General features: G+C 41.1%; 1 protein-coding gene and 1 non-coding gene across 3 annotated transcripts; one reads left to right on the top strand and one right to left on the bottom strand.

The window, feature by feature from the left end:
• Window positions 1-1,768: 1,768 nt before the first annotated feature.
• ZDHHC9 (zinc finger DHHC-type palmitoyltransferase 9) lies at window positions 1,769-31,641 on the bottom strand. Of its 2 annotated transcripts, XM_043895810.1 has the most exons (11): window positions 31,440-31,641; window positions 31,018-31,083; window positions 29,550-29,850; window positions 19,133-19,293; window positions 15,016-15,174; window positions 10,069-10,206; window positions 9,111-9,159; window positions 8,254-8,356; window positions 7,044-7,147; window positions 6,565-6,661; window positions 1,769-3,332 (listed from the first exon to the last, which is right to left on the bottom strand). In XM_043895810.1, the coding sequence occupies exons 3-11, from the start codon at window positions 29,714-29,716 to the stop codon at window positions 3,219-3,221; spliced, it is 1,092 nt and encodes a 363-aa protein (XP_043751745.1). In that variant the 5' UTR covers window positions 29,717-29,850; window positions 31,018-31,083; window positions 31,440-31,641; the 3' UTR covers window positions 1,769-3,218. The 2 variants fall into 2 exon arrangements, with proteins under 2 accessions (XP_043751745.1, XP_043751746.1); XM_043895811.1 differs by lacking the exon at window positions 31,018-31,083 and having other exon boundaries at window positions 31,440-31,637.
• TRNAW-CCA lies at window positions 18,609-18,681 on the top strand. The gene has a single exon. It is a non-coding gene; the product is annotated as a tRNA-Trp (tRNA).
• Window positions 31,642-56,850: the final 25,209 nt, after the last annotated feature.

Genomic DNA, 56,850 nt, shown 5'->3' on the forward strand with positions numbered 1-56,850 from the left:
TGGAGGGGTCTGGTCATTCACACTAGGCACAAGTAAAGAAATGAGGCAGAAGCACAAAGAAACAGACATCCCTCTATTTCTACAACTATTCAGGTCTCCTTCATTAATTGGCTTCCCCCCGGAAAGAAGGATTTCTTTATTAAGAAAAACCAGAGAGTGAAAATCCCACCATACACACACAACACACACACACACACACACACACATTTGTAGGCTCACACAAAAGTGCTGAGATTTACATATTAAATTGCATTTAAGTTAGAAAACAGATTTAAAAACAAAATTATTTTTCCCTCAACAAGGTAACGAGATTCATTCAGCAAGAAAAAGGGACTTATGGGTAAAGGCAGGAAGGTCAGGACAGGAAGAATGGAGTTTAGCTGCTATAGATTTAGAACCTACTGCTGCCACTGGTGAAAAAAGCAAAGGGGGAGATGGTGTTCTCATCTAGGGCGAAGGGGGCCCCAGGGCCAAAGGGACATGAAAAATAAAAAGGCCCGAAAGAGTCAAATTCCACCAGCCCCCAGAGGTTTTGGATTCATTCCAACCATCCCGGCCTGGGGAAGTGGGGAACATAGGAACTTAAGGAATGGGGAGGAAGGGGAGAGGTGGAAAGAATGTCAGCCATTGAAAAGAGTAAACAATTTAAAGCCTATTCCCCTGGGAAGGACCAATTCATCAATCTCCACTCTGATCAGAACTCAGACTAGGAACAGTCCCAGCTGGTGCATGGTATGAATGGACAGATCTTCAGGCCAAGGTCTTAAATATAGAAGATTTATAAAGGAAAAGAACAAGGGCAGGGAGTAGGGAAAACCAGAAGCTTTAAAAAAATCATTTCATACTAGTGATAAGGGGTTTCCATTTTGACCCTTCACCACAGGAAAAGACAGCTTCTCTAATGGACCCAAGGGTCAACAGAAGAGTGGCTGAGGTAAATTGGAGGAGGAGAGAAGACATGGGCTGAGACAAGATGGGCTGAGAACTGACTAAAAACAGTTTCATCTGAGTGGCAAGCTAACTGAAAAAAATCTAGTATCTTCCCAACTTTCCAGGCTTGGCTTTATTTTGAACTGACTAAAATCTAACTACAAGGACAAAACCGAGAGAGCCAGAAAAAGAATGGGAAAGCAGAGGCAGATAGGACAGGAATCAGAGTCGGTCACAGTCCCAGTCTCTCTGTCTCTCCAAGGACTGCTAACCTCAAACCCTGCTACAAGGAAAATAGGAAGACAGAGAAAAATCTGGGAGCAGTCAAGTTTCATTACTTTTGATTAACTGGGGAGAATGAAACAGGAATTGGTAAGGAATTTTGATTAGAGACCATTTAAAAAGAAATATATACCATCACTCGTAAAAGATCACTAACAAAATATTTCCGGGGGCAGGGGGCTGATGAGCCTGCTTTAATAACCAAGATTCATCTGCAATTAAAACCATCCATCTGCATAAAAACAATATCCTAATAAAGAACTTGTTCTGTTACTTTAATATAACCCTTGACCCTCCCAATCTTTCTAACACTGTCCATGGCCTTGAAAGGCTTTTCTTCATAGTTCAGAATAAGGTAAACTTCAACCCAGAGTGTAAAAGAGATCAGTGGAGAGTTTGGGAGCAATCTCTCCAACCCAAGGGTCCCCTGGAAAAGGGAAGTATGGGTAGTAGTAACAAGCAACCCCTTCAACCCCCACCCCTCAACACCGCCACACAAAGATACTTACACCCCACAGTGGTTCCTGAAGTGGAAGGGGAAGGAGGAGGCAGGCAGTTTGCATTAGACACAGTTTAATCACCTTCAAATAGATTAAAAGTTCTGGTTTACACTCCCCCCCTCCCCAGAAGTCATCCAGACAGGACCCTGGCTTAGAAAGAGAAAAACACAGGTGCTCTAGGAAATATAGCCACATATAATACATAAATTTTCTTCCCTGAAATAGAGCAGGTCCTGAGCAGAGCTGACTGGGGGCCACAACCCACCCCCAGGGTGAAGCGACTCTGGGACTCTGCCGGTGGAAGTGCTGGAAGAGTGGGGCCTGGAGGAAGCCCCTGGTGTGGTTACCAAGCCCGAGATGGGCCAAGGCCTTGGAGTGGGTTACCCGGGAGGGCAGCAGTGCGGGGCTTTCCCTCCTCGCTCAGCCGAGGCCTAATGGAAGTACTTGTTATCCTCTTTTTTGTATTATTTTTTTTTCTGTTTTGAGGGGATACAGGGGGAGAGGAGAGGAGAGGAGAGCCTCTCTGTGCCTTGGTTTCCCCATTTGTGCATACAGGGCCTCTACAGGCCTCACACAGGGAGTCTGAGGGGGTAGTGTTTAAGTGAGCACTCAGGCTTCCTCTGAGGAAAAGGAACCACCAAAGTGCAGACTTTTATTACTGCCGTTCCTGCTCCCAACGGGAACAAGAGTCAAAAGGAAAGCAAATTAAAAGGGGCTAGTGAGAGAGGAGGAGAGATGAGACAGAGAGTGCGAGGGACCATGCCGTTGGCATCTCATAAGTTCTTATTGAGAATGGCACAGGTAGTAAAAAGTTTCTGGGTAGTCTACAAGAAATGTAAATTGTTATCTATACTGCAACTACTTACATATATCTCACGGGAAAAGAGTGGGGCTTAGGTGTTAAGAGAGTGGACAGGGGACAAAGGAGAAGCTACACGAATAAATACAACAACTGGAAGCTACCTGCCCCGTTCCTGAAAGGATTTGCTGGCAATGTTGGCACTTTGGAGCCGTGAGAATCCTCCAACCCTACTCTCCATCCTCCTCCATTCTGAAGGCCTCGAGAATCCAGGTAGAATGCCCTGGCCAGCAGTCTCTGTGACTGCCTCTGGACTCGTGACATGCAGCAACTTGAGGGGATTTGAGCCAGTCTCAAGGAACTTTACCCCAGGATTGGGCCAGTGACCCCAAGCAAGAGAGCTGGGATCTGGAGGGAAGAGAGGGGAGTCCAAAGAGACTCCGTGGCTGAGGCCATGGAAAACCAGTGCCAGGGCCCAAGGGACCCATTTGTCCAGTTACCAGAGGTGACTGACATCTTCTGCGACTGCTTAGAGTCCAGAAATTAAAAAAGCTTGCAGCAAGAAAATGCCAGTTTACAACAGGGTGAATAAAGACCAAAGAAAAACAGTGAGAGGAACAGCTTACTCTCTCTCTGTCTCAGGTTTACCTTCTCCCCTTAAATCTCTCACAGCCCTAATCAAACACAAAAGTCTCTTCCATAATAGGCTACTTCTCAGCTTCCATCACCTCCTGTGGGGGCTCTGGGGGCTCTGGGGGTGGCATCTCTTCAGGAGTGCTGGTGTCCTCTGGCATCTCATTGCTTAGATGGTCTATTGGAGCCTGAGAAGGAAAAGATATCAAAGTCAATACAAAGGTCTCCCACAGAATCCAAGTGGAGATAATCCATTGACACTGAACTCATCCTCTGAACCCATTAACCACACTGATGGCTAGAGATATGCTCCCACCAGCCCGAAACTCTGAACCAAAACTAGACTATTGCCTTCTCAACAGAAGGCAATTGAAGTCTGAGTTCTACTCTTAACTGCCTGTTGTGGACAGATGTTTCCATTATTATTCATGATAATAATAAACAGGACCACAAATAATTACACAGATCACCTTCCCTCTTTCACAACAGAATATTATAACATACATGTCTCACAAGGTCTGACACAGTGGCTCTCAATCTTCTTTGGGCCCTAATAGGTGGCTCACTAGAACAGTGATTCTAAACCAAAGAGGGTAGGGTGGCTAAATCTTCAGATGGTATATCTGCTTTAAAAATATCTCCTGAATGATACAGTTAGGGAAGTCTCCAAAATAATTTCATTTATATTATGTGAAAGTGAAAGTCTCTCAGTCGTGTCCAACTCTTCGTGACTTCATGGACTGTAGCCCGCCAGGCTCCTCTGTCCATGGAATTCTCCAGGAAAGAATACTGGAGTGGGTAGCCATTCCCTTCTCCAGGGGATCTTCTGAACCCAGGGATCAAACCCAGGTCTCCCACAGGGCACGCGGATTCTTTATGACCTGAGCCACCAGGGAAGCCCATTTATATTATAATAACATCAAAAAGAATAAAATACTTATGAATAAGGGTAACAAAAGAAATATAAAACTTATACTCTGGAAACTACAAAACATTGTTGAAAGAAATTTTAAAAGACCTACATAAATGAGATTAAAGCCCATATTATTGGCTCAGAAGACTTAATCATGTTAGGATGATAATATTCTCCAAATTACTTCCCTGGTGGCTCAGACGGTAAAGCGGCTGTCTACAACACGGGAGACCTGGGTTCGATCCCTGGGTCAGGAAGATTCCCTGGAGAAGGAAATGGCAACCCACTCCAGTACTCTTGCCTAGAAAATCCCATGGACGGAGGAACCTGGTGCAGACTACTGTCCATGGGGTTGCAAAGAGTCGGACATGACTGAGTGATTCAATACAATCCCCATCAAAATTTCAGCTGGTACATCTGCAGAAATTGAAAAGTTGATTCTAGGAGTCATATGGAACCACAACCAAAACAATTAAATAAAGAATAAATTTGGAGGACTCACACTTCATAAATTCAAAACTTACTACAATGCTACTGTAACCCAGATAGTGCGATACTGGCATAGGAATAAACTTATTGATCAGTGGAATAGGACTGAAAGTCCAGAAACAGATTCTCACATTTATGATCAACTGATTTTTGACAAGGGTACCACAACAATTCAACAGAGTAAGGATAATCTTCAACAAACTGTGCCAAGACAACTGGATATCCATATGCAAAATAAAGAACTTGAACCCTCTACCTCATACAATATACAAAATAACTCAAAATGGATCAAAGACCTAAATATAAGAGCTAAAACTATAAAACTCTTAGAAGAAAACAGAGTATAAATCTTCATGACCTTGGATTAGGCAATGGTTTCTTAGATCTGACAATGCAAGCGCAAGCAAAAACAACAACCAAAATAGATAAATTAGACTACACAAAACTGAAATCTTTTGTGCTTGAAAGGATACCATCAAGTGAAAAGACAATATATAAAATGGGAGAATCTTTGCAAATCAAATCTCTAAGGGATTTACATACAGAATAAAGAACACTTACAACTCAACAATTAAAAAAACCCAAACAATCCAATTTAAAAATGGACAAAGGATCTGAATAGACACTTCTTCAAAGAAGAAGATACACAACTGGCCAATAAACTCATGAAAAGATGCTCAATATCATTATGCATCAGGAAAATGCAAATCAAAACTACCATGATATATGGCTGCACACACACAAGGATGGCTAGAATCAAAATGGTGGATGATAATAACAAGTGTTGCCCAAAATATGGAGAAACTGGAACCCTCATATGCAACTGGTGGGGGTGAGAAAATGGTACAGCCACTCTGGAAAACAGTACAGCCGTTCCTCAAAAGGTTAAACATAAAATTATTATATGACCCAGTAATTTCAATTTCATGCATATAGCCAAGAGAAATGAAAACATATGTCCATGTAAAAACTTGCATACACATGTTAATTTCAGCATTATTCATAATAACCAAAAGGTGGAAACAATCTAAATGTCTATCAATTGATGAACGTATAAGTAATATGTGGTCTATCCATATAATGGAATATTATCCAGCCATATAAAGGAAAAAAGTAATGCCACAAGCTACAACATGGATGAACCTTGAAAATACAATCCTAAATGAAAGAGGCCAGTCACAAAAGACCACATATAATACGACTGCATTTACATGAAATATACTGAACAAACAAGTCTACAGGAAAAGAAAACAGATTAACAGTTGCCTAGGGATGGGGCTGAGGGAACTAGGGGGAAAGGAACAGTGACTGCTAATGGGTACAGGGTTTTGGGGGGGGAGGGAAAGGCAATGAAAATGTTTTAAAATTGATAGCTGTGATGATAGCACAATTCTGTGAATATATTACAAACCAGTGAATCCTACATTTTTAACTGAGATTTTATGGTATCCGAATCATATCTCAATAGAGCTACTATTTAAAAAGAAAGTTCAACTAATAACTTTTTAGGAACATATGTTATTAAAGCATATCTGAGCAGCATAGCTGGGAGAGTTTCCATAACACCTGCATATTCCAGAGAAGAAGCCCCCTTCTATCAAGGTAACCACACCACTAACTCCAACCCACTCCCCTGACCACTATCATTGCTCCTATAGCATTTTATTCTTCCCTCATCAAGACACTTGTCATTGTACCAATAGCCTGTTTTATTGTCTCTCATCCCCACTACACAATGAGGTCTGTAAGAGCAGGGACATCGCGTGCCTTGTTCATTGGTGTATCCTTAGCACACTGGCTGGCACAAAATGTTGGAGAAACGACTAGATCTTAATCTATGTCAAGGGCAAGAATATCTTAAGAAAATGTCAGCACAGAAGCAGACACAGGGAAGCTGGAGTGATTGGACACAAAATTGCCTAATTATATCGCTAAGGTATAAATTTAGCCTATACCCTCTACCACAGAATCAGTCTTAAAGTCTAAAAGCTTTAAAAAAAAAAGTCAGGAACACTTACTGGGCCCTGAGGCAAAAGGCTGGTACTCGCCTCTTGAGTACTGGGGGGTCGACTTCCGCTTTCCTCCAGTGGCAAAATACCCCTTCGATCCAGCACACTGAAGGAGATAGCAGAGTTAACAAAACACTTTGCATCCACCTGTCCATCCACCCACATCTGCTTTCTGTGTGCCCTTTGGCAGTCTAGCCTGATCCAAGCACACACCTCCTGCCTTCCATTCACTTCTTTCTTCCACAAATCATAGAATACCACATTAACAAAGGAATAAACAGATGAAATAAGAATGAAAGGTCATTCCTTCAAAACAACCAGCCTGTGGTCTATGGTCCATTGTAGATATGGCACCCAGGGACAATCCCTGGGAAGCCCTCTTTTGACACCAAGAGGCCATGTTCAGAAGAACGCCATCAGACCAGGTGACAGGATTGGGTCTAACTGCTTGTCCCAAGAGTTCCAGAACCTTCCAGCCCTTTGAGTACCTGGGGGGCAAGGGGCCACACAGCACTTCACAGCAGTTCTTCACAATGTTGCCATGGCTATAGGGATTCTGGACACGATTCTTCCCTGTCCATGAGCCTTTGATCTGAAAGATAAAAGCCAAGGCTTACATTAAACATTATGTTGAAGAAATACATAGAGCATGGGAAGATGGAAAAGTTCTAGAGATGGATGTTAGCAGTGGTTGCACAACACTGTCAATGCACTAATGCCACTGAATTGTACACTTAAAAATGGCTTAAGGTGGTGCATTTTATGCTACATGTCTTTTACCACAATAGAAAAAAAAAGAAATATATGCATAGCCATGGAAAAGTATTCACAATAGAGTTGAAAATGCAGATACCTGAGCGTTATATATTATTTCCATTTAAAAATACATAATATTCATGTCAATGTATGGCAAAACCACAATATTGTAAAGTAATTAGCCTCCAATAAAAATAAATAAAATTTTTAAAAAAAGAAAAAAAAGAAATCCAGACTGAAAAAAAAACATAATATACTCACATAAACAAACATGGGAACAAGTCTAGACAAGTCTAGAAGACTACAGATCATACCATAACAATGGTGAGGCCTAGGAGGTAAAATTAAAGGGACTTATTTGCTATTATTTGTTTATCTTTAGTTTCTGATTTTCTACAATAAATATGGATTAATCAGTAACTTTTTAAAAGCAAGGATGTAGGGATTTCCCTGCTGGTCCAGTGGCTAAGACTATGAGCTCTCAATGCAGGGGGCCCAGGTTCATTCCCTGGTCAGGGAACTAGATCCCACATGCCACAACTAAAAGATTTCATGTGCCGCAACTAAGACCCTGTGCAGCTAAATAAGTTAAATAAATAAAAATAAATATTTAAAAAAAAAATAAAATAAAAGCAAGGATGCAATTCAATGCAACTGTCCCTCTCCATTCCAAACCCAGTTAGTTAACTTTTAAGGATGTATGAACATCTGAAGACCTGTGCCTACCCAACCATTCAGTCTCTTCTTCCTCATTCCCTATGGGCATTCAGCTCCCAAAAAAGCAGTCTGCTTGTTCTTCTACACACCTGGTTTAACCATCTCCCACACCTGGCTTCTGCCTGCCTCAACCTCCCAGACCCTGGAGACAGTTCTCTAGCAGGTAATTAGAGAATAGGCTTTTGGTAGAAGAATATGTGATGAGGAGAGGAAAAGCTGACTCACATCTTCATTGGTTGTCTGGTTGAGAGCCACAAGGAAAGTGTGGAATCCAGTCAGTCCCACGACGGACCAGAGCGTGAAGAAGCAAATGAGTACTTCTAGAACAGTGAGGTGTTGTTAAGGAATGTTGAAGAAGCCACACCAGGGGATTTAATGCCTCGGCCCATGCTCATGGCACCAATCACACCATCTTTACCCCTTGGAACATACATCACAAATATATACCCACTTATAACAATGGATGAATTCTAAACTCACTGGCTCTATCCCTCATGAAAAGTAACAGACTCCTGTACACATTACAAGGAGCTCTCTAACAGATTTAGTGTATTTAGATGTTTGTCTGTTTATTCATCACTGGCTCTTTGAAAGGGACATTTAGGAGGGGTCCAAAGCAAAACAACGATGGTCATCTCTGCCACCAGAAAACAAACTCTATAAACAAAAAATTGGTGGGAAAAAAAACCAGAATGTGATTTCTAGAAATCCCAGTTGAATCTCCTTCTCAAAAATGTAACTGCTGTACAAAATAAGCCTTAGCTGTAACAGGAAGGTGGGACTTCTAGTGACACAAGAGGTCTATTGAGAGCAAAGTACAGCCCACTAGAGAAGGCAGGGCTGAGCCTGGGATCAGAAGGACTTGGGAGGGAAGCAGTGGAGGCAAGGGTGAAAAAAAGACCTCCCTTTCAGCCCCAGCCATTTTCCATTCTGGTTGCTACCACTAAGACTACATTTTTCAATTTTAGACATTGGCAGTCTCTGACGTCTGAAAAATGAGATGGTGGAGAACTGCAGACAGAAAGCACGCTGAAAAGTAGTTTAAGAGGGCTGCACAGGGACCTACTGCCAGGGGAGGATATGTTCCAGGAGTTTCTTTCAATGTCTCCAGGAAGCCAATTTTCAAGGATTCTGTGAAATTGGGAGGAGGAGTAGAAAGATTAGTAACTTCAGTAAAAAATACCCACATACTCTAGTGCCTACTCACTTTCTTCCCCCCCTCCCCCCATCCTTGTTACAAGCTGGCAAGAGATAAGCCCTCATTCAGGTAAGGGACTCACCTACAAGTTGGTGCTCTCTTGACTAAAGGGTTCACCTTTCCAACGCAGGACCCAATACTGGACTAGAGAGTCAGCCACAAGCCCAGCATCTGGCTCCCCTCCCTTCTCCCTAACCTCCAGCTATGGGCATGGAGGGGGAAATGCATTCATAGGTGAAAGAAACCAGGAATATCCAAGAAAAATCCTCTCTTCACCAATCTATATCCCTCCACTGTCCAAAACCCAGCTTAGCACTCATCTCTTCCCAGGGAGCTACCCTGAGAAAGACCACTCCTTTAACTCCACATCCTGTCTGTCCTTGGGTTATTGGATGTGTGGGGATGTGTGCATGTGCAGACGTGCACAAGTGTGTGTTTTCTATCTTCCAAAGCAGACCATGAGCCACTAAGACATTTCTCTGGTATAACCCCTTCTACCACGTGACACCAAGCAGGTCTTATGAGGCAGAAGAGAGGACACATACACCAAAAATACATCCCCAGCCTTTGGGATCACCTGGGACATGCCAGGTACTCTAGGGACAAACCAGTAATTATGGTCCCAATACCCAGCAGAGGGCCACTGAGAAGGCCAACATGCTCAGTAAATCCTGAGGTTTGGAGCTCTGCTCAGGAGCAGACAGTAGTGCTCACTTATAACTGGTCCTAAGGTGCCTTTGCAATGGGAAAGTCCCCCCAGGATATGGAACCACTCCCCTAAGCTGTCCTCAAGTCTTCTCCCCCCACCCACCCTTCCAACAGACACTACCCTGTATACTCACTGAGGGCCACATAGACGATGTTGAAGGCGAAGACATAGATCGTGAGGAGGGAGAGAGATAGGATGAAGAGGTAGAAGTAGCGGTAGTTCCTCTTTCCAACACAATTCCCCACCCAGGGGCAGTGATGGTCGAAGCGCTCTGTGGGAGAAAGAGACAGTCCAGTGCCAAAGCCTCCAAAACGAAGCACAACATCCACCATCCACTTCATACCTAATTCCCAGACCCCTAGGATCCTTGCGTACTGCAACTGTAAAAAATACTGGTTTTTATTTTCGCAATGTTTTCACAGCCATCTCCTTCGATCCCCACAACCACCCTGGAAGATGGGCAAAAGAAGATAATCTTTTCTCCATTTTACAGATAAGGAAACTGGGATACTGAGGGGTTAAGTGATCTGTCTCACTGTCAGTTAACAGCACAGAGCTCGTTTTTCCAAAGAAAAGTCTTAGTATATGAGTCTACTAAGTGCAGGAAGAATAAATCAGTATAAATAGCCAAGGGAATTTTGAAAAATGAGTAGTGTGGTTTTTCTTAAAACTCCAGTTAGTAAAAAATTATACACCTTAAACGGTGTGGCATAGCTTAATGGAATGGAAATCGCCCAGAAATAGAATATATAAAAATCTTCTGTCTGGGAAAGGCAGTGCTACAAAACCAGTGGTGAAAGTGAAAGCGATGAAAGACAGTACCATTCCATAAACAATTGGTTACTTGACTGAAAATAAGGTTCAATCTTTTTCCATCACGCTATTTATCAAAAATAATTCTAGATGAATTAAAGAGTTAAATGTAAAAACAAAGTGAAACCTTAAAAAAAACAAAAATACTAGGTGAACATTTGTCTCCTGAATGGAGAAGGGCTTTCTAAGCATAAAAGTAATAGGAAAAAACACAGATGACAAAGAAATGGTTTAACTTCATACACTTTAAAAAATATTTCCTATATGTTAAAAATGCTATCAGGAAAATTAAAGAGGAAGAAAACCCAACAGGAATATATTTGAATTTTGTAACTTAGTGTATTAAAAGTCCTTATAAATCAATAATTAAATACAAATACTCCTTCAAGAAAATAGTCAAAAAGCAAAACAGTTAATAATACCACATAAACATATATTTAGTCTTCTGATTCATTAATAAGCCAGTGCAATACTAATACAACAATAAGAAAGTTTTTGCCTATCAAAATAAGGATATATAAAATAATATTCAATGCTAGTGAAAACAGGGTAAAATGTATAATATACTGTTTGTGGAACTACAAATTGATAGAACCTTTCTGGAAAGCAATTTGGGCATATGTATCAAGAGCCTTAATAATGTTCACATCCCTTTGGCAGAATAAATCTATTTTCAGTAATTTCTCATAAGGAACTAGAGAAGAGCACAGGAATTTAGGGTCAATACTTTTTCATTAAATTTTTTATTGTGGTAAAATATATAAAACATACAATTTGCCATTTTAACCTATTTTAAGTGTAAAATTTACTGGCATTAATTACATTCACAGTGTTGTGCAACCATCACAACTACTTATTTCCAAAAATTTTCATCACCCCTAAACAGAAACTCTGTACTCATTAAGTAGTAACTTTCCATTTTCCCCTTCTCCCAGCCCCTGGTAACCTCTAATCTTCTTTCGATCTCTATGAATTTGCTTATTCTAGATATTTCACTTAAGTGGAATCATACAATATATGGCCTTTTGCATCTGACTTCTCTCACTCAGCATGTTTTCAAGACTCATCCATGTTGTAGCATGTATCAACACTTCATTCCTCCTTATGACTGAAAATATTCCATATGGCTATACCACATTTTTGCTTATCTGTTCATTTGTTGAGGGACACTTGGATTGCCTCCATCTTTTGGCTATTGTGAACACTGATGTACAAATATGTTTGAGTTTCTGTTTTTCAATTCTTTTTGGTATTGCTACGGACAGAATTGTGTCATCCCCCCCTCCCTAAAATTCAGATGTTGAAGCCCTAAGCTCCAGTGTGACTGTATTTGGAGATATGGCCTCTAAGGAGATAACTAAAGTTAAATGAGATCATAAGGGTGGGGCCCTAATCCAATAAAACTGGTAGCCTTATAAGAAAAGGAAGCGATACCAGAAGTATGTGAGCACAGAGAAAAGGCCAGGTGAGGACACAGCCAGAAGGTGGTCGCCTGCAATCCTCACCAGAAATCCACCAGTTGGCTCTGTGATTTTGGACCACTAACACCCAGCACTATGACAGAATTAATTTCTGTTATTTAAGTTACTCAGTCTGTGGTATTCTATTATGGCAGCCCAAGCACACTAATACAGGTATATATCCAGGAGTGGAATTGTTGAGCCATATAATTGTAACCTTTTGAAGAACTGCCAAAGTATTCTTCACAGTGGCAGCACCATTTTACATTCCCACCAGAAAAGTATGAAGGTTCCAATTTCACCACATCCCTAAACTTAATAATTTTGATTAATGTGTTATAATAATAAATGAAATAGGATTGTGAATAATATATACTGATAGCAGATTGCCTAAATAGACTAGAATATAGCCATATGATGGATTATGCAGTCATTAAAATAACATATTCCAGGACTTCCCTGGTGGTCCAGTGGTTAAGACACTGCCTTCCAGTGCAGGGATGTGATGTGGGTTCAGTCCCTAGTTGGGGAACTAAGATCCCACAGGCCATGCAGTGAAGCCAAAATAATAACAATAATATATTCAAAAAATATTTATTAAAGATGTAGAAAAATGCTCAGGATATAACATTAAGTGACAAAGGCAGGACTAAAAACTCTATCATGTATGATCCAATTTTACAAATGAGAGAAAGACTAGAAGGAAATACAAGAAAATGGAGAGTGAGTTTGGGATTAAGTTTTATTTACACCTGTACTTTCCATCTTTTCTATAATGAATGTGTATTATTTTAATGAATCAAAAAACCCCACAAAGAATAAAATACATCATTTTTAAAGCACAATGAGCTGTGTACCAGTCAAAAAAATAAGTGTTAAGAATGGTGCATCTCCTAATTAAAGGGCTGCAGTATCTTTTCAGAAAAAGGAATAAAGATAGCCTTACTTTAAACAAACCTGCCAATAAAAAACATTGGAAAATACATATTTATACAGATATATTTTTACTATATTAAAATCACACTTTTTTTTAATAATACAACTAGTACATGCTCATTGTAGAAAACTTGAAAATAATTTTTTTTCTAATGAAGGAAACAAAATCCCTTATAACCCCACAACCTATAATAGACAGTAAGCATTCTGGAGTACTTCCATGCATAATTCTTTATATATACTTATATTTTTTCAATGGGTAACTGAGATCACACTATAAATGTAGCCTATCTTCTATTTTATTTCATTCCTCTCTCTAGGATGAGCTTTTCCCATAGACAGAAGTCTACAGTATGAAAGTCCCACAATTTATTTGACCATCTATCTACTGGTGAACAATAAGGCTCTTTCCAATTTTTCATTATTATAATAATCTGGAGGTAAATATGTCCATACCTAAATCTTTTACCACATCCCTAATTACTTTTCTTAGGATAGATCCCTAGAAAGCAAGTTAGTGGCATCAAAGAGTATACATGTTCTAAGGCGTGAATCTTACTAGGTTGCCTTCCAAAAAGTTTGTTCCAATTTATACTCTCACCAGTGTAGGACGAAGCATTATCAAGTTATCCTTGATGAATTTCTAGATTTAAAAAGATCTTGTTTTAATTTTTTTCTTTGATGTTGAGTAGAGATGAACACTTTTTTCAGGTTAACTAAGTAATTGCATTTCCGGTTTTATCTGCTGTCCATATTTCTACTGAAATATTGGGGGTTTTTCTTAAAAAAATCAACTTGCATGAGCTCTTTATGTTTAAGAATATTAATAAGGAGAGGAAATTCTTTCCGAAAACCGTCACATCAGACTTTCTTGAAGTATCAAGTTTCCTGGTTCACTTAAAATGTTTCAATTTATAAAAATCCTTTTACCATTTAAAGTAAGATACATCTTCCCACCCTTAATCTAAAAAGAACTGGCTGATAAGAGGAAAGCAATGTACTCAGGCATACTCCGTGGCGCATGCAGAGAATGCTGGAAGAATTGATAATATTGATAATTGATAATATTAGATATTAATAATATAAGGAACTGCACACACCTGCCTTTCAACAGACTATTTACTGTCTGTTTTCGATCTTTCCCAGGGCTCAGCATACACTAGGCAGTGATTACAATTAAGTCACATATATATGCAGACAGAAGCACAGACCCCTATATTATGCACACATACACCTGCCACACTTGAAGCAGAAGCAGAGAAAGAACAAATGAGGATTTTGGAATTAGACCCTTTCCAGCTTCATACAAACATACACAAAGGTGCTTCACCTATTTCCTCATCTGTAAAATGGGGATAATATCTATCTTATGGTGTTTTTATAAGTCTTAAATGAGAGAAAGGGAAAGCACTTAGCACAGTGCCTAATATATACGAGAAATTCGATCAGTGCTAGCAACTTCTTTCTTCTTGGGAACACCACTTCTTATTTAGCCCTTCCTTCCTCGATGCTGCCCTCCAGTGGACTAGGATTCTCCTCCCCCTCTGTAAGGTGGGTTCCACTTGAAACAGATTCAGCAGAGGAAAACTCAGATTTGAAAAACAGGTAAAGTTTATCTCTTCATTTACAAGAGGTCTTTTTTTAAAATTTTTAGACTAGAGGATATTTAAATTATGATCTGATCTACAGAAGTACAGTTGATTTACAACTGTTCAGAAGCTTGTTTCCTATCTCAAGTTTCTTAACTAAATCTAGCTCATTTTCTATCTAAATCTATCTTCCCATCCCCACTGATTTTTCCTGAGAAAAACCACTCTGATCCTCTTCAACTCAGCCTTTTCCCCAGGCAAAGCCCCTTTGGTTTTACTCACCCACACAGTTGTCACAGATGCTGCAATGAGAGGCCCGGGGAGGCCGGAAGATCTTGCATGTATAACAGTATTTCAGTTTCACAATCTGGTTGTTTATCTGGAAATTCTTGATACGAGGGGGTGGTCGCTGGCCTTGGGGCACTGCACCATTGGTAGCTTCTGTAGATCAGTAAAGACAGGTAATATCATCTCTCCAAGAGCAATGAGAATAATCAAAGGTTCCCTAGGCCCACTGTCATCTCCAGACTAGACTCTCAACATCACAAGAGTATCTTCCCAAAACTCCACTGAGTGCCATGCAATTATTTTGTTTACATGTTAAAAAGTGTTTCTTCAAGCTTTTTGGCTGATAACAAAGAAAAACATTCATATAAGAAGAAATAAAAATGGCTAAAAAATATATGAAATGAAAACATCCAACTTTACCTATAACCAAAGAAATAAATAATTAACACAAAGTTACCATTTTCACTTTCTATATTAACAAATATTAGAAAGAAAAATACTCAGTGTTGGCAAGGATGGGGAGGAGGTACCAGTAAGCAATATGGCAATGACTACCAAAATTTTAAATGTGTATACTTTTGACCCAGCAATTCAACCTCTAGGAACTTACCAAATTACAAAGAGATATACAAATGATGTTAATGCAGAGTATTTGTCACAGAACTCCCTTTTAATAGTGAAAGACTGAAAATAACATCAATATCATAGTAGTAGATTGGTTAAGTAAATTATGATACACACATGGGATGAAATATTATGTAGCCATTTTAAATGATGTATGCATTTTAAATGACACAGGAAAATGTTCACAACATACTGAAAAATGAAAATGTATGCTAAAAAGAAACAGGTATAAAGGATTTTATCTTGCAAAAGTAAATATATGCATGAAAAAACTGGCAATATTTAGAATCATAAAAACAATTATTTAAAAATACATGCTTATTGCAAAAAAATTTGAAAAAACAGAAAATACAAATAGATAAGAAAAATTACTGAAAATCTCTCAACTCAGGGATCTTTATGCATTTTGGTGTATTTCCCTCTATTCAACAGATAAACATTCATAATTTTTTAAATTTGAGATTATATTATAGATACAATTTTATACCTTGTATTTTTCACTTAACATTATACAATGGGCATTTTTCCACAGTTGTCTTTTTCTGAAAACATCATTATCTATATTGTATCATATGCATGTACTGCAATTATTTTAACCAATCCATGTTATTGGGCGTTTAAGCTGTCTCTGGAATTTTGCTATTTAAATGATGTTGTATGCAAAAACTTAAAACATTAAAGACAAAGCTTGTTCCCTTTGATCTCCACCCTAATCACAATCTCCTCCTTTTCCTCAAGAATATGCTTACGAGTTAAAATTTATTGCTAAAGCATAAAGAAAAAAAGGAAAACCTGTTGAAGTCTGCGCAGTAATACATTAAGTTGCTGTCATTAAAATAGCTAGGAAAAAGAAAAAAAAAATGATGCATTAAAAATCCTTCTACGAGCTGGCCGGTTAGCTCAGTTGGTTAGAGCGTGGTGCTAATAAAAATCCTTCTACGATTATTTGTGTACATCCCAGATTATTTCCTTTAGCTAATCCTGAGAGAAGTGAAATTACTGAGTCAAAGGGTAAGAACCCTTAAAGCTCATGTCACTTATTGCCAAACTGCCTCCCAGACAGATTGTATCAATTTAATGCATGCCCACCCATCTGTAGCATGTGAGAGTGCCTATCTCATTGCACCCTTGCTGTGCAGGGTAATTCTAAAAACAGATTTTTTTCAATTCACTTTGATTTTAAAAATATCTGCCATATGGAACTTTTTTCCTTTTTTTGCAGAGTGGGGTGGATGCTGTGAAATCAAACAATAACAGTGTGACATAAGTCTTAAAAGAATGGGGAGAGCTATTCATTAGAGGATGATATAAGTACCAGCATGTCACCTTAACATTCCTCTGCAGGTGCTTTGCATGAAGGCACCTGGGAGACAGAGTTCATGGCTCACCCTCCCCGTGAGGCGGGCTACTATGCAAGGGGACCACATGTCTTCTTCTCTCCCCTACCCAGCCCCCACCCACCGCATACCTAGTACAGGGCCAAATATAAGTTGACAAAAACTTGTTAACATAAACCTATGTATGAACTCAAGAATACACTCTACTATTGAGAGAAACATGCTAAATGCAGAGGTAACAACCTGACAGCTCAAGACTGGGCCCTGGGCCCAGCAATCTGGCAAAACAGAGCTAACCTTGCTAACCGTCTGCTGTGAGAGGCAAGATCACGTCAAAGCACTGCCTTGACCTTCAGTTTCTCCACATGTGAATGAAAAGAGGATGATAAAAGAATAACCCAGAGAGAGCAAACCCTACACTCACAACTGTCCCTTCCTATCTTGCTGCTAACTAGCCCAGGTCTTCCCCAACTCCAGTTGTGCCAACAAACCCCACCTGTTTCCTTCCCACAGCTCCCACCCTCACTGCATCCCTAAGTAGTCTGAGCGCAGATGTGCGCAAACCTATGTCCCCTTAGCACAACTAAAACAGGCTGAAATTTTTTGAAAAGAAATCCACTAAGAAGCAAGATAAACACAGTTAAATAAACAAAAGAAATACAAAAGCTGGAAGCTTTCCAAGCAAGAATATCTAATCAAAACATTGCACATCTTAAACTTACACAATGTCACATGTCAATTATATCTCAATAAAACTGCGGGGGGGAAGAAGCCAACTAGAACTGGGAGAAAACATTTCCTTGACAACAGCACGCATATAAACATTAGGAATAAACTCAGGATGAGAAGTACAGAAACTAAATTAAAAACAATAAAAATTGTATCAAAGGGTACAAAATTCAGTCTGAAAATACAGAAAAATATACTATCCTCTTGGAGAGGCATATAATATTTATACAAATATAAATTCTCTCAAAAATAAGATATAAATGCAATATAATACCTATTAGAACTCTAACATGTTTGCATCTTTTTAATTAAATAAAATAATATTATTATTAATAAAATCCCAACAAATAAGCAACAATAACAACAAAGCACCTGAAGGAACTAAAGGCTAACCATGGATTGGTGCTCCATTGCCACAGCTTTTAGTCTTAGAAGTCCTGGGTCCCTTTCTTCTACTCTACGTGACTTGGATGCTGACTCTAGCTACTTGAGTATCAGACTTGAGAACAACTTAGGCAGGCACCAACTGCTATTGGATCTGGTGGGCTCCCAGTCTCTCTGAGTACTGGCATCAGAGCCTTCTTTTGCAGTGTGAGCTCCTAGGATATCCCCTCCTCGAGTTCTGGAATGTTCTGTTTCAATTCATGAAGGCACCCTGGCTAGCTCCTGGTTAGTACAGCACTTCATCTCTGTCCCAAAGAGCCCTACCCTGAGCTGCAGACTGCACTGTGATGAGCTTGTAACTACTTCCTTTACCATTTCTAGAATTCTCAATGGTTCCTGGCACCATAAATGTCCCCTTTCATCCTGTGTTTCCCTAAAGCAGGAATTCTTAGTTAGAAACCTGTGCGAGTGCTTCAAAAGATCTATGAAGTCCTGAAATTATATCCAGGGACTTCCCTGGTGGTCCAGTGGTTAAGACTCTGAGCTCCCAAAGCAGGGGGCCCAGGTTCAATTCCTGGTCAGGGAACTAGATCCCACATGCCGAAAACTAAAAAGATCTTCCGTGCCACAACTAAGACCCAGCACAGCCAAATAAATAAATAAAAATAAATATTAAAAAATTGTATGTGTATGATGCATATAAGAATATTTTTATGACGAGAAGGTTTATAGTTTTCATCAAAAATATCAAATGAATTGATGACCCCCAAAAAGTTTTTATCTTTTTAATTGAAAATAAAATCCTCTGGGAAAAAGTGTAGCAGGACCTTGGTAAGAAATCCTTCCTGAAATGCAACCCAAAAGAGGGAAGAATGAAGTTCACATTCTTTACTGAGTGGTAATGATCTCAGATTCAGGATCTCTGGGGGAAAAGACTGGAAGTGAGTGTTAATCTGCAACTATAATTATGATTCCACTCCCTTACCAATCAAAGCCACTCATTGTACAGCATCTTGCCAGCTGGTCAGAAAACCCACCTATCTCCATTTCAATGAAAGCTGCTTCATCTGGTAGGGCCCGAGGGATCACTCCAGGATCACTGAAGCTGGTCCTCAGCAGGGTCGCCATGGAGAACAGGAATAGCATGGCAGCGAACACAGGGATGGCAGGAGACAGCTGAACAGCCAGGTAGCGGCATCTGCAGAAAGCAGACAATTGAACACTTGGTTATTCCTACCCAATACTGACCTCGAATTATTACCAGTATGTCACTCTGGTCTCCACAACAAAATCACAGTACTTCAAGGGCAGGGACATATTGTTTACTTTTCTCAAATTACCAAAACCTCCTAACATATGGTTCTGCACATACTAGGAGCTCAACAAATACATCATTGATTGATGCTACCTATAATATACAGGAGATAGTTTAAGGGATCTCTGATACCCCCAAGCCCAGTCCCTCCCATCAGCCTGCTGGGAGCCACATTTCCTATGCACTTCAGCAAAGGCTCATACCTGTTAAGGTCCGGCATGTAACTGAACCTGGATTGTAAGCACCACAGGTTGCTCTCACTCTGGGAGTGTCTAGAGCTTTTTGTACTTACTCATCTGACATTGGGCCTGAGCTCAAGGAGGGGGAAGAAAAGATAAGGACCGGCCATGAAGCAGAGTCCCAGTGTCAAACAGATGGTATGTCCAGCGTGTTCAAAGGCCACTGAAAAGCTTCAGAGATGCTGCCTGACTCTGCAACATCCACTCACTCCTCTTCCTTCCTCAATTAGCTCAGCCAGTAGGTGACCAGTGACCATAAGCAAGTGAATAAGAAAACTGTATCTCTTTAGCACCCCTTCTCAATATCATATTTCTTCCCCTCTTTCCCCTTAACTCACCTGGAAGGCCATTCCTCTCCCTCTCTGGATATCCCAGCTCTACTGGCCTTTCAGATCCAAAGCCAGCAATGCCATCATTGTCACCATTACAACCACAACTTATTGAGCACACACCATATGCACTTGGCTCTTCAGATGCACTGTAGCATCCATTTCTCACACTACATCTGTGATAGCTGAAGCATCTGAGATTTAGTGAGGTCTTGCCTCTTCCAAAGGCCTATCCTAAACTGCACTGTTTTTCACTACGTTGACTTCATCTCCCCCAATTAAACTTCCAAAGAGCAAGAACCTTGCCTTTTAGGAGTGGGAACGCCTGGGTTTAAATTCCGGCTCTACCAGCTCCTAGTTGGGGTAACTGAGTTAACTTCTGTCTCCTTACCTATGAAATGAAGATGATAATAGTAGTATTTCATAGGGTGGTTGTGTGACTCAAAAGCATGAATATAAATAAAATGCTTCGAACTGCTCTTGACACATAGTAAATGCTAAGTAAATGTCAGCTATTAGCATTATCATCATGGATCTCTATCTCCCTGAGCCTAATACAAGTATGGGAACAAAGAAGCTATCAACAAATACTTGTCCAGTTGAACTGAATATCAAACCAAATAAATGGGAATGTGTGATGAGAGTTATCACTGACCTATTTTTATTCTCCTTCTCCTGATGCATATTTCCTCCTTCAACACAGAAATCTTGTCTTGGAAGCTAACTATAAGTAGATGAACAAGGACCAGAGGGAGAGTGAAGAAAGTAAGCTAAGGAAAAAGGCTTACCTCATCAGCATGGGGATTAATTAAGCACGCCGCTGTCCACTCGGAGTAGACCTTTAACCCCAGGCTGTACCTTCACTGCACGTTTGGAACAATCCCCATGAGATCCTTCTCCTGCCTCCCTGCCACACACTCAACTGCATAGCGGGTGGGAACCAACCGTACTGCTTGGCTGAGCAATTTGCCATGAAGGTGAACATACGGAGTGAATTTGCAAACGATTTCTGTGGCTTTTTGTTTGCTTGCCTGCTCGTTTGTTTTTTAACAAAATCCTTGCTCTCAGCTTGCTTTTGTATGATTTTCTTTCTTCTCCTAAAATCCAAGGGTAGGGTCTGGCTAACTGAGTTCAGGGTAATGAGGGTCCTTGCATAGCACGAGCTTGTGGATTTACCCTCTTTTCCACTGCTCCCCTTCACTAGTACAGATAATCAAGAAGTGAATTCAGAAAAGTCATCAGCACTCATCAGGGACCCAAAAGGACACAGGAGAAACACAAGGCTCCATCTCTGAGACAAGCCAAGTGAAATTACCACACTGGCAGAAAATAGCCATCTTCCTCATCACTGCCCATCTCTAAAATCACTCTTGAAAACAAAGAAGTGACATCTCCAGAATTCAGACTGCCCTGGGTGTATCATTGCCAATGAAAAGCCTTAGAAAAATCAGAGCCATCTGATTGGCCACCAAAGGGAGTTTAAACTGTTTTATTCGAGGGAAAAGATACAGAGAGAATAGAACACAAACACACACATTAATGATGCCCCCACACCCTGAAGGACCGAGCTTAACTAAAGTCTCATTTCAACACCTGCTTGTTGATCGGACAAAGGACAACTTAGATTTGAATTATGCTTCACCATCCAGGATAAAGGTCTCTGTAATCTCCACACAGAATATCTTCTGCACCTGCTAAAACAATCCACTCTGTGTGTCAACAAGTACACAACAGGCCCATTGTATTGTTCTTGGGAGACAAGGCTACTGGCAGCCAGTAGTGAGCCAGTTGTCACTAGTGAGTGGGTGTGACTGGGAAGGCAGATGTGGGACCAGCAGGCCTTTCTACCCAGAATAAGAGGAAATAAGAAAGCCAGAGGCTAAGACCACCACAAACTACAACCCATCTGTCTGCCTTTAATACCCACCTGGGTTAGTCCCATAATTGCAGTAAGCTAGCGATCTCTCTTAAATAGGAATAAGCTATGCAAAGATTTGGTGGTAATTCCCAGTATCAACCTCAAAAGTCAGGAGTATCCTCAAACATCACTAATTTGTCCTAGAGAAAGACTGGATCTATCATCCACAAATATAAACTGTCTTTGAAACCCTGTGGTACTTTCTATCTATATTGATATGGATAATGATATCCATACACTTCTTGAAACAGAACTCTCCTTTGTCTTCAGAATACCAGGCAGTTAGAAGTGACTTTTCTCCCTTGTGAATTTTATAAATGCAACTATGTCCCCACCAAATCTCCATTTCTGCCACCTGCAGAGACATCATCACTTTAAGCCATCTTCTTTCAACCTCTTGATCGGCTTCAGGCTTCCACAGCTGGACTACATGACAGGACTCCCATATGTCTCATGGGCCACATGATGGTACTGACCAGCAGTAACCAGCAGTGCCAGGCTGGGCTGGTGTGCCATATCCCATCCCCCATCTCTAGCACACCAGAGTTCATTGGAAGGACAATCATAACAACATAGACTTCAATTCACACAAAAAACTTCAAAAGAGATTCATGAGTGGAAGTTGTAAGAAACCAGACAGATTCCACGACAGGGCTGCCTCACAGACCAGCAGTGTGCACTAGTGGTCTGTACTCTGATTCTGTCTCCCTAATGGTTTACTTGCTATGTTTTTTGCTGCTGTTCTTTTATCAGCACAATCAGCCAACAAGTATTTATGGGTCTAACAAATGAAGAACAAGAGAAATGGAACTTAATTTTGTTGGGGAAACATAACTAACATATGAAACAGCTAAATAAGATAAGACCAATAATCAAGTGTATGGATGGTGAGTCAGACTCTAAGGACTGTAAGTGGTCAGAGAAGAGCTCTCTTGGGAATCTGGGGGCTGCTTGAAACTGCTCCCATAGCAGTCATTAAGGGTGGCTTTAAGGAAGCTTGGCACAGCAGGAAGTTCCAAGGATTAGAGCTCCACAATGGCCCTTGAGCCCATATAACAGAAATAAGCCTTTGCTGTAAGTCCTCCCTGACAGGGGCAGCCATCTGTCCTTATACATATGTTCTATCTCTAGAGCACAGTAAACATGTAGAGCCACCCATAGGACCAGTTCAACATTCTTGCTGATGACATTCAGAGTTTGCTAAGAGGGACAAAGTTTCCTTGGACACTAAAAACAATTTAATAACAGCTTCAAGATTTACTGCTATGTGAAGGTCAGAGTTTTGAAAATGTATAACCCTGTTTTGCTCCAGCAGCAATGGGAAAATTAAGCAAACAAGGACATTTTCAATTCTGAGGCAATGAGCCATCCTCTCACTGAGGAAGGCCAAAATATCTATAGAGGCAAACCTAAGTAGTTGCCAAATTTCAGTTGTAATAATAAATTTCACATTTCAATTATAACAAATATAACCAATTTCAAAAATAACAAGTAACAAATTTCAACTGTAATATCTTTCTGATAAAGAACTTAGAACAGTTCCCTGCTACCTACTATATGAAGCCCCCACCTCCTCAGGCCAGTATTCTGAGGCCCTCCTTTAACTGGCCTTATCTAGTCATCATCATAGGTTCTTTCTTGCCTCTTCCTTGCTCCATTCCAGACACATCTTCCTCATTACCCTGAATGCATTAGCCTCTTGCTACCGCAGGAGGAGGCATAAAGGGTCTTTTTTGTTGTTAAACACAATACCAGCTCTGGCATCTCTGAGGAGGAAGATTTAAGACTCCTTTCCCTCAATAAACATCTCAACTGTTGTCCGCATGCTAGGGACACCCCTGTCCTTTGTGCTCACTTTTCCCAAAGTAAACGATCATTATACTCAACTAAGACATTCTCAAAAGATGGGAGTTACGTTCAGTGGAGACTGACGGTGTGAACCTCATCACCACAAAACGTAGTAAAGGCCGAAAACACACAGATGAATTCTGAATGACAGAAGCATAAAGAATTGTTAAAGGGAAACACATTGTTCAGGAGACATAGCCCAATCCTTCTCCAGGAGACATGCTTTATCAGGAAGTTGAGTTTGGCTAAGTACTGTAACAGATTGATATCAAAGAGGCAACTGCCTTTCTAAAACTGTCTTTGGTTGGCAGAGTCACAGAATAGGGCTAGGTAAGCACAAGACTGAACCTCCACAGGGCAATTCTTCAGAGAATACTCTCTTGATTAGAGATCATGATAAAGTCACTTTTGCTCTTTCTAATCTCACCTAAGGAATTCAGGAACCTGGACTTTGTCACTATAGACAGGGATATTCCTCCATGTCAGAGTTTGGCCTTGGTCTACCTAGCCCTGTGTCTCCTCAAACCTGGTAACTTTGTTATCAGACTGCCTCTTCCCTTCTGCTGACCATGGGGACACGGTGCCCCTTTCATCACCATCACCCACAGAGTAACATGGTAAGGAGCACACATTGCCTAATATTTCTCGGAGCTGTCCTCATCTTGGAAGCAGGGACTAGGAGCAGCAACAGGGGTGATGATCCCTTGTAACGCAAAAGCTTACTCTCTTAAGTTCACACTTAAAAGAAGGAGTTCCTTGTTCCTGCAAGGCTACCAGAATGCCATACTAGAATACAGTCAGTTTTCCACAAACATGCCTTCATTTTCTAGTGAGTGAAATCACTCAGTCGTGTTTGCCTCTTTGCAACCCCATGGACTGTAGGCTACCAGGGTCCTCTGTCCATGGGGATTTTCCAGGCAAGAATACTGGAGTGGGTTGCCATTTCCTTCTCCAGGGGATCTTCCCAACCCAGGGATTGAACCTGGGTCTCCAGCATTGTGGGCAGATGCTTTACCATCTGAGCCAGTAGAAGCATGAGTTAAGGATGCCAAGGTAACCTAGAATCCACTAAGGCAACACAAACACCAGCTAGCAAGACCCCAGAGTATGCCAGCCCAGCATTTGGCACTATGCACAGCTTTAGTAATCTGCATGTCTTCAGGATTCCGTACTCAAAAGGTAACAATGAGATGAAAGGTAGTGTCGTATAAAGGCACTGGCTGACCGATTGACCTTGATGAAATCTATTTCTGTAGACCTGGTTTGATCACTCGCAAAAGGATGGGGATGGTCTCCAAGGCCCCTTTCAGACCTATCATTCTATGATTCTGTGAGTCAAGACTGCTACATTTTAAGTGCATCCAGAATGTATCGATTCAGCTACATTTATTGATCACACACTCTAGTAAGGCCTAGTAGAAGGCACTGTGGGGGCCACACACACACAGGATAGTCCCTGACCCTGAAAGAACACAAACTGTAATATCCACAGAATTAAAAAAATATAAAAATGTCATGTAATTATGTGTTAAATGACTGGTATGTACAATTAGTCCTATGAATGCAGAAATTACTAGAAAAATTTCAGGAAGGAAGACTCAAGAAGGGACTTGAAAAAGAGGTAGAGTCTGAATAGGCTAGAAGTGGGACAATTACTAAGCAGTGCTACAAAGCTTTTTTCAGTTCATCCAATTCAATGACTCCTCTGTACATCAGAAGCACCCAGGAGGGTCAGTCCAACAGGGTTTGATAATGCCTTGATACGATTTCCGCTAGATATGGCACAGTGAGGCATAAGCACTGATCACAGCAGTAAACGCCTTCCTACTTCAGGGGTCAAGAGTCACACAATCATTCATGCCACAAGAGACCTTGACCCCAGTAGTGATCTGGTCACACAGTTAAAAGAGAAAGCTAGGAAGCCACTTTCAGAACACAGTGCACTTGGTCTTTTCCCCAAGCTTTATCAGAAAGTTGAATTTGACTAAATACCACAATAGCCTTTCGGTAGTTGGACAGTTCACAGGTTGTCGGTGTCAGTCCGCTATAGTGTCCTGACATTCCTGGCCAAGCTGTTGGTTATGTGTTCATCACACAAGCTGGACAGAGTTTGGGCAGAAAGGACGGAGAATGCTTCATGTGCTTAAAGCTCACATTTCCTAAATACCTCATCCTAAGAATACATTAGGAAATTCCTCTTTTTTTTTCTAACTAGAATACTCTTGATTAAAGTATAGCTGATTTACAATGTTGTGTTAATTTCTGCTGTACAGCAAAGTGATTCCATTATATATACATTCTTTTCCATTACGATTAATTCCAGGGTATTGAATACAGTTCCCTGTACTATATAGTAGGACCTTGTTGTTTATCCATTCTATATATAATAGCTTACATCTGCTAACCCCAACCTCCTACTCCATTCTTTCCCCAACCCCATCCCCCATGACAACCACAAGTCTTTTCTCTATGTCCCTGAGTCTGTTTCTGTTTTGTAGATAGGTTCATTTGTGTCACATTTTAGAGTATATATATATAAGTGATATCATATGGTATTTGTCTTTCTCTTTCTGACTTACTTCACTTAGTATGATAATCTCTACTTGCAAGGAAATTCTTTTTTTAAGCACTGTACAATGTATACTCTGCTTCTAAATTCAAATACATTTACTATAGATACAATAGATACAATTACATTTAAAATACAGCTATCTACTGGTAATCTTCTATCCTCTCCTTTTCTGTGTGTGTATTAGAATCTCCCAGACAGACACAAGAGTTATATAGAATTTCAGACTCTCAGAGCTGCTAGAGGCTTAGTGATAATCTAGCCCTATTTCCCATCCGGGGCAGGAATTCACTCTGTGACAGCAGCTCTGAGAGATGGCTACCCAGCTTCTTTGGAAACACTTCTAAAAATACAGAGCTAATGAGCACCTGTATGGACCACCTTTTCTCATTTTATGTAGTTAACCTACTGTCTGTCCACTGAAAAATCACAGGTCCCTCCTTTGAGAAATCTAAACATGTAAAAGCGAAATCCAAAAATAAAAATAAAAAGATGTCCACTGACACTACTAACACTGCATGTTTTTCATCAAGGGGCGCCCACACGCCTGACCAGATTTCTCAAGCCATCTGGCCGACCCAGGGCTGTGCCACAGGGGGTTATAAATCACCTCTCACTCATTCCTCCACACTTGCTGCAAGCAGGACCCTGTTACTAAAATGCAGGTCCAGATGTGCCTCAAGATCTGAACTTTCTTCCTCAAGGCCAAAATGCAGCAGCCAGAGAATGTACAGTCTATGCTCCTAGACAATTTAAACATGAAAAGAGACAGTCCTTTGTCACTGCTGGTTCAGACACCCTCAACTGCCTGAAAGCAGGGGACTAACCAGGTGAATTCCTGAGGTCTCCGTAAGTTCTCATACTAGCAAAGGAGCCCATATTCTGCCCCCAAACCCTATCCTCCACCGTGTGGTGGACAGTAAATTATAGACCCCAAAGAAAAAGGTCGACCAGAAAGAGACTTCATTCCTCAGAGGCAGGCTGGTGTCCTCTGTACAGCCTGTCAGTGGCTAGGCTCAAGGCAGCCGCCACCTAGAGTGCCCATGTGTCTACATTTGACAGACAGATGCATACATGTGCACACATATATGCACACACACATACACGCTCACAAACACAGATTCCACCATTCTTAGTAAGGATTCATTGTCGGGGCCCTCTCCCCTTTGGTCAGATGTAAACTTCCCCATTCCACTTCTCAGCTAACACTTTTACTTCCTTCTCCCTTCCCCCTTTCCTACTCCCTCCCCCAGCCCTACCCTCAAAACTATTTACTCTAACACACACACAGCTGGAACCCAAGGCAGTTTACAAACAACCTCACCCTTCATATTTGAGGGCAAAGCGCAAGAAATAACTTGGGGGAAAAAAGTCATCTCACCAGAAAACCCAACCTGCCTCTGTCAAACAGTAACTTGGTTAATTATAAGCTTCATCCCATAGGCAGTTTTCTTCAGAGGCCTTCAGGGTCGAAGGGAACACATCTAAATCATACTCTGTCTGGCTCCCAGATACAAAAAGGGCCAAATGCCAGTAGCTCCAAATTTCAACTTGCCTTGGCCAGTCAAACCAGAGAGTTCCTGGGCCCAGAATTACCAGCTCACTCAGGGCCTGGAAACAAATCTCATCTCTGTTTTGAATGGTTTCAACCACAAAAATTTAGCCCCGAGTTGGGGAGGGGAGAGAGGCAAAAAAAGCTAGTGATTTAGCAGAGGACGGAGTGAGGATGACAGAAAGCAGAGTTCAGCTCTGCATTTCCATAAACAAGCAAGGAAGGAACAAAGCTAACTTGGAGACAAGAGTGAGGAGTGGGGAAATATTTTTTTAAATGTTATGCTTATGCCTGCCCGCCTGCACACGCTCACTTATACCACATAAAGTATACACACACACACACACACACAGAGTTTCAGCTATGAAACTCTGACTGGAAAGCAGCTAAGAAGCCATGATCAACTTGTCTGATTTTGCCAAATATTTTATAACTTGGTAGCAGCAGCAGCAAAAAAAGTGCCTTTGACAAAAAGGTCCTCTGACCTTACTTTCCTGGCCCTGTTATAAACTACATCCCCCTCCTTCCCCTGCTGTTACTCAAGCCATTTGCACTTATCCCAAAGTCTGGCAAACCAGCCCCCCAAAAATCACTCTTGATGCACTGGGAAAGCCTGAAGCCCTTACAGAAGAAAGACAAAAATGAGCCCCCAAAGATCAGAGCTGATTTTAATTATCCACAAAGGCAAGCCAAGAAGCCCCCTCCTCCATCCCATGGCCACGCCCCCTGAGGGGAGTTCCATTTCCAGGTCACTGGAGTGCATGAACTGTAGCAGGTTCATATTAGGTGTGGCTCACAGTCTACAAACACATCTCTTGGTTCCTTCAAGGCCTTCCTCATAATAATCCCAAACCAATTAGCATTGCTCTCATCCCTGGAGTGTACCACATTCTCAGCATACCCAGGAGTCCTGCCACAGTAGCCAACTGGTCACCTCCCTAGAGCAGTGATCAACACAGATTTCAAACTGCCTCTGGTACTAGCTGTTACATCACAGAAAAAATAACTCCAAGGCTGGTTTCAGGCACACACAGAATAGAGAGTTGTTTATGTTGAGTGATTTTGACTGAAAGAAAGAGCAACTCACATTTAATAAGCACATATGTGCCACACACGCAGCTAGACTGTGGCACAGCTGAGGCTGGAACCAATCTGCAGGTTCCCAATTCCTTTGGCTTTTCAATTTAACAGCTAGCTGAGAGCTGAGCCCTAAGGAAATAGGACCCAGAATAACAGAATAGGTGAGTATCATGGGGTGGAGTTACGACTACAGGGAGTGCTCCTAGGCTCAGGAGGGGTGGAGAAGAGGCAATCTGTCACTAACCACCTAAGTAGACCACTGAAAAGGGGAGGGGAGTGATGAAGATGAATTCTTTTATTTTCTAAGTGTTCCAGGGGTGGCCCCAAATCAGTGCTATAAAATTGGTTATCAAACATCTTGGTCTTTTTTTTTTTTTCTTTTTTTTTTTTTCACCTCCACCACCACCACCCAAACAACAGTTACATCTTGGTCTTTTAAGGAGGCACATACAAAGCAATGAATTCAGTTGACATGATCTACAGACACTGCTCAAGAGGACAGTGACAACCATCCAAGGACTAGCCACAAACTCCCCAGAAAGAAGGTTCTTCCCCTGGACCCAAAATAACCATAATCAGGCAACAATACTCAATGGAAACTCACTCGAAGGCGAAGAAGAGTGTACATGTCCCCAGGATGAGGAAGAGGGTCAAATAGAAGATGCCCTTTTGCCGGGCCATCATGACGCGGCCATCACAGCAGAAGGTGTTCCTGCCTGGGAGTTTCTCCCATTTCCGTGTCACCTTCTTTCTCACCACCATCACAGACATGATTGGAATTCCTGGTCCAAAATGGGTTTGTGATTATAAGAGGGAAGAAACAGAAGCTGAGCCCAGCTTCGAAATCACGTTGTGTGCTATTGCTGCCACTGGGTCAAACATCATCAGAAGTCCAATTTCTAGCCCTAAGGAAAAACACAAAAAGAAAAAAAATGAGGCAGGAACAAGAGAATGCAGTTCAATCTTCCTTTCCCAGAGGCAGATGAGCACTGCCTCAAGGGTTGAGAGTGAAGAAATGGAAGAGTTTATTTCCAATCTGTCTTTGTCCCCTAAAAGAAGAAAAGGTTAAAGATTCTCAAAAAGAGAAAGAGGCTAGTATATCTTAAATATATCCGTTTACTTCCAGTATAATACTGATGATTTGATTAGCACAGAACTAGGAACTAGAAGAGATTTTATAGGTGACAGCCCCAATTACTTTGTTTTGGAAATAAGTAAACTGAAGACTGAAGGGGGGAAATCACTTCTCTGGGTCACAAAGCCATGAAGCTAAGCCAAAAAAAACAGGTCTGCTGACTTTCAGTCCAGGGCGCTCTCCACTATACCATACTGTTGTATAATCATCATGAAGAAGACTCTAAAAATAATAGTGGAATTTCTATCCTTACGGGCCATTCCCTCCCCTCCTCCACTTCTTCACCTTCTTTCTTCAATCAGCCACTGGAATCTGAATCACACGAGGGAACAAGTCATCCTTTGGGAGAGCTAGGAGGTTTTGGACACTGTACACAAACCCAGGTTGTATTTACTCAAAACAGATTTCCCCTAATCAAACCCTCCTAACTTCCTGAGTCTGGGAAATGAACCAACTTTTCCGGCCTAGCCTAACATTTGTGGGAATCTTAATGAAACCACATCACAGACCTGTAGGTGAAAGGCTGACTTAAGCCAGAGAGATTGTTATATGGCTGGGAGGAGGAGGGGCCCGACAGGGGGTGGGGGGTGGCAGCAGTTAAGAGAAGTCATAAGGGTGCTTTCTGGGACATTTTAGAAGTACCATCTCCACTTAGCATCCTGAATCCCCAGGCCCAGCCTTCCTCACCGCTGTCACCCGTCTCCTCTCAGGTGTGGTGCTGTGGCCTCTATTTACCGATACCACATGCCTCACGCTGGCAAGAAAGAGGCGGAAACCTGCAGCCCGACTGACTGATGAGAAATAACCAACTGGGCTGGAGAGGGCAACGGTCCAAAGAGAGACTAGGAGCTGAGCAGGGAAAGGAGAAGGTGGAAGGCTTGGGAAAGGGGAGGGGGCATCGGAGGTGCAGGGAACACTTCCTTTGTGTAAAACTAACCTGGATAACAATCTTCTCCTGATAAACCGCCCCAGCGGGAGGAGAGACCAGGAAGGGGAGCCGGGCCTGGGAGAACAAAGATCAAAATCCGTCGAGAACCAGCGACCAGCCCAGCGGCCCGGGGCCCGAGGCCCGAGTCCCGAGTCCCGGACGGGCGGCGGGCGCGGCCTCGAGAGGCCCGCCCAGCCTCAGCCACGCCGCCGACCACCGCCCCGGGCAGGATGGGACGCGCGCCACCTCCGCACGCTCGTACACACTCACACACGCCCCGCCACGTGTAGTCACCCCCGGCCAGGGGCTCGGCAATCGCCGAGCCGAGAAGGGCAGAGCAGGCTCCGCGCGTCCCGGTGCAGCCGAGGGGGCTGCAACCCACCACGCGGCCGAGCCCCAGAGACCCCCACCCCCACCCACCCCCTTGTTACCTGAACCCCGGAGAGCGAACTCGGCCGGGAACGGAAGCCAGGAAGTGCACTGTCCCAGGGGACCGCGTCGGCCGCCAGAGGTGGCAGCGGCTTTTCCCCAGCCCGGAGGCTGCCTCCTCCTGACAAGGGGCCCCAATGGTCGGGGCCCTAAACCAGCTGTGGCAACCGCCCACCGCTGGCCGAATGGAACGCTCCTCACGTCACCAGGTCGTTCCAGTAGTTGCTAGCCCTCTATTGGCTGATCCGCCTCGGCGCCTCCGCCCCTGCCACCCCTGCCCCGAGCTACCATTGGCTGCGCATAACGCCACTCGACGATGCCCCCGCCCCATTCCCCCACCCATCTCCCCGCTTCGTGCCCACCTGCCAAGCCTTTGCCAGCCTCCCTTTGGGGTCTGAGCACCGATGTGTGAAGTGTCGCTTTCTATTAATATAGTTCCGCAGGGACTGGGATGAAGCGTGGTGTCAATGGGACTAGGAGGAACGGGGGACCTGCCGCCCCCCACCCTCCCCGCCACACATACCATGAGACGCTGAAGGAATCCTGGCTCACAGATCCCGGTGCTCACCCCAAACTGGGTCCTCCTTGGGCCTCTCCAGCCTTACTTACATGAAATCAATTGCGACTTGGGATTTTACTCTGTACCCGCGTAAAAATAAGTCCTCTGCCTCCCAAGTCCTATTCACGAGGTAGGGGTCCCACCTCTGTTCCAGTCGCCCTGGCCTGCATCTCTGGCTTTAGGAACAAAACAGATGTAAAAAGGAACTTGAAAGGGATAACTGTCCCCAAGAAGGTAGAATCATTTTGCAGTAAACAAAAAATTGACGCTGAAACTCTGCTGACAGGACATAAATTCTTTCAGGTAGGTGATGAAGTAAAGATTGCTTCAAAAGCTTGTAAATGACTATTAGATTTGAAGAGCTTGTGATAATGAGGTGCTGAGTGGGGCTCAGAGGGGAGCGGCAGAAACTCGACCCACCAACCACATTGATTCTATCTTTCTGCCACCTCTCTGACAGGGCAGTTAATTACCACAATGAGCCACTGCTACTGCTCTGAGTGAGTCGCATCCTTTAGCATAAGATTGGAGTGGGGAAAACAGTTGAAAACCACGGCATCGATATTCTACAACAGACTTTAAAAGACACTGGGTCTGTTTCCGCTAGTGTGGCTCTTGGCTTCCAAATATAAGGGGAAATATGAGAGAGGGTGGAAGGTGGTCTTTCCTTACCTGTCACACCGTCGGGGAGAGCGCCCAGACTGCCAGCTATTTTCCTAATCTTGAATAAAGTTTCTCTGGGGTGAAGGTATTTGCAATGAATACAAAAGAGACTGTCAAAGCTCTTCCCAAGGCAGTATTTTTTTGTGTTAGTTGAAGGACCACGTGCCTGGTCAAGAACTATTTCTCCTTTTATGGGATTTGGGTCCTGTGTGCTATGAAGCAAAATTCTACCTAATGATAGTTACATTTGACACATTCATGGTACCCTTCAATCAAAAGTTTTAAGGGATTAAAAAATCACTAGGTAATTCTCTTATGAGAGATGTGTTATAATTCATTTGTAGGAGAAAGTACATCTTTATAAAGCTTTTATTGTTCCCCAGCACTCATGCTGATTATAATCATCGGTGTAGTTTTTATGAACCGTGTGATCAGTATCATTGCCTCCAGTTCTCCCCTTTAAATCCTGGAGGCTGCTGGTATTGCATTCACTTGGTATGGAAAGGAGAGGAACAGCCCATCAGGCCCTGGGTTCCCAAGCCTGTGTGTACCAGAGGCCTTTAGGAGTCTCACAGTCACCCCAGTTGTCATCCTCCCAATTGGGGAGTGGACAAAAATAAACCTCCACAGCACCCAAACGTCTCAGGTATAGGTAAAGTCCTGGGAGTCCTGGAATGAGTCACAGCAACACATTCCTGAGCTCTGCCCCTCCCTGCTCTGGGTCACATTCCCTCTGGGATTATCAAGTGACTGTATAGGTCAGGCTTGCTTTATTACAATCTGTTATCATTTGTGCTCACCTCTGAAAGAAAAATAAGGAAAATGGATATGAACAAACACTCCATACCAATTCCTTCTATATCATTACATCGTTTCATGTTATCCCCAAGGTGTTAATACATATCCCTAACTACAGTGTGACTATAAATGAAGATTGTTTTCTCTTTTTCTCTTTTCCACAAACGTCTAGACTTTAGGCATCCAGAGGGGTGTTGGCTTCTTTGAAGCTGAGTTGCAGTCACATGGTGAGCACTCGAAACGGCATGGAATAAAGGTGTAGGCCTCCATTGTGTGGTCACACACATTCTGGTGTGCTTTTTTAAAAATACCTGTCTCCATATTGACAGTTCCTGCGTGTGTTCATGGTGTGGAGGTGTCAACGGCCTCAGATCCTGAGTGCTTCCATGGAGTTGCAGCTTGCCTCTTAGTGTTGCTCCAGACATCTCTCCTGTGAACACCCAGAGACCCCTTCAGTACTGTATCCAAAACAGATCCCCAAACTTAGTTCCCATCCTGCATTTAAGCTCTTGTTGGCCCCATTTTTGTTTTTTTGTCTGTTTACTTTAGCTTCAACCCTTTCAGGCCGCCTTGCCCTCCTACCCGTATCCCTTCCCAGCTCACCCACCTGGCCTGCTCTCTTCTCCTTACTTTCTGGCTATAAATAAACATGTATTTGTAGAATGAATTGATGAACAAAGGAAAGAACCACAGGCATCCTGTCCACAGGGACCAACTTAGTGTTCTTAAGCAATAGCTATTTCCCTGGGGGCTGGGCTGCTCTCCCTGACGCAGAAGAGGCAAGATGGTATGCATAGTAGAAAGCTCCAAAGCTTTTTTTTTTTTTAACTGGAAAAACATCTGTTTTAAAGCCAAGTAGGTGTGATTCTAATCATTATTATATATGACATAATCCACACAAAGAAAGGCCAAGCATCTTAATTTTGTTCAGTACTTAGGCTTGATGTTGTCCTAGGAAAAACAGTGATAATTCAATGACTGTGTTACACATATAACTAAAAAGTCCCCTTCTGCTTTATAGCCAGATGGACTTAGGTTCAAATCCTGACTTTGCTACTGAGGAGCTCGTGTAAATTATGTCAAGTAATTTCTCATTTCTGAGTCGATTTCCTCAGCTATAAAACAGAACTAATGCCTACTTCAGAGTTATAAAGGGAGTGGGAGATGATGTGTGCTAAATGTCTGGCATATAGGAGAAACACAATCAATGATGTATGTTCTAATCTTATCTGTAGGTAACTGCCATTTCCCACCTCCCTCCTTTATCTGCACTGATGACTGGGGGTAGAACTGTAAGAAGAAACAGACCCATTCTTCACTTTGTCGAACCCTTGTCATCCATGTGCTGTGTGTTTACAGACCCTCTAAATCTGTCACTTGAAATTAATCCATCTCTGACTGGCCCCTTGGCTTCCCAATCCCCGGGGAACCTTACTACTGCTTGGGAAAAGCTTGGGCTATAATCTTGGTTTAGTAGAGTGGCTGTTCTGTAGCACCATCATCTCCAGTGAATCCTCAATATTGCCTGAATATTTTGTGTTTCAATAAGTAAGAGACCACTGGTATCTCTGTCATTACACACCTTCTGTGTTTCACATCACTGTGTTGGGATTGTTGGCTCCTATCAGAGACTGAGAAGCACCTTTAAGATGCCACCATGTGAAAACCAAACATTTTACAAATAGGTAATATTTGTATAACAAATACAATACAAAAAGTCCAGTAAAAACTGCCTGGGTGCCAGGAAGATCCTATCACAATGCAACTAAACTGCTCAAACCCAGTCTCTGCTCCTGCCTCTGATGCCTGTCTGCTCTTGCTGGTTTTGAATTTTATTTCATCTCTAGATTTTGGATCTTTGACTCCACCCAGAATGATTTTAGATGCTGGGCCAGAGCCCTCAACACTAATCCTAAGACTTCTTGTTGTTGTTTAGTTGCTCACTCGTGTCCCACTCTTTGTGACCCCGTGGACTGTAGCCCACCAGGCTCCTCTGCCTGGAGGATTTCCCAGGCAAGAATACTGGAGTGGGTAGCCATTCCCTTGTCTAGGGGATCTTCCCAACCCAGGGATCAAATCCATGTCCCCTGCATTGGCAGGCTGATTCTTTACTGCTGAGCCCCCTTTCACTAAACTGGAGTCATAATCACATCAATGGAGACCATTTATTAAGGACCTCCTCTGAGCCAAAGATTGTGCTAGGTGTTCACAGCTTAAGTCCCTAGATTATGGTCTAAACTTGATGTCTAAGTGAGAGCATCTGATACAAACCCAGCACAGCCCTAGCCTCCTGCTCTGCCCAGCCCTCTCATTCCACGAGCTGACCTCAAGGGATTGTGTTAGCCCAAAACTATAAACTGGTTTATGGTCAATCATTAAATTGTGGCAAGCACCCACAGTTTGCTCAGCCTGTACCAGGCACAACGGGAAATACCAAAGAACTAAACGACATGATCCCAGGCCCTGAAGAACTTTGAGTATTCTAAGGGAGAACAGAGTAGCTCATGTGAAGTCATTAAAGATAAACATGAAACAGGGCAGAGTCCAATTCTCAACCATGCACCACAGTTTCCAACCTTTTAAGGAGAGCTTGCCTCAGAAGGGTGTACCCTCTCAAATAGTGTTGATAGAAGCATAAATTGGAAAAATCTTTCAGTAGGGCTGTTCAATAGTGTCTCTTAATATTTTCATATTGTATAACCATTGACCCAACAATCCTACTTCTATTAAGAAATACTAGCACATGTGTTCAAAGATATATGTACAAAGACATTCACTATAAGATTGCTTGTCAATGAAAAAAAAAAAAAAAGATTGCTTGTCAATGAAATAGTTAGCAGCAACCAAAAGTTAATTAACTGTATACACAAGAAAGAGGAGACTATCATCTTCCTGTAGGTATATATATGTATATTTCAATAACAATTTTTACATTAAAAAATTAAGCATCTGCTGACTAGCAAGAATGCCCAATATATATTAAGTTTAAAAACCAAGTATCTAAACTTTTCCAAAATACAAACTTTGTAAAATAAAAAACTCATTTTGTATGTGTATGGCTTTATATATCATATGTATAGTTTTTAAAGTCTGGAAGGATATTTACTGAACAGTGGTTGTCCCTGGCAAGTGGGAGTGGTGAACAAACTTTTAAGTTTTACTTTATACATGTCTTTCATGTCTGAATTAGTTACAAAAGAAAGATTTATATTATAAGGCTGTATACCTCTCATTCAATATGGCAGAAAGACCACATGCATTTATATCCACTCTCTCCTAAGACACTATTATAATTATAATAAAGGGATTGAAAAGGCATAAGCTCATAACAAAGAAGAGAAGGACTCAGATGACACTGTATTTTACAAATGTTTGGAAGACAGAAATTGGAGGAAAGGATATTGACTGAATACACGCTGATTTGGAACCAAGGAGTCCAGAAAAACACCATAGATAACAGAAAAAGAGGCATCCAGGGAAAAGGGAAGTTGGAAAAAGAGATAATATGGTTAAGAGCTAGGAAAATTTAGGATACAATAAAACCATAGAAGGTAAGAAATAATCCAAAAACAGGCAATGAAGAAATCCAAGAAAAACAAAATCTGTACAAGAAGTCATGGATCAAATGTGAAGAATCAGATAGAATTAACACAGAAAGTGGGAATCTAGATGAATAGAATTTATTCTGAGCACTAGACAAAATGAGAAAGCTGGAGAATAGAGATATGGTAAAGACAGCACATGTTTAGTCAACTCACAGCAAAAAAAAAAAAAAAATGGGGGCAATAAAAAATTCAACAAAAATACAAAACTGTTTATAAATGTCATTTTCCAATAATGATGACCAACTAGAGCATGGAGTGATATAGAATAATTGATGGAAGTTGTAACATGAAAATATAATCAAGGCCCATTTCTTAGCTTTACACTGAAAAGTATACAATCGTAATGATACAAACACTATCTTTATTGCTTTTCAACCTTTGGAATCCAATCTAGAGACAATCACAGGAAACAATTATAATGACAAAATGTAAGATAAATGTTAACAAATAATTTAAAAGCATAGTATACAGAAATTGGAAAGTAGACAAATTTAGGGGAGGTGGAAGGATGCATAGAGGCACTAACATTCTAATTTTAGAAAGTGTAGAATCAAGAGATATTATCTATAGATGATGGAACAAGAAATATTTATGTGTCTTATATAAAGGCACAAAGATAACCAAAAAAGATATGTGAACATCAAAGATACACACTAAAATGGTTGTCAGTTGAGAGGGGAACTAAATAAAGGAACTCAAAAGAGTGATGCATTAGGAGAAAAGAGAGAAGTGGTTGCTGCAGTTTAAGTGAGTTGTGTGTGTGCTTGGTCACTCAGTTGTGTCAGACTCTGTGCAACCCCATGGACTGTAGCCCGCCAGGCTCCTCTGTCCATGGGGATTCTCCAGGCAAGAGTACTGGAGTGGGTTACCGTGCCCTCCTCCAGGGCATCTTCCCAACCCAGGGATCAAACCCAGGTCTCCTGCATTGCAGGCGGATTCTTTACCATCTGAGCCACTAGGGAAGCCCATAAGTGAGTTAAATTCCCATTTGTTAGACCAGGAAGTCACTAGATAGATGATGTCTAGAGCTGGTAAATCAAAGAAAGGCATATCACTAAGAGAAAATGGATTACACCCCCCTTACTGATCTCTCTGCTTTCACCCTTGTCTCCTTTTAGTCTATTTAATGCAGCAGCTAAAGAGGCTCTTTTAAAAGTTAACTCAGCCCTTGCCAGCTGCAGCTTGTCCAATGGCTTCCCATCTGTGAAATAACAGAAAAATTTGTATTGGTCTCTGTCTCCCAGTTCCTGGCAAAGACTTCATAAAACTCATGTAAATTCCTAAGTGGTAAGAACACTAGGAACATCTTTCATTTTAATATTTGGCTTTTGACCTCAGTTCCTGACACAGAGCTCCTGAAACCCTTGTCATTTCCTGGGTGATAGGAATGTCTTTTGCTCTAATGAGGCAAATCTGGGGGGCTCCTGGAGGAAGACTGGTCACCAAAAAGACCACATCATGATTAGAAACTTGGGGTTTTTGGCATCACCTCCCATTCTCTTGAGAAAGGAGAAGGGCTGAAATTGGAGTTAGTAATCAATCATGCCTATGTGATCGGTATCTTTTATCACATACTTGTATAATAAACTGGTAAACATAAGGAACATGAGTTGTAACTGCTAGAACAGTTCTGTGAGCCGCTCTAGCAAATTAATTGAACCCAAGGAGAGGGTCATAGGAACCTCAGATTTACAACCCATCAGACAGAAGGAGCGGAGAAGGCTATGACAACCCACTCCAGTACTCTTGCCTGGAAAAGCCCATGGACAGAGGAGCCTGGTGGGCTGCAGTCTATGGGGTCGTGAAGAGTCGGACACAACTGAGCAACTTCACTTTCACTTTTCACTTTCATGCATTGGAGAAGGAAATGGCAACCCACTCCAGTGTTCTTGCCTGGAGAATCCCGGGGATGGGGAGCCTGGTGGGCTGCCGTCTAAGGGGTCGCACAGGGTCGGACACGACTGAAGTGACTTAGCAGCAGCAGCGGCAGACAGAAGGAGAGGTGACAACCTGGACTCGCCATCTGAATTTGGCGGGGGAAGGCGGCAGTTTTGCGGGACTGAGCCCTTAACCTGCGGGATCTGATGCTCTCTCCAGGTAGAAAGTGTGGTCTTGAGTTCATGGGTAGGACTCCCAGACAATGGCACAGAGCATTGCTCATTGTAGGGAGACCCACATGCACACAACTGGTGTCAGAAATGTTGTGAGTGTGGCAATCATGTGACAAATAAAGGAGAAACACAGGGAGGGAAAAGGTTTTTCTAACTCACCATCTCACTTGGAACAAAAGCCAGTCATTACACAGGCTTGCGAGACCTCACCCAGCCATCTGTCTCAGCACTCCCCAAGCCCTGCATCTCCTGCTACACCCCTTGCTGGTGCTGTGTCAGCTCTCTCTGCCATTCCTTGAGCTAACTGGACATGTCCTCCTGCAGGACCCTTTTGTACCAGCTCTTCTGTCTGCTCTTTCCCTAGATATTTGCATTTGTTGTTTGTTCAGTCACTCAGCTGTGTCTGACTCTTTGCGACCCCATGGACTGTAGCTCGCCAGGTTCCTCTTGTCCATGGCATTTCCCAGGCAAGAATACTGGAGTGGGTATTCTTCAGATACTTGCCTGGCCTAATCTTTTACTTTCTTCAGGTCCTTATTCAAATGTCCCCTTCTCAGAGAGATTTTCCCTGCCTAAACTATTTGAAATTGCAGACTCTGCCTCTAAGAGCTCCCTAGCTCCTTTTCCTGCTTTATTTTTCTCCACAACAATTACTGTCATTTAACATACTGTATATCTTAATTATCTTGTTTATTGTTGCTCTCTGCCACCAAAATGTAAAGTCAATAAGAGCAGGGAGTTTTGTGTTTTGTTCACTGCTCTATCCCAGGTACTGAGAACAGTGACTGGCACACAGAAGGTGCTTGGTATGGACTCAGTTGCATGCTCCCAAAATTTACATGTTGGACTCCCAAACTCCACTGTTTCAGAATGTAACCATATTTAAGGACTGAAATTCTGAAGCTCCAATACTTTGGCCACCTGATGCGAAGAGCTGACTCATTGGAAAAGACCCTGGTACTGGGAAAGATTGAAGGCAGGAGGAGGGGGCGACAGAGGATGAAATGGTTGGATGACATCACCGACTCAATGGACATGAGTTTGAGCAAGCTCCGGGAGTCGGTGATGGACAGGGAGGCCTGGTGTGCTGCAGTCCATGGGGTCGCAAAGAGTCAGACATGACTTAGTGACTGAACAACAACAGTATTTGAAAATAAGGTCTTTAAAGATGTGATCACATTAAAACAAGGCTGTTGGAAGAGTCCTAATCCAAGATGACTGGTATCCTTATAAGAAGAGGAAGAGTCACCAGAGGTGCACATGCACAGAGGAACAATCCCATGAAGAGGCAGCAAGAGGGTGGCCATTTTTAAGCCAAGGAGAGAGGCCTGGAACGTATCTTTCCCAAGTGGCCCTCAGAGGAAACCAAGCTTTCTGGAACCTTGATCTTGGACCTCCAGGCTCCAGAACTGTGAGAGAACAAATTTCGGCTGATTAAGCCTCCCAGTCTGTGGTATGTTGTTATACCAGCACTATTGCAGTGTTCGATAAATATGCAGTTTGAGTGAATGGATAAACAGGCTGATGGATACAACAGGAGCATTAGAAAAACTCAAACCAGAAAGAGTTAGAGTGGTAACCGTCAGAGGACAGGACCACAGGGAGGGAGGAGTGTGGCAGGAGATAGTTGCATTTTATTATAAGGAAGTCCTTTGGCACTACTTCATTTTTGTCCACGTGAATGTATTACTTTGATAAACATTTATAAATGGTAATTTTTAAAAGGGGGTTTTTACAGAACAACAAAAAATGATGTTAAGTTCATGAGGCTTTATATTATCAGGTCCCCACTGGTGATGATTTTGCCCCAGGGGACATTTGTCAATGTCAAGACATTTTTAGTTGTCACAAGTGGGGGTGGGGTGCTACTGACATCAAGTGGGCCGAGGCCTGGGACACTGCCAAACATCTTACGATACAAGGGACAGTGCCTCCTAACAGGATTATTCCCCCCAGAGTGCCAAGAGTGCTGACAATGAGAAACTGATTACATAAATGTGTGGGTGATAGATCCATAACAAGTTATTAAGGAAAGTTATGGCTGCTAAGGAAATAGAATTAACCTCAACAATGTTAATAGAAATAACCAGTAGAAGAACGTACTGGGGGGAAACTACCATACTATTCTACAATCTATTCTTTGATACCTCTGTGAGAGAAAAATTCTGGACTGAATGATGGCAGTGCTAGGAACATGGAGGGCTTAGTAACTATAGAGGGACTGACTGACCTCTGCCCATAGATCCTTATATAAAACTTCACTACAAACAAACACAAATGGCCATTCATCCTATATTTCCTCACTCTCACTGCACTGCCTTGTCCAGCCAGTTCAATCCATCTTCTCAGCTCTTCACAAATCACCATTCAACATTTCCTTCTTTCTTTTATCCCAAACTCCAATCTCAAGATTTCCCCCAGACCACAACTCTTGCTGGAATGCCTTTTCTGCACCTTCGAGGCAAGTTTCTCCCTTCTGTCATTTACACAGCACCTCTCTGATGACACCTCCTCCATCCCTTGGAAAAGAGTGAACAATCTCTGACTGAGTCCACACTGCATAAAAACAGAAGCTGCTCAACAGCTAGCAAAAGCATCTACTTGTTCACATACATAACTAAGTAAATATTTAATATATGAATCTGTTAGCTGTTTCTGTTGCTGTGTATTTCTGATAAATGCATCTGTGTTAGTGTTATGTCCAGTTAGAAGTAGTTTGGACAAATGTGATCTGCTTTGAGTGTATGGTTTCCCAGGAGGGATATGAGAAGGAGCACGGGCAGTCACCATTCCATGCTACTACTTAGAGCATCACTTTCCACCTCAAAGCACAACATTTTCATGCTGCCAGGTACTGAATGCCAGCTAGAGAAGGGGAAAGATCTGTTTCACCATCAATGCACTGTGAAAGATCTATAAAAGGAAACACAAGAGGCTGGTAACAGTGCTTGCCTTCAGGGGTAGAAACCGGAGAACTTGTATAAGGGTGGGAATTTTCAGTATACACTCTCTTACTGCTTTGGAATTTTGCTCCATGTGCATATATTACCTATACAGAAATTTTAATTAATTTTTACATCAATATACTGTACAAAACTACAATACTTGGATCTCAAGCCAAACCTCTACCCAGCCACAAATGGATATAAAATTATCCCATCTTTTATATTCAGAACTGAAGTATTATGTATATATTCAGACAACCTGTTAGACTGAATCCCACACCGAGAAAAAAACTAAAAAGAAATTAATGTCTGCAAAGATATGTTCCCTGTTGATATGATTTTTCTTTAAATTGCCCTGAAATAGGCAGAAGAAAATTGTCTGTAGTAAACTATAATGTTCATCTACCTCACTAAAAAGCATTAATTTTAAGGATATTTAGAGGTCTGAAAAAACGCAGTGACAAAATTTTAATTACATTTTAATAATATGTAATTGATTGGCCAGGAGCTTTTAGCACTCTGTGTTGGTTATAGATGACAAGAGAAGGCCATTCTATCCAGGAATAAATAGTCTCTGCCTTGTTTTAATTAGGATATAATAATGATAGAGACCAAATCCCTTGGGATGAGAGAATGCTTTATTGAGAACTTCATTTCCTGAAAATTTCCACATTACCCAGGGACTGCAAAACCAAACGTCTCAAGTTAAAAACGAAACAAAATAGAAACGTCCCTTGTCCAAACTGAGCCTCTAGTATGAAGATATACTCCTTTTTTTATCTGACTTCTAAGATCCTTCTGGATTTAAGAATGTCTACCAGATCTCTGGCCATCCAAGGTAAATAGTCTTTACTATTCTGATGTATCTTCCCCTGGAAACTCCAGGAAATTGACTTTCATTCCCACTGAGGAACCTCTTCCCCACTGGCAACTCCTATCACATCTTGCTTCTAACCCCTGAAATCTTTTGCATACAAGGTAAACTGAAGATTAATTTTCAAAAGGTGATATGAGTGTGTTTTTGAAAAAAAAGAATACTGGAGTGTGCTTCTTAACTTCTCTTCTAAATGGGGAAGGAATCAGGCCAAGCTGAATCAGCTGAATCAGGCTATCTAACTACCTGGAGTGATTCAGTCTATCTCTGCCCTTCTACTCTCTGTGTTTCTGTTCTGGGTTGAATAATATCCCATTAGTTACTATATTTATCTCTAGAAATTTGATCTCTGCTATTCTAAAATTTAAAAAGGTATCTCTTCACTCTTACAAAGTCTGTTCCTACATGATAACAGTTTAATTGGTTGTACATGTCACTCTGGCATGTTCGTCTGCTCAGCCTGCCATAACAAAATACAGAGACTCGGTTGTTTAAACACAGAAATTTATTTTCTTACAATTCTAGAGGCTAGAAGTCCCAGATCAAGGTGCCAGCTTGATTAGGTTCCTGGTGAGAGCTCTCTTCCTGACTTGCAGACAGCTGTCTCCTTGCTGTGTGCTTACGTGGTCTTTTCCTCTCTGGCTTGCAGAAAGAGAAAGAAAGAGAGGTGCAGGGGCAGGGAGAGATCTGGTCTTTCTTCCTCTTCTTATAAGGATGCTAGTCCCATTAGACTAGAGCCCCACCCTTATGACCTCACTTAACCTTTATTACCTCCTTAGAGACCCTGTCTCCAAACATAGTCACAGTGAAGGTTAGGGCTTCAACATGTGAACTGAGGGACTTCTCTGGTGGTTCAGTGGTAAAAATTTGTCTGCCAGTGCAGGGCATATGGGTTCAATCCCTGATCCGGTAAGATTCCACATGCCATGGGGCAACTAAACCCACGTGCTACAACTGCTGAGCCTGTGCCGTAAAGCCTGGGAGCTGAAAAGAGAGGCCATGGCAATGAGAAGCCCAAACACTGCAACTAGAGAGTAGCTCCCACTCACCATGACTGGAGAAAGTCTGTGCAGGAATGAAGACCCAGTGCAGCCATAAATAAATAAATAATTAATTTTTTAAAATGTGTGAATTGAGTTGGAGGGACACAATTCAGATCTTAACAACTAGTTTAACACTAAAACAGACTGCTTCGTATTTTAGGAAATTATCAGTTTATTGGAGATATTATAGGGAATATGTATCCACCTTGTTTAGTTGCTCAGTTGTGTCCAACTCTTTGAGACCCCGTGAACTGCAGCACGCCAGGCTTCCCTGTCCTTCACCATCTCCTGGAGCTTGCTCAAACTCATGTCCATTGAGTTGGTGATACCATCCAACCAGCTTATCCTCTCTAGTCCCCTTTTCCTCCTGCCTTCAATCTTTCCCAGCACCAGGGTCTTTTCCGGTGAGTTGGCCCTTCACATCAGGTGGCCAAAGTATTAGAGCTTCAGCTTCAGCATCAGTTCTTCCAATGAATATTCAGGGTTGTGTATTCAATGTATCTACCTACATATATACACACATTGAGACCATTACAACTGGCCAAGAGGCAAAGTGAACAAATTGTTTTGGAATTGGTCAAGATGGTGCATAGAATACATTTAGAAAAGGAAGAATAAGGATGTTAGGGAAGAATGGAAAAAGTCATCTGGTAGAATAAGAAAGGAGGAGGGGCAGCAACTATACTGGCAATCTTTAACCAGGGGAGTGTTGAGCTGCTAGCAAAGCCTTGCATCAAAGCAAACAAATTCCACAGGACTGAATAAACTGCTTTGAGTACACAGTCTTCCCAATATTCACAGGGGCAAAGCTCTGGCTGGCAGGCTGGACTATGAACATTGGCCTAACCTGTCTCATCCTGATTGCAGGCTCACGGAAGAACAGCAACTGTGTCCTTTTAACTCACTTTCTCCAGCATTATTGGGCAAAAAAGGCATTTAAATGCTTTCAATGGTGATGATTATAGAGAAAAATGGAATATAAATGGCTACTGACATGTTTCATTGTAACAACTTTTATAACCCCATTATTAAGGAGATGAATATCTTCATATTCCTAAATAAGAGGTAATCACATGTCTAAAGGCTCTTCGCCCCTCACTTATTTTGTTAAAATGCTATTCTCATTTATTTTCCATCTTTTCCCCTGGTTGTGCATTAGTTACTATGGAAACATTGGGATGCTATAGTTGAGCATATCAACATTCCCAAGTTCTGTTAAAGTATGAAGCCAATTTACATCAAGGTTATTGGGAGAGGGAGTTATTGCTGAGGGTTATAAATGAATGCAAGACAGAATGAAATGTGTGGCACTATCAGATAAACACGGTCCTCACTTAGCATCACAGAAGGGGTAAGGCTCATCTCCTTGGCCCACTCTGTGTACAGAAATCCAACTGTAGTTATCAATGAGGTTGTCTAGGTCCATCGGTGTTGCTATAACAAAATATCATAAACTGAGGGACTTTTAAACAACCAACACTTATTTCTGACAGTTCTGGAGGTTGGGAAATCCAAGACAGGGAGGCAGTATATCCAGTGTCTGGTGGGAACCTGCTTCCTTGACAGTTAACATCTTTTCACTGCATTCTCACATGGTGGAAGGGGTGAGGGAGCTCTCTGGAGTGTCTTTCATAAGGGTACTAATACTTTTGTTTGTTTGTTTGTTTGTGCCACATGGCTTTCAGAATCTTAGTTCCCCAAACAGGGATGGAACAGGGATCGAACCCCAGCCACAGCAGTGAAAGCAGTCCTAACCAGTGGACCGCCAAGGAATTCTCTAGGGAACTAATCTTATTCATGATGGCACCCACCCAATGACTTAAGCACCTCCCAAAGGTCCCATCTCCTAATATCATCACCTTGGGGGTTAGGTTCCAACATATGCATTTGTGGGGGGCACAAACATTCAGTCTATAGCAGAGATCTACAAAGCGAAGATATTTAACAGTAGCATGGGTTCTTTTCTTTGTTTGCTTTAAATATCATGTATTTGTAAACATTTTGCAATTTGTTTCATTTCCACTTTAATCCAAGAGTTCTTAGACAAGTCATTTTAAGTTTCCAAGTGGTCAGATTTTTTTTTTTTGCTATAGTTTTACAGTTAATTCTCTTTTTAACTTTATTGTGGTAAGGAACTTTGACCACGTGTGTGTGTGTGTGTGTGTGTGTGTGTGTACCTAACTATACATTCTCAACCACAATGCACCACATATGATTAAAACTGAGTTTATCATTTTCTCTGGAACTAGATACTCCTCCATTTTCCTTATCTCAGTTGTAATGCCACATGCATCCAATCACTCAAGACAAGAAATCTGCAAATCACCTTTGCCTCCCCTCCTCCCTTATTCACTAAATTAAATCAATCACCAAGCCCTGCAAATCTTATCTCCTAAAAATTCTTCACATTTGTCCCCTCCTCTATATTCTTCTTTGACATTACCTATTACATAATGCAATGAAAGACGAAGATTAAGTTCACTTCCACCAAGTTCACTTCCACCACTCCCACTTCCCATCCATCTTTGCAATATAATTTTCACATTATTATTATTTCCTCTAATGATTATCTTTTTTACTTTAAATAATATACGTAAACATATATTTCTCATTTGACTGAACCAGAGGTATCTCCCTCCCTCACTGCACTTTGCAAGATAAAGGCATTCGTCTCCCTTAGTTCCCTCTACTTCTTTCACTCTTATCTCTCAATCTATGTCCATTCTCTTACACCTCTATTTTCACACGTGTCCAAGCCATCATCTTATCAAGCCTCCTACCTAGTCTCCTTATTTCCATTCTTGCCCCCCTTAACAATAGCCAGAGTGATCTCTTATGAGTTTAATGCAATTTCTGCTTCCATCAGTGGTGAAACAACTTGTTTCAGACTAACCATCTCACTGAGAACAACTACAAAAGCTGATCAACACATGAAAAAACCTTTTTTGGTCATTTCGAAGGGCCAGCAAGGCAGCAAGGAATTGAGAGTGCAAGATTCTGGAGAATCTAGATAGAAATGAGCTAGACATCTGGCTGCATTTTTGCTTTTAGGGCATTTGCCAGTCTGAAAGCTGTTAACTGAGAAGCTAACAACCCAAGCAGAAAACAGTGCAGAAAATAGTGGTTGGGAGTCTGAGAAGCTGAGCAGAGACTTCAGAGACATCATGGACCAGAGAGGGGTAAAAGAGGGGAGTGGAGAGGGGAGGGCTAAGACTGGAGTTGAGTGCCCATGAAGGAGGAGGAGCCCTGATAAACACCACAGAATTTCAGCTGATTCCCCTAAATAGCCATTACCTAGGGGTAAAAGGGAATGGGAAACCGATCAACACTCATAAAGACGGAAGGTCACTCTCAATCTCTAATCTAATTAAGATGATCCATCTCTACCTCGAGCACTTGCCAGAGCGAAAAAATAAATCCCTTGTTTACAACATCAAGAGTGAAGCCTGGTGTAAACTATGGACTGAGAATAAGCAGCTCAAAACGTGTTTTTGTCCCTGAAAGTGAAGAATTGCTCAAAGAAAGATGGGGAAACATCAGTAGGACACAGAAGTTCCCTAAAAGGGCTCCCACTGGCTAAATTTGAAAATTACAGTAAATAATGATAGTATTAGATTAAAACCGACTGAATAAAGTAAGAAATTGTGAGTCCATACTGATCTGAATGAATGAATAAGTAGTTTGATTAGGAACTGGGGCTAAATAGATGTGTATAGCCCAGAAGATACCACCTTAATGTAATGAAAGATCAAAGCATCACTTCAGTGATATTCCTGCCAAAAAATTATAAACTAATATGATCATGAAGAAATATGAGATAAACCCAGATTGTGGGACATTTTATGAAACAACTGGGACATTTACAAAATAATAATCCTCAAATGTCAAGGTCATGAAAGTCAAGGAAAGAGAGGAACTGTTGCAGGTTGAAGAACACTAAATAGACATAACCAAAAAATACAATGCTTTTTTCTGATTTGTATTCTTTGGCTATAAAGGACATTATTGGCAAAATCAGCAACTTGAACAAGATTTGAATACTGGATATTAATGATGTATCAATGTTAATTTTCTGATTTGATTGGTATATTTAGTTTTGTAAGAGAATGGTCTTTGCTTTCTTTGAAATACACATGGAAATATTTTGAAATCATGTCAATGACTTACACATAAAAGGTTCAGGGAAAAAAGTTTTTGTAGTGTACTTGAAACTTTTCTGTAGGTTTGAGATTGTTTCAAATTTTTTTTAAATGTCTGGGTTTTAAAAAAAACCCAGTGAATTAAAATTTATGACATTAACTGCACATGACAATAAAGGGAATGAAGTGACTTAAAATGTTGAAAGGTGCTTACACTAAGCAGTGGTAAAAGTACTAATTGCAGGTAGGCTTTAGTCAAGAATGCATGTTGTAATTTTTTAGGGTAACAACTAAAAGAGTAATAAAAGAAAGTGTTGCTAGGAGAGCGGCCAAGAGGGCAGAGTAGGAAAACCCCAAGTTCACCTCCTCCCACACGAAAATTACAACTATTCACAGAGCAACTATTGATGAGAAAGACCTGAAGACTCACAGACAAGATCTTCTAAAACTAAAGCTATAAAGAAGAAACCACAGTGAGATGGGTAGGAGGGGCAGAGATGCAGCATAGAGGATAATAAGAATTGCAGAGGTTCTCCTAAAGGAGTGAAGGATCTGAGCACCACATCAGGCTCCCCAGTCCAAGGGTCCTGCACTGAGAAGGCAATCCCCAGAATGTCTTGCTTTGAAGGAAAGCAGAGTTTAATTTCAGTAGAGTCAGAGGGCTGTGGGAAGTAGAGATTCTATTCATTCATAAAGGACACAGACAAAATTTCATCGGTTCTGGGACCCAGGGCAGAAGAAGTAATTTGAAAGAAGCCTGCGTGGGACCTACCTGCTGATCTCGGAGCACCTCCTGAAAAGGCAGGGGACAGCTGCAGCTCACCCTGGGGACATAGACACTGATGGCAGCTATTTAGGGGAGCTCATTCTATCATAAGAACTCTAGTGCAGGCAAGACCCATTCGTAGATCCTCCCTCCAGCTTGTTACCAGCCTGTCAGCACCCAGTACTAGGACAACTCAGGCCAAGCAACTGGCTTGGCAGGGACATAGCCACACCGACCAGCAGGCCTGCTGGCTTAAGACCTCCTGAGCCCACAGCTGCCACAGGACCAGGTCCCATCCACTGGAGGACCCAGACACAGCCCTACACACCAGTGCACCGGCCTAAGCCCTGAGACATCCAGGGCCCTGCAACCAGAGAACTTGTGATCCAGTTCAGCCTACCACTCAGCCAGCACTAGTCTTGGGACCCGCCTCACCCATTAGTGGGCAGGCACCAGCTCCAGGACCTCCTGGGCCTAGCCCCACCCACCAGCAGGTCAAACAACTCTGGGACCACTAGGACCCTGAAGCCAGAAACCCTGGGACCAACTCCACCCTCCAGTGAGCTAACACTAGTCCTAGGACACCAGCTTCAGTCTCGCCCACCAGTGTACTGATGCCAGCTCCAGGGCACCTGGGCCTTGCAGCCAGAGACCGCAGGACCAGCTTTGCCCACCAGTAGGCCAACACTCAACCTAAGACCTGATCTCACCCACCAATGGGCAGGCATCAGCCTCAAGACCACCACAACCATGCAGCCTGCCATGTCAGGAACTAGCCCAACCACAGAAGGCCTGAGCACCAGCTCTGGGACAACTTGGGCCCCTCAGACAGTTGCTCTGGAATCTGGTCCCACACACAAGTGGGCTGACACTAGATCCAGGACACTTGGGGCCCTGCAGAAAGCCACCTCATGACCTGAGGCCACCCACCCAAGGCTAGCAAGCCTTTGCACTAGGCACAGCAGTAACTAACCAGAGTGGGGGCAGACACATCTACCAGACCATGCATAATAGTATAGCTCAGCACAGCAGAAGGACCCATGCAGCCCATATAAGAGGCATTCTCTGGTGAACAGAGAGGATTGTGCTGTTAGAACACATAGGATGCCTTCTACAAAAGGTCACTTATCCAAGGTCTGGAAGCATAACCAACCTACCAAATACACAGAAATAAAAACAGCAACTTAGGCAAAATGAGGCAACAGGGGAATATTTTCCAAATGAAAGAACAAAACCCCAGAAGAAGAACTAAGTGGTGGAATCTACCCAATAAAGAGTTCAATTATTGTAGAGATGTTCAAAAATTCAGGAAAATATTGGATGAACAGAATGAGAAGTTAGAAATTTTGACAAAGTGTTAGAAAATATAAAGAAGAGTAAAACAGAGATTAAGAATACAATAACTGAAATAAAATATACACTAGGAGGAGGAATCCATGGTATATTAGATGATACAGAGGTACGGATCACTAAGCTGGAAGACAGGGTAGTGGAAATCATGGATGCTGAACAGAAAAAGAGAATAAAGAATAAAAAGAAATAAGGGCAGTTTAAGAGACTTCTGGGACAACATCAAGCATACTAATGTTTGCATTATAAGGGTCCCAGAAGGAGAAGAGAGAGATAAAGGAGCAGAAAACATATTTGAAGGCATAATAAACTAAAAATTTCCTTAACTTGGGAAAGAAAAGAGACATCCCAATACAGGAAGCATAGAGAGTCCCAAACAGGATCAAACCAAAGAGGACTATAGTATGATTACAGTATAATTAAAATGGCAAAAAATTAAAGACAGGGAATATTAAAAGCAGCAAGGAAAAAGCACAAATCATATACAAGGGAACTCTCACAAGGCTATTGACTGACTTTTCAGTAGAAACTCTGCAGGCAAGAAGGGAGTGGCATGATATATTTAAAGTGATGGAGGGGAAAAGCCTACAACCAAGAATACCCTACTTGGCAAGGCTTTCATTCAGACTTGCTGGAGAGATAAAAAATTTGTCAGAGAAGCAAATGCTAAGAGTTCAGCATCATCAAACCAGCTTTATAAGAAAAGTTAAAGGGACTTCTCTACAGGAAAAAGAAAAGATCACGCTAGAAACATGACAATTATGAGCGGAAAAATTTCATTGGTAAAGGCAAATATATAGTTAAAGGTAGAAAATCAACCATGTATAAAGGTATTAGGAAGGTATTAGACAAAGGTAATAAAATCATCTATATCCACAGCAAGTAATTAAGGAATACACAAAACAACAAACATGTAAAATATGACATTAAAAATATTAAATGGTGCAGGAGGAGGGAGTAAAAATGCAGGAGGTAAAATGCATTTGAACTTAAGAAATCAGTGATTTAAAATTTTCATATATATATGTGACACCAAAACCAAAGGTGTCACAAAAACAGAAAATTGCAAGCCAATATAACTGATGAACATAGATGCAAATATTCTGAAATTTATTCCAGGAGTGCAAGGATGGTTTAACACCCATAAATCAATTAATGTGATACACCATATTAACAAATTGAAGGAAAAAAATCATATGATCATCTTGATATAGAAAAAGCTTTCAACAAAATTAAACATCAATTTATGATTAAAAAATAAAAATCAAAAATAAACAACTCTCTTGGGCTTCCCTGGTGGCTCAGTGGTAAAAAATCCACCTGCCAATGCAGGAGACACAGGTTCGATCCCTGATCTGGGACAATCCCACATGCCGTGAGCAACTAAGGCTGCATCCCACAACTATTGAGTCTGTGCTCCAGAGCTTGGGAACCACAACTACTGAGCCCACGTGCTGCAACTACCGAAGCCTGAGTGCCCTACAGGCCCTGCTCCACAAGAAGAGAAACTACTGCACTGAGAAATTTGCACACTTCAGCTAGAGAGTAGGCCCTGCTGTCCAGAACTAGAGAAAAGCTGTACAGCAACAAAGACCCAGCCCAGAAAAAAATAAAATATATTCAGTTAAAAAAAACTCTCAACAAAGAAGGTATAGAGGGAACATACCTCAGCATAATAAAGGCCATATATGACCAACCCACAGCTAACATTATACTCAACAGTGAAAAGCTGAAAGCATTTCCTCTAAGATCAGGAACAAGACAGGGATGTCCATTCTCATCACTTTTATTAAACATAATATTGGAAGGCCTAGCCATAGCAAACAAGAAAAAGAAATAAAAGGAGTCTAAATTGGGAAAGAAGAACTAAAACTGTCACTGTCTTCGGATGACATGATACTATACATAGAAATCCTAAAGATGCCACCAATAAACTACTAGAATTCATGATGAACTTAGTAAAGCTGCAAGATACAAAATTAATGCACAGAAATCTGAGACATTTCTATACACTAACAACCAATAATCAGAGAGAGAAATTAAGAAAACAATTTCATTTACAATTGCGTCAAAAAGAATAAGATACCTGTGATAAACCTACCTAAAGAGGTAAAAGAACTGTACTTGGAAAAGTATAAGGTACTGATGAAAGAAATTGAAGAGGACTCAAATGAATGGAAAGATGTACTGTGCTCATAGATTGGAAGAATTAATATTGTCAAAATGATCATATTAGGCAACCTACAGATTCAATGTAATCCCTATCAAATACCAATGACATTTTTCACAGAAGCAGAACAAATAATTCTAAAACTTTTATGAAACAAAAATTACCCTGGAAAAAAAAAATTTACCCTGGATAGACAAAACAACTTTAAGAAAGAATAACAAAACTGGAGGTATGATGGTCTCTGATTTCAAACTATACAACAGTTACAGTCATCAAAACAGTATGATACTAGTACAAAACAGACACACAAGTCAATGGAATAGAATACAGTGCCCAGAAATGAACCCACACTTATATGGGCAATTAATCTACAATATAGGAGGCAAGAATATACAATAGGGAAAAAAACAACCTCTTCAGTAACTGGTATCGAGAAAACTGGACAGCTACGTGCTAAGGAATCAAACTGGACTACTTTCTCACACCATATGAAAAAATAAATTCAAAACAGTTTAGGACTTAAATGTAAGACCTGAAACCATAAAACTTCTTTAAAAAAAGCAGTAAGCTCTTTGACATCAGTCTCAGTAATTTTTTTGTGTGTGTATATTTCGTTAGGCAAGGGAAACAAAAGCAAAAATAAACAAATGAGACTACATCAAACTAAAAGGTTTTTGCATAGTGAAGGAAACTATCAAGCAGCAAAGGCTACCTACTGAATGGGAGAAGATATTTTCAAACGATATATCAGAAAAGGGGTTAATATCCAAAACATACAAAGAATTAATGTAACTCAACACCAAAAAAGCAAACAACCCGATTAAAAAATAGGTAGAGGATCTGAGTAAACATTTTTCCAAAGAAGACAAACAGATGGCCAGCAAGCACATGAAAAGACACCAGTCACCATGTGTGCATGGGTGCTCAGTCACTTCAGTCACGACCAACTCTTCGTGACCCCGTGGACTATAGCCTGCCAGGCTCCTCTGTCCATGGGATTTCTGAGGCAAGAATACTGAAATGGGTTGCCATTTCCTTCTCCAGGGAATTTTCCCGACCCAGGGATCGAACCTCTGTCTCCTGCATTGGCAGGCGGATTCTTTACCACTGAGCCACCTGAGAAGTCCTCACTAATCATTGCGGAAATGCTAATCAAAATCACAAAGAAATTACACCTCACACCTGTCAGAATGGCTTTTATCAAAAAAGACAACAAATAACAAGTATTGCCAAGGTCATGGAGAAAAGGGAACCCTTTTGCACTGTTGATGGGAATGTAAATTGGTGAAGCCATTATAGAATATAGTATGGAGATTCCTCAAAAAATTAAAAGTAGAACTACCATACAATCCAGTAATTCCACTTCTGGGTATTTCTCTGATGAAAACAAAAACATTAATTAAGAAAGATCTACACACCCTTATGTTTATTGTGGCATTATTTAAAATAGCCGAGACACAGAAGCAACCTAATTGTGCATTGATAGATGAATGGATACAGAAGATGTGGGGTGTATATATATATATATATATATATATATATATATACACACACACACACACACACACACAGTGGAGTGTCACTCAGCCTAGAAATGAATTAAATCTTGCCATTTACAACAATACGGATGGACCTAGAGGGTATTATGGGCTTCCTTGCTGGCTCAGTGGTAAAGAACCTTCCTGCCAATGCAAGAGTCGCAGGTTCAATCCCTGTGTCAGCAAGATCCTCTGGAGATGGAAATGGTAACCCATTTCAGTATTCTTGCCTGTGAAATCCCATGGACAGAGGATCCTGGTGGGCTACAATCCATGGGGTACAAAAGAGTCGTACACAATGTAGCAACTAAACAACAACAAGAGAGTATTATGCTAAGTGAAATGTCAGACAAAGACAGACAAATATTGTATAATTTCACTTATCTGTCAAATATTAAAAAACAAAATACATAAACAAACATACCAAAACAGAAACAGTAATAGATACAGAGAACAAACAAGTTGTTACCAGAGGGGAGAGGGATGGGAGGAGAAAAGAAATAGGTGATGGAAATTAAAAGGTACAAACTTCCATCTGCAAAGTAAATGTCATGGTATGACATGTACAGTGTGAGGAATACAGTCAATAACTCTAATATCTTTGTATGGTGACATATCATATCAATAACTAGACTTATCTTGGTGATCATTTTGAAATGTTCCAAAATAGTGAATCACTATGTTGTGTAACAGGCAGTAACATAGTGTAGTAGGCCGATTATGCTTCAAAAACAAACTCATAGAAAAAAGAGGTCAAATTTGTGGTTACCAGAGGCAAGGGGTGGGGAAAGAAGGAATTGGATAAAAGCAGTCAAAAAGTACAAGCTGTCAGCTGTAAGATAAATAAGCACTAGGGATGTAATGTCAGCATGGTAAATATAATTAGCATTGCTGTATATACAAAAGTTAGTTTAAAAAAAAAAGTTAGTTAACAGTGAATCCTCAGAGTTCTTATCACATACAAAAAAGTGTTTTTCTAATTCTTTAATTTTGTATCTATATGAGATAATTGATGTTCAACAAATTTATTGTGATAATCATTTCATGATGTATGTAAGTCAGATCATTATGCTGTACACCTTAAACTTATACAGTGCTATGTATCCATTATATCTCAATAAAACTTGAAGAAAAATATTTAATGGTTAAGAAAAAGAATATATTACTAGTAGACTAAAAGACGGAAACTAGAATAATAAAAAACACATCATACTTAGTGACTCACTTTAAAATAATAGAGCATGGGAAGGGGAAAAAATAGTAACTTTACTGTGGAGTAACCTGACAGGCACCACCTTAGTCAAGGTTAATGTTACCAATGATAAGTCATGTTGATAACATGTACCCTTTGATATGATGTGATTAGAAAGGCATTTCATCTCTGAGGTATTCTTTCCCAAAGCCCAATATCCCAATCTAATCATGAGAAAAACATCAAATAAACCCAAAGTGAAGGATATTTTACTTAATAAATGACAAATTCTGCTCAAAATTGTTAAGGTCATGAAAAACAAAGGCTGAGAAACTGTCACCAATTAGAGGAGATTAAGAAGGTAGGATAACTAAATGCAATGTGGTAGTGATGATCGGATCCTGAAGCAGATAAAGAACATGAATGGAAAAACTAGTGAAATAAGAACAACATCTGAAGTTTAGTTAACAATGTTATTTTTAAAATTTCAACAAATGATAGCATTACAGGAATTTGAAACTGAGTGAAGGGTGTATGGAAACTTTCTGTATTCCTTTGCCACTTTTCTGTGAATTTAAAATTATTCTTAAATTAAAAGTTTATTTAAAAGAAATTTCATAAATCCAAAAGTAGACAAGAAAAGGAAAAAAAAGGAAACAATAGATATGAAGGACAGGAAACAAACAGAAGGATGGCAGATATAAACTTTAATGTGTCAATAATCATAGTTATTGGATTAATATTCTTATTAAAAATATAGTTCAGTTTATGAAAAAGTCAGCCACATGTTGCTTGCAAGAAACACATTTCATTTTATTTGCAAGAAACACATTTTAAATGACATGGTACAAAATGGTCAAGAACAAACAAATAACAAAACAATATCATCCGAACAACAAATCAGGATAACTATGTGAGTATCAGACAGAATAGAGTTTAAGGGAACTGGCATTATAAACAGGGACTTTCCATAATGACAGAAGATTTGGTTCAATAGGAAATGATAGCAATCTTAAATTTATATGTACCCTAAATAACAGAGTCAGAAAATATATAAAAAGTGACAGAACTAAAAGAAGAAATTTTAAAATTTCACAATCAGATTGGGAGATTCATACACATCTCCCCCAGTAATTGGCATAAAAGGCAAATAAAAAAACAGTTAAACATATAGAAAATTGAACAACATGATCAATCAACTTGACCTGACAAATATACAATCTTACTGGCTCAAAGTGTTTAAACAACATCTTGGACCAATAGTTGGCTGACCACTAAACTATGGTGACCCAAGGGTTAACTCTAGGTATCTAGGCTTAAAAATGAGAACAAGGGAAAAAAGAAATTAAAAATAAGAACAAGAATTAAAAAAAAAAAACAACTGAGCACAGATTACAGTTCTCACACACTACAGGGGAAATAGACACTACATAATTAGTCCAAACACATCACTAAACAAAAACAAAAAATTAAAATTAAAAAACAATCAAACAAGAAGCAGCCCTTACACGGGGAAAAAAACAAAAAGGAAGCTTATATAAATTGTCTCTAAGAGGGCCTAGGTGATAGATTTAGTACATAAAGACTTCAAATTGTTGTCATTGTTGTTGTTTAGTTGTTCAGTCATGTCCAACTCTTTGGGACCCCATGGACTGTACCC

This window comes from Cervus elaphus, chromosome X, assembly GCF_910594005.1.
Source record: "Cervus elaphus chromosome X, mCerEla1.1, whole genome shotgun sequence".
Lineage (NCBI taxonomy): Eukaryota > Metazoa > Chordata > Mammalia > Artiodactyla > Cervidae > Cervus > Cervus elaphus.

What these genes read in the sequence shown, in the direction of transcription:
- ZDHHC9 (XM_043895810.1), bottom strand. Translation starts at nt 29,716, where the DNA reads ATGTCTGTGATGGTGGTGAGAAAGAAGGTGACACGGAAATGGGAGAAA. An exon ending in CATCTGTGACAACTGTGTGG is followed by an intron (nt 10,207 to 15,015) that starts GTGAGTAAAACC and finishes TTTCTCCCACAG; the next exon opens with AGCGCTTCGACCATCACTGC. An exon ending in TGTGGCCCCTTGCCCCCCAG is followed by an intron (nt 6,662 to 7,043) that starts GTACTCAAAGGG and finishes TATCTCCTTCAG; the next exon opens with TGTGCTGGATCGAAGGGGTA.